The sequence below is a fragment of the Macaca mulatta genome, chromosome 4, assembly GCF_049350105.2.
Source record: "Macaca mulatta isolate MMU2019108-1 chromosome 4, T2T-MMU8v2.0, whole genome shotgun sequence".
NCBI lineage: Eukaryota > Metazoa > Chordata > Mammalia > Primates > Cercopithecidae > Macaca > Macaca mulatta.
Genome location: NC_133409.1, coordinates 44,240,555 through 44,312,642, shown reverse-complemented (window position 1 = coordinate 44,312,642; position 72,088 = coordinate 44,240,555). Strand labels below are relative to the sequence as shown.

Sequence of the window (72,088 nt, the reverse complement as noted above, 5' to 3'; positions counted from 1 at the left end):
CACTCCAGCCTGGGCAACAGGAGATGGAAAGCAAAACTCCATCTCAAAAAAAAAAAAACTGGAGATACAGTAGCTATGACTTCCTTTATTATTATAAAAATAGTATGATAAGGATTAACAACAATAGCAATAATCATTACTGCTACTACTATTTTCTTTCTTTCTTTTTTTCTTTTCTTTTTTTTTTTTTAAGACGGAGTCTTGCTCTGTTGCCTAGGCTGGAGTGCAGTGGCGCGATCTCAGCTCACTGCAAGCTCTGCCTCCCAGGTTCACGCCATTCTCCTGCCTCAGCCTCCTGAGTAGCTGTGACTACAGGCGCCCACCACCATGCCTGGCTAATTTTTTGTGTTTTTTAGTAGAGATGGGGTTTCACCGTGTTAGCTAGGGTGGTCTCGATCTCCTGACCTTGTGATCCACCCACCTCGGCCTCCCAAAGTGCTGGGATTATAGGTGTGAGCCACCGCCCAGCCTGCTACTACTATTTTCTAAACTCTCATGTTCCAAGCACTCTTAGTTGCTGGAAATTTTGTTTCAAATACGTTTTAATGTATCTCTAATCCATGGAAGACTTATTATATGGCTTAATTGGAGCATTTAAGATTACTGCAGCCTATATGGTAGATTCCTTTCCTTTTTTTCTTATCTCAGCCTTTCCTCCCCAAAGAAAATATTTGCTGCTGACAACTATTATGTCTTGCCTGAGCATTTTCAATGTTAGTTTTGAGGTCTGGTGTCATTCATAGTAGAGTGGTTAGGGACCATCAGCAATTTCCTAGAAGAGTATTCTTTCTGTTGGATTCTTTAGGAGGTCCCATCTGGTAGATTTTTAGAGAACATGATGGAAAAATGTCCTCTTTAGTTCATCTCAGCAGACATATTTGGGGAAAACAGGAAAACAAGCAGAAGAACAAAAGGAAAATTGACCAGTTCCTCAATATAACCATTATTGAAGGAAATAACTCGGGTTAGCATACAAAGTAATCATTGGGCTTTTAATATCCAATATTTTCTCAACCATGCAACTACAATTATGGCATCAGCTTGAAGTTTATCATTTATGATCACTTTGTTTACATTAGGTTGTCTTCAGTTTTGTGGTTTAACTTTTTAATGTGATAGAATTATTTTTCAATACAATTTTGTAAAGATGGACCTCATGTAAATCTGTCACGATTTTTCTGGTTCTTTTGAAATGTTTCACAATATTTGGATGAAGGTATCTCTTGAACTTTATTCAAATGTACTGCACATATTCTGGATAATTCCATGTTAGACACGCTAGCTGTGCACAGGCTTCTCAGACTTCACATCGATGTCACATATAGAAAATAAAAATATGTGGCACACTGGGGTAAATTTTGAGGAATTTTAGGGATATCTTACATGGGCCTAGGTGAAAATAATCATTGTGTTTTCTTTACATTATGTAACTATCATAAAACTACCAAGTGAAAGGAATGATAATAAATGTTGTTTCTATAAAACTTGCAAAATAAAATGTTTTAAATTTTTTACAAAGTAGACATGGGAGACAGAAAATGAGGTTAGAGTGATGCAATGTGAGAAGGACTCGATCCACCCTTGCTGGCACTCAAGATGGGGGAAGGGGCCATGAACCAAGAAACACAGATGACCTCCAGGCATTGGAAAGGGCAAGGAAACAAATTCTCCCTGAAGGCCCTTGAGAAAGGAATGAAGCCCAGCTAACACTGTGATTTTAGCACAGCAAGACCTGGCCTGTGTCAGCCTTCTGACTACAGAACTGTAAGATAATAAGTTTGTGTTGTTTTAAGCCACTGTGTTTGTGGTAATTTGTTACAGCAGTGAGAGAAAACAAATACAAGTGGCAACATGCCTGGTATGTTAGAAGAATAGCAGGGAGACCTCACTGAGACAGAGCAAGCAAGGGAAAGAGTAGTAACACTTCCCTAAGAGTTTACAGAAGTAATTGGGGGCTGGAACATGTAGATTCTTGTTGGCCATTTCAAGGATTTTGACTTTTACTCTGAAAGGAAAACATTATGCAGTTTTGCAGACAGGGCTGTTGTGATGGAAATACATTGAGAGGCCAAGGCAGAAGCAGTTGGATCAAATGAAAGTCTATTGCAATAAGATAAGCAAGGGACAATGACTCATATCAAGCAGTAGTGCTGAGTTGTGTGAGGTGGTTGAATTCTAAACATATTTTGGTGATTGAATTGTCAGGATTTTCTAAAAGTTTGGGTATGGAATACAAAAAAAGAAGAATTTAGGATGATTCCAAAAGTTCTGGTCTAAGCAATTGGAGTTGTCAGTAATTGAAATGGGGGAGAATGTAGAAGGAGCAAGTTTGGAGAGAAAGATCAAGAACTCAATGTTGGACATGCTAAGTCTGAAATGTCTAATAAATATTCTGTGAGACTGTATTGTTATTCAAAATCATTTACTCCCTTTCCAGTTGATGGAGTATACTCCTGTCTCATTGACTTTGGTCTTGGCCATGTGACATGCTTTGACCAATAGAATGTGAGAAGATGGGCTAGGCACAGTGGCTCACGCCTGTAATCCCAGCATTTTGGCAGGCTGAGGCGGGCGGGTGATGAGGACAAGAGATAAAGACCATCCTGGCCAACATGGTGAAACCCCGTCTCTACTAAAAATATAAAAATTAGCCGGGCGTGGTGGTGGGCACCTGTAATCCCAGCTACTCAGGAGGCTGAGGCAGGAGAATTGCTTGAACCCAGGAGGCGGAGGTTGCAGTGAGCCGAGATCACACCACTGTACTCCAGCCTGGTGACAGAGCAAAACTCCATCTTAAAAAAAAAAAAAAAAAAAGTGAGAAGGTGTGACATATGCCATGTTTAGAAGCATCAGAAACTTCCACCTGCCCTCTCGTTCCTGCTCTCTGGTGCAACAGAATAGCACAGACCAGATACAGATAGTGCCTTTGGCCTGGGGTCGCAGAATAAGAAGATCGGCAAAGAGATCCATTTATGAAACGGAGAACATGTAAACCCAATCCACAGCCTGGAGCTGAGACGCAGCTGAGCTGAAAACCCATGAGCAAGAAATAGATGTTTGTTTCAGCCACTGACATTTGGAGGTTGTTTTCAAACTAATAACAGTCTAGAGTTTAAAGGAGAACTCTAGGCTTAATATATCAATTTAGGAGTCTTCACTATACGGTTGTGATTTAAGCTGTGAGACAGACTGAGATCACCAAGACAATGACAAAAAAAAGGAGAGGGTCAAAGACCGAGCACTGGAGTATTCCATTGTTGAGACTGGGAGAGGAAGAAGGACCACTTAAGGAGGAATTGAGAAGGAGCTAGCCAGTAAGTTAGGAGGAGCAACACATGGAGTCCTAAAGGAGGAAGTTATTGTATTAAAAGCTTTTAAGAATTTAAGTATGATGAGGACTGAGAAATGACCACAGGTTTTAACACATGGAGGTCACCAGTCATCTTCACAGCAGGTTTTTGGTTTTGTTTTGTTTTGTTTTGTTTTTTTGACACGGAGTCTCTCTCTGTTGCCCAGGCTGGAGTGCAGTGGCACAATCTTGGCTCATTGCAACCTCCGCCTACCAGGTTCAAGTGATTCTCTTGCCTCAGCCTCCCAAGTAGCTGGGAATACTGACGCCCGCCACCACGCCCAGCTAATTTTTTGTATTTTTTTTCAGTAGAGATGGATTTTCACCGTGTTAGCCAGGATGGTCTTAATCTCCTGACCTCGTGATCCGCCTGCCTTGGCCTCCCAAAGTGCTGGGATTACAGGCGTGAGCCACTGTGCCCGACCCACAACAGTAGTTTTAATGGAGTGATCAAGTAAAAACAATCACTCTTTGTGATCATATTCACTCAATTCATGCATTCAATGACTATTTCTTGAGCATCTCCTATGTGACAAGCACTATTCTAGATACTTGGTATCTATCAGTGAAATAGACTCCCCCAAATCAAACAAATACTCATGTCCTTAACAGGCTTAGATTTCAGTGGGAAGAGACACACAATAAACAATAAGCATGCTAAATGTGACAGAAGGTTATACGTGTCATTGAAAAGGAGCCCAAAGGATTGCAATTTAAATAGTGTGGTCAGGGTAGGCTTCATAAGAAGGTGACATTTAATTAATAGCTTTAAAGAGCTGGCTTCTTGATCCAAGACTGTATTCAAGGATTTTATTTTCCTTGATGCGCTCAGTTTACAGTCTTCAGCTGGCATTAAGCCATCAAGTATGTCTGCAAGACTTGTGACTCCAGAGGGTTCCCAAATTGTTAACTTGTTGAATAAATAAATCAGAAGTAAAAAACCAAGATTCAGCCTCCACTTATTTCACTGTTATACTTAGAGTGATCCAATTAGTACTGTGATCTATGAGAACCACTCAACGAAGAAAAATCATCTTGGATTAAGTCCAATGAAGGTTCATAAGGGATTATCAACTCAAAAAAAAGCCATTAATATTAGGTTATTAAAAAATGAATTAACTGTATGCTTAACTGCTCACAGAAGAGGATAAATTGAGCAGGGATGTTAGGAACTCCAGCTTTGGGAAGTTACTTTCGCTTGACACAGACCTGAAATTAGCGTTGTGTTTCTTAGGAGGCCAGGTGCGCCCTTTTCCATTCTGTCTCGTGTCCCTGTGGTTGCTTATTTAAGGCCATTGATGTCTGAATGAACTCAACACAACTCCCGGAGTCTCCCAGGTACACCACCCCACACCCGGGGTAACCAAAAATGAATAAGTAACAGAAATATTCCATACATTGTTTCTAATTTTAATTCATTTATTGAAATCTGTGAAACAGTGTTAAGGGCTAATCGTTCGGATCCCACTCATTAAGGTTTTCACAGCAGAGAGGAAAGATTTTGGTGAAAAAAATCTAGCCCAGCACTGCCCAGTAGAACTTTCTCCAGTAATTGAAATGTTGTATAATGGCTGCTGTCCAATATGGTAGCCACTAGCCACATATGACTATGGAGAACTTGAAATATCATTAGTGCAATTGATAAACTGGATTTTTAATTTAAAAAAATTAAACTTCATTTGAATGGCAGTATGTGGCTAGGCGGCTGTACTGAATGACACAGCTCTAGAGGTCTTGATTCTAAGCAGTTCTTGTATCTGTCCCCCTTTCTATACAGTACAGGGATTGGGAAACAGGATTTTTAAGGTGCCTTCTTTTTCTGCCGTTTTCTAACTTTTTAATCTTAACTACTTAAATAATCCCACACAGGAGCACTGCTGTGGTCTGAATGTTTGTGCCTCCTCCTCCAAATTCATATGTTGAAACTCTAAGCCCCAAGGTGATGGCTTTAAGAGGTGGGACCTTCAACACCTGTGAAAAGAAGAGAAAAGCAAGCAAAAAACAACAGAAAGGGTGGGGCCTTTTGGGAGGCCATTAGATTATCGGGATTCTGATCTAATCAGAATGAGTTTGGTGCCCTTAGAAGTCCAAGTATGCTTTGTTCACACCTTTGCCATGTGAGGACACAGCTAGAAGACATCATCTATAAGAAACAGGCCCTTGGCCAGGTGTGGTGGCTCACTCCTGTAATCCCAGCACTTTGGGAGGGCAAGGTTAGCAGATCACAAGGTCAGGAGTTCCAGACCAGCCTAGCCAATATGGCAAAACCCCATCTCTACTAAAGATACCAAAAATTAGCCAGGTGTGGTGATAGGCACCTGTAATCCCAGCTACTTGGGAGGCTGAGGCAGGAGCATGGCTTGAACCCCGGGAGGCGGAGGTTGCAGTGAGCTGAGATTGCACCACTGCACTCCAGCCTGGGCAACAGAGCAAGATTCGTCTCAAAAAAAAAGAAAGAAAGAAAAAAGAAACAGGCCCTCACCAGATACGAAATCTGTTGGTACCTTGATCTTAGACTCCCCAACCTCTATAACTGTAAATAAAACATTTCTGTTGTTTATAAGTTACCCAGTCTAAGTTATTGTTATAGCAGCCTGAACAGACTAAGAATCACTTTTATTCTAAATGTGTAAGATATGAAGTCAGTTCTTATGATCCAGGTATTTTCTTTACTGTTAATATTTTGACATTTGGTTTTCTGAAAGGAATCCCCAGGGTAGTAGCCACCAAAAACACAAAACTAGGAAAGAAAAGTATCTGAATTCCCCACAGCTGCCAGCACATTTGTTTGACAGACAGCTAATGGGCACAGCCCTATAGTAGGCATTATGGATAGAAGTTGTCAAAGACATAGTCCCTGCCCTAGAGGAGAGCCTACTTGGAGTGATATTTACATGGAATCCCATCACGTGATTTCCACAGTACAACAGCTAGCAATATCTCTGTATGCCCCATCTGAGTGACTTCATGCTCGACAAGATCAACCTTGCTAAATGCTGACATAGATCCTATAAAACTCTGTTTTCATCTGGCTCTGACCTCTCTCTCCACAAACCCCCACAGCTGCAAAGACAATATTGTCTTTGAAGAGGTGAAAGCTTACTTCCTTGGCCCAAACTGGAAATCTGACCTGGAAGTTTGTATTTTCAAAAAGAGCACATCTCTACAAGTTGAGAACTCCATTTATTTCATACCTTTCTTATATCCTTTCTTTTGGGTTTAATAATAAATTCTGAAATCCTCAGACTCATAGGGTATCTTGTTAATTAAAATTATATGTAAACCAAGAAAACTAAGTGCCAAATTACTTGCTCTAACCTCAATATAGAGGCAGTTCTAATAATAAAAAACATCAATTTGACTATTTTAAATGTTCTTCTTAGATAAAATCATCACTTTTGAATTTTAATGCTTAGCAGTTTTGAATAAAGCTTTCTCATGTAGCTTAATTAGCTAGATGTTTTCTTAAAACTTTCAATTAATGCAAATTCAAACATGCAACATGAAAAACATAATCATAAACTTTCTGGCAACAGATTATGCCTGTCACCTCCTTTACAATGCTTTTACCCTAAAAGCTATAATAAAACATTAGTGCTTCTTACACTATACATCATATGATTGCTTACTGTTAAAACCCCAATTCTAAAGAACCACAGGTTATATCCCACCTACATAGAATACCAGGCTAAAGAAATCTGGACCGGGAGTGGTGACTCACGCCTGTAATCCCAGCACTTTGGGAGGCTGAGGTGGGTGGGTCACTTGAGGTCAGGAGTTCGAGGCCAGCCTGGTCAACATGGTGAAACCCTGTCGCTACTAAAAATACAAAAAATTAGCCAGGCATGGTGGCACACGCCTGTAATCCCAGCTACTCAGGAGGCCGAGACAGAAGAATCACTTGAACCCTAGAGGTGGAAGTTGCTGTGAGTCGAGATCGTGCCATTGCATTCTAGCCTGGCCAACAGAGCAAGACTTCGTCTCAAAAAAAAAAAAAAAAAAATGAAATCTGGAAAACAATTGAGATTCCAACACAATTTTTCAAAAAACTCTTGCTTCCCTGCATACATACAAAGTGCTACATATGCATTAATAAATCTAACAAAAATGTAAATAAGGGACGTTAGGAGTGAAATTTCTCTTTCAGAAATTTTTCAGTTTCAATAAAATTCTTAATATAAAAATGCAAACCTTATAAGTCAAATGCTTTGTCAGAATTTCAATTAGATTTTAAAAAAATAGTCTACATTTAAAATTTCATATTAGGGTAGATCACAGATGAATCTGCAATTCTCAGCAAGAACTATTTTAGGTGTCTATACCACCAGGAGTCTTGTCATCTCTCCTGGAACACCACCACCACTTCAAAATTAAAATTTGGGGCCCCGTGCGGTGGCTCACACCTGTAATCCCAGCACTTTGAGAAGCCAAGATGGGCAGATCACCTGAGGCCAGGAGTTAGAGACCAGCCTGGCCAACATGGTGAAACCTTTTCTCTACTAAAAATACAAAAACTAGCCGAGTGTGGTGGCACACACCTGTAATCCCAGCTACTCAGGAGCCTGAGGCAGGGAGAATTGCTTGAAACCAGGAGGCAGAGCTTGCAGTGAGCTGAGATTATGCCACTGCACTCTAGCCTGGGTGACAGAACTAGACTCCGTCTCAAAAAAAAAAAAAAAAAAAATTGGCTCACGTTTTTTAAAGAGGTTCATAGGTATCGAAAGTGATCAGATTTCTGAACAAATGATCATGGCACCTTTTAGCCTCTGGACATAACATGTGTTCATGTGCTCAATAAATGCTGAATTGAATAGCATTTAGCATGTCACATGAAAAGACTAAATTTGGTAGGACAGCTTTTTTTTTTGTTGTTGTTGTTGTTGAAATAGAGTCTTGCTCTGTTGCCCAGGCTGGAGTGCAGTGGCATGATCTTGGCTCACTGCAACCTCTACCTCCCAGGCTCAAGCGATTCTCCTACCTCAGCCTCCTGAGTAGCTGGGATTACAGGAGTGTGCCACCACGCCCAGCTAATTTTTGTATTTTTAGTAGAGACGGGATTTCGCCATGGTGGCCAGGCTGGTCTTGAACTCCTGACCTTAGGTGGTCCACCCACCTTGGCCTCCCAAAGTGCTGGGATTACAGGCGTGAGCCACCACACCCGGCCTGAGACAACTCTTTATCACCAAAGATCAAAGGTGTCTTAATCATTCCTCATGCCTATTTCTTAGTGAAAAGTTTATAAATTATTTTAGATGAATAATTCATTAGATTTCCCTATGAATATCAGAAATAAGGTATTTGCATTTTCATGCTGTAATAGAAAACATGATCCAAAGGCTAAGTGATTTGCTTGAGTGTGTGAATCACAATTCAAACCCAGACTTCCTGTCTGAGTCCAGCACTGTTGCCATGCATCGCACTGGCCCTGGTTGGCTGAATGAGTTCAGATGCCTGTCAGGGTTTAGCAACCCTGCAGCATTTCAGCAGGTGTGTCTTGCAACTGAGAGCCCTTGTCTCAGTCCATTCAGACTGCTACAATAGGATACTTTTGAATGGATAACTTAAACACAGTAGAAATTTGTTGATCACAGTTCTGGAACCTGGGAAGTCCACGCTCAAGGTGCTGGCAGATTCAAGGTCTGCTGAGGTGCATCTTCCTCATAGGTGCACCTTCTAACTGTGTCCTCACATGGTGGAAGGTGCAAACAAGCTCCTCTGGGTCTTTTTCAGAAGGGCATTAATTCCATTCATAAGGGTTTGGCCCTCATGATCTAATCACCTCCAAAAGGTCCCACCTCCTAACATGATCACCTTTTGGGTATTTCAACATAAGAATTTGGGGGAGACAGAAACATTGAGACTCTAACACTGCCCAAGACACATAAGACCAGGATAATGCTAGAAGGCATTGATAATGCTAGAAGGCATGATCCTGGCCAGCAGAGAATGACCATAATCTGCTTCCATCGCATTCCATGCATTATTGTTGGTGACATTCACTGCACTAACTCAGGAGTTTGGATGCCATAGTTTACAGGCATACTTCAGATGAAAAAAAAAAAAAACAAACCAGCATAACTGATGGGCAGCTTAAATGGATCATTTTTCCAACCAAAGAAGAAATAGGTTTTTGAGCACAGGTCTCAGTTTGAAGTTGACCCAAGTAGGGAAAAACAAATATGGCTTTCACAAAATTTCTATTCCTTATTAAGACAGATTTTATCTGCCTACCAGTTGCACAACCTTCTCAACCCTCTTCTCATCTCACTGCCTCACTGAGGCCTAGTTTTATCTCCCTTTTTGTCAACACACTTATCGATTTGAGAGACATAAAGCAAAGCAGCTCTCAGAACTGCTGTATCCATGACACAGGGTCTGCAATTCCTTCACTGCTATTGGAGAACTCTTCAGGAGCCTCTTAGTAAGAAGGCCCCTGGGAAGCTTTCTTAGGGGTTACCAACTGGTTGGTGATGGAAAAGGCCATCTAACATTGAGCCATTTTCCTCATCCGTAAAATAAAAGTGTTGAGTCAGACAATCTTGCCCTAACATAAGAATGCTTCCAGAAATAACATAAATGATCCTAATATAGAACATCTTTGGCACTTACTCCATGCCAGTGACTGCACTAAACACTTTATTTATATTATTTCATTTAACATCCCCAGGTAGGGACTCTCAATATTTACAGGTGAGGGAAGTAAGGATTTAAATGAGCTTGAGCAGTAGAATCTTCTCTCAATCAACCTTTCCTTAACCAATCCAGCAATTAACTGCCTCTAAATTGCTTTGTAAAGCCACATTGTGATGAATGACCTTGGCCAGACGAATGCTGGGAGCTGGGAGCCTCCTCGCTATCAGGCACCATCTCATATGGTTTCCCCTAGCAGAGTTGTGTACTTACCAAAAGTTACTCAGGTTTATTCCCAAACTTGCTTATGCCACAGTTATGTTTGCCATTGCAATGATGTAATTTAATAAAACAGTGCATAAACCAATGAAATATAATTATAAAAAGAAAATACTGTTTCAATAACTCAGTAGGATGCTTTGAGCAGATGAGGCAAATCATATACACAAAATACCGAATTAAACATGGGGAAATAAAACAGCAAAAGATTATAAAAATGGAAATCCTTCAAGTCTAGAGAGGTTCTACATTTATAGTATTTCTCATGTATCATTAAGTTCTACTTCCACTTTAAAGAACCAAATGGGAAGCATTCTTAGAGTGCATCATAAATGAAGGTTTTGCAGGAAAGTGTAGTCCTACAACTAGAGGGTCTAGTTAAAGAACCAAATCTGGCAAATGAAAGTGTATTACTGATTTACATATAAATAAAATGTTTATGATATACAAGTTATCCTGGGTAGGGAGGTGCAGGGGGGAGAAGAGGGTATTTTTTTCTAGCTGATGGAGGTATAATTGACAAAGAATAAACATATTTAAAATATACAATTTAATAAGTTTGACAGATGTCTACATCTGGGAAACCATCACTACAGTCAAGATAATGAAAACATCAGTCACCCCCAAATTCTCCCATGCCCTTTGCAATCGTTTTCTTTCCCTTCTCATTAATATTCCTCCACTCATCTCCAGGCAACCACCAATCTGTCACCAGATTCGTTTGCATTTGCTAGAGCTTTACATAAATGGAATCATATAGGGTGTAGTCTTTTTCTCTGGCTTCTTTCACTTCAATGTAATTATTTTGAGGTCCATCCATGGTGATGCATGTATGAAGAATCTGTTCCTTTTTATTGCTGGGTAGTACTCTACAATTGCATATTGTACTTTTGTTCATTCTTCTGTTGATGGCTATTTGGATTGTTTCTGTTTGGGGCTATTACGAATAAAGCTGCTATAAACATTCATGAATGATTCCTTGGGTAGACATATACTTTCATTTCTTGAATAAATGCACAGGAGTGGAATGGATGGAACATAGGATGGGCACATGTTTAACTTTTTAAGAAAACTGTGGAACTGTCCCACCAGCAGTGTAAGAGTCCCAGTTACTCATATCTTTGCCAGCACTTGATATTCTTTTTCGGTGATTAAAATGGGTGTGAAGTGGTACCTCATTGTGGTTTTAATTTGCATTTCCGTAATGACTAACAATATTGAGTACCTTATGTGTTCATCATTCCTTTTTCCGTTAACGTGTTTGTTCAAATGTTTTTGGGGGCAACTTTTTATGTATTCTGGATACAAGTCCTTTTCTTCCAGTCTGTGGCTTGTCTTTTTATTCTCCTAACAATATCTTTTGAGAAATTCTTAATTTTAATAACATCTAATCTACCCATTTTTGGATTTTACATTTATATCTGATCCATTTTGAGTTAGTTTTTAAAATATGGTGTAAATATGGATCCAGATTGTGTTATTTATATATCTTTGCATAAGCATATCAAATTGTTCCAACTCCATTTGTTACATTATCCTTTATTCAATTATCTTTGCACCTTTGCCGAAAATCAACTGACTATAGGGTCAACTTGTTGATCTTCTTGCTGATTGTAGGTAATTATTTTCTCAACTAACTTCTTTTTTGATTTGCTGACTAACAAATGTCTGGGTTTGTCAAGGAGCTTTTACTATATCCTAATGGTTAAGAAACTTGTTGCAACAGGAAGGACAAGAGAAAGGACAAAGCAGGAAACAGAGAGAGACAGGTAAGGATAAAATAAGATAGGCAAAACTATCACAACAGGTAGAAGAAAAAGGACTAGAAAAAAAGTGGAGGACATTTGTTTAAATGGCATTTTCCCATCACCAAAGACTACCCTTAACCCAATATGACTCTATCCTATGTTTTTGTGTGTCTTTTTGTTTGTTTGTTTCAGATGGAGTCTCGCTCTGTTGCCCAGGCTGGAGTACACTGGGGCGATCTCAGCTCACTGCAAGCTCCACCCCCCGGGTTCACGCCATTCTCCAGCCTCAGCCTCCCAAGTAGCTGGGGCTACAGGTGCCTGCCACCACGCCTGGCTAATTTTTCATATTTTTAGTAGAGACGGGGTTTCACCATGTTAGCCAGGATGGTCTCCATCTCCTGACCTCGTGATCCGCCCACCTCGGGCCTCCCAAAGTGCTGGGATTACAGGCTGAGTCACCATGCCTGGCTGCAACTCTATCCTATGTTTTGAAAACTTATGTCTTTAAAGTAAACTGCATTTATTAGGTAATTCATTTGCTTTCGTATATTATTCATCAAAGGCATATGCTACTGCCAGTGTTTCTGAGCAGCTTGATAAGCAAGATTGCTGTAACTCCTGCCAAAAGTAAACTGACCTTTTAGGTGTCCTGTGCAGCCTTGTGGTGGGTAACTTTGTGATCTCCATTAAGTTTTCTGAAATATTCACAGTAGCCCCAGGACTCCCACTATCCCACTCCCTTCCCAAATCATTCTCTTTTTAGAACCATGGGGTTCTGGAACCTCAGAGGAACACAAGCCTATATCCTTCACCCGGCTTTACTTCCCTCATCAATCACCTGCAGTGTCATCAGAGCTTCAGAAAAATATGCAGTTTGTTAATGTGATGAAAATAACAAAAAGACATAAAGCACTTATTCAACCAATGGTTTGGCAGTAACTCAGAATACTGCTAATTAGCAAGGGACAGCCCCTAAACCATAAAAAATTGTCATTCCTTAGGAGAAATATGTAACCAGCACTTTTTCCAAGACCTTATGGAATTGCAATAAACCCTAATCAAGTTAAGCAACCCTAAAAAGTCTGGGATACCAGAGTTTCTAACAAGATTGTGAGAAATTGAAAATTAAACACACCTAGAGGAACTGTTAGAAAAGTTAGTCAAAAAGGAAAAGCCTGCCCAAACTGGATAGATCAATGCTACCAAATCCGACAGCTTGACATGTTTGAATCCAAAAATAACTCAAAGCTAGATCCCCAAGTGAATAAAATGAATTCCTGGTGTAGACTGTGAAAACGTCACCTTAAGCAGTCATCTACCTTAACAAAAGAGAACAGATGTCAACAAATTAATGCATTAAAAGATGAGGTTAAAAGACACAACTATTGATTTCAAAATTTTTCCCTTTAGAAAGTACATCCCCCCTTTCTAAAACGGGATGCTTCCAATGTGCTCATCACCCCTATGCAGAGGGCCCAGCTAGGCCTCACAGAATTACTTCTATGTTGGCACCTGTGTTGCTGAAGCATGGGCTATAGCTTTTAAGTCTACTGCCTTGTCACAAGCCCAAATTATTTTTCAACTGAAAACAAGGTGCCCATCCAGATACATATATTGACTATATCTGTAACTTCCACACCCACAAGGCTCCTCTCACTTATTTCTGGGGACTCACTGCTCTGTACAATGTCCAGACACTTCTCCTTCCATGTTTGTGTATTACACCCAACCTCCTAAGAGACAAAAGTAGCAAACATAAGCAGCCATGTCTGCTCATTTCTGCTTGCTAACATAATTTCACAAAGCTGCTGACTCCACGACAATGTGCAGCTCTCCGAAAGGATACTTTGAGGACGATGCAGTTTAGCAGACGGTCCTCCATGTCTCTTGCCTGGTCACTATATTCTTCAAAAGATAAATGACCCTCGTCCTTGCCTTTTCTGACATACAATGTCTGACAGGCTTCGTGATTATACTTCTGTAATCTATAACCAGGTGTACTCTTACACCCAAACTTTGATGTGATTTTGCATGTACCGAACCTCCAGCATCTGTATATAAGCAGTGGGTTGAAGTACCTGTGCTGGAGCAGCCTGGCAGAACCTCTCTCAAAGGCTGCTCCTGGGCTACAGGCCTCAGCCTAGTCTTCAGTAAGACTTCTGAATAAAACTAACTTTAATTATTTAAAAGGTTGATATTTTTTCTTTAGTCAACATCAGGTTAGATAGATATCTTATTTACATATCTGGTAAAAGTGTACATGGCTGTAACTGACATTTTCTTTCCTTTATAGCAAGTCTAAGTGCCATTCATATAGGCCCCCCGATTTCTTACCCTTAGCATCAGAAAATGAAATCAGTAAACCCAAAATGAAAGCAACAACAAAAAAATTAACTTCAGGATCTAAAGTTCACATTTAAAACAGCTTCAAAAGTAACATGGACAACTGGCAACGATCTCTTCTGGCTACTAATGTCTAGATCTGACAATTAATATGCTAAAGGTGGCCAGTATGCAAATGGTAACAGAAAACAGAAGGGAAAACTGAAGCTCATGGATTCTCTACTTCTGAGCAAGAGTTAGCTACCTGAATATGTTACCGAATCTCACTTTGAGGACTAGGAGTGGGAATCCAGGTTGAATTCCTACTTAGTCATTAACTATGTGAACTTATTTAGATGTAACTTCTTTGGGCTTCAGTTCACCACTAAAATGAGTAAAATTGTCAATGAAATTTAACAAACATTTACCATGTGGGTAAAACAAAAAGCATAGCCCTTGCTCCAAATTCTGACACATCTAAATTCTATGACTGTTATGGCTATGACTTTCTCACTCTTAGAATAACTGGGTTTATTAGGAATTACAATTAGACAGTTCTATGCTTGATTTAGATATCTAAATTTTTAATCAAATGTAACAGAACCGCTTAAGATGGTGCTTATCACCAAGAAATGGTGCTATGGTAGCCAATTCCATTTGAACACTGATGAATGTAACCAGTGTTGTTTTACTGAACTTCATGAGACAAACTGCTTTATTTTTACTTTTGCTGTTTCTGAGGCTTAGCAATGCCAGGTAGAGCTAGTATAACTACCACAATGCTAAAAGTTTCCACTAAAGAAAAATATGCCTTAAAAATAATTACTATTTCAACTATTACATCTGTACAGCACTTTATTGTCCTCAAAGGTAGTTCACATTCAGCAGGTAAGGTTTACCTCACTGTAGACTTGAGAGAGCAGAAAAAAGAAGAAAAGCGCAACAATTTTTCCCCCTTTGAAAATTTAACCCTTTAACAGCCTACATAATTAGCAATCTAATTGCTGCTGGATTTGCCAAATTTAACTCAAAACAATATAAGCGAGATCTAAAGTAACAGAAACCACCAAGAAGAAATAAGAATTTTCTTCCATTAAACTTAATGCTTACCAACCACCATTTAACTTCATTTTTTTCTGCAACTATTTTCCTTCTGCAGTAAGAACTGTACTTTCCTTAAAATTTCAAAGGAATTTTGCTGACCATAAATTACATCAGTAGAAATCATATCCCAAGTCTTTTATAAGGCTTTGAATAAAATAAAATTTATGCCTCAGACATTTGCATTAGTAAGTAGCAACACAGGCTTTGAATCCACTGGCAGACTCAAGACTTTCTTAACCCAGTTTCCCCAACTTATCTTGTGTTCTAATGTTTGTGGATTTCAATCCGTTGGTCAAGAATGACATTTGAATTGAAGAGGACAAGGAGATTTAAGGATAAACTATTCTTGATCACAGTGTATGAAGTCAGCAAGACGTTCAATGACTGTTTTCTCTTTGCTTATAATGAAGAAGCATACGATCAAGTCTTTTCATTATGAAAATCGTTACAGGCCTAGGAAACAAAAACATCTGTAGAATAATCTATTGTCAAAAATAAAATCAGATCAAATTTTAAAATTGTATGTTTATTGTGCATACAAAAGAACAGTTGGCAAACTTGGAGACCTCAAACCAAAATGGTTAGAAGTCTGCACACAGCAGTTACAGCACCATTTATAAAACATAAGGGAGAAAGTATCTTCACCCTCTTTTATAACTGGCTATTACATGTTAATATTCTTTATAAGAAAAGCAGACCAGTGTCGATTTGTCTACACAGTAGGCACACCCTTATCCTTAGGGGATCCTTTCCAAGACCTTTCCTATACATTCATACCTATGATAAAGTTCATAAATTAAGCACAGTAAAAGATTAACAACAATGACCAGTAATAACACAGAATAAGTGTATGAGTACACCAGCATTACTCTTGCGCTTTGGGGTCATTTTTAGGTAAAATAAAGGTGACCTGAATACAAGCACTGCAATACCGGGACTCATCTAGCAGCCTCTGAAGTGACTAATAGGCATGGGACATCTACAGCATGGATCCACTGGACAAAGGGATGATTCGCCTGCTGGACAGGGTGGCACAGGACTTGAGATTTCATGATGCTACTCAGAATGGTGCACAATTTAAACCGTGTGAATTGTTTCTGGAATTTTCCATTTAGGTTGACCATGGGTTACTGAAACTGCAGAAAGAAAACGGCAGATAAGGGGGGACTCCTGTAGCTAGTAAGTTTGATTTCACCAAATCATGCCGACAAGGCCTTGCATTTTGTTTTGTTTGATTAGAACTAGCATTTCAGGGAAATCAGGATGACTTAAGTTTTGGTTATGTGGCTATGGGTGGTTGATCTTGGGGTATATCTAATCTTTAACACTATACCATCTATCCAATAGAATTCCCTAAAACCAGAACAACAATTTTGGACTATTCACATAGAATCAATTTTGTTATACAGAAAGCTTTTATTGCAAAGTGAGTTTACATGTGATACCTGACTTGTAAGCAACATAAAAAGTTGGTAGTTTTTATTAGCTGCAGGAGTGACTTTGAAATGGTTATCTGAATAGTGATCAAAACCTCAGAAAGCTTTCTCTTCATCTTATTCTGACCAGACAATCCCACTGCTCAAAAATCCCAATGAAAAATAAAGTGACAAACTAAAGACAGAGTACAATGTTAGTTTCTGGAATTTTATTATTTTTAATACATACATTTCACAAACAGAAACCCTCTAAAACCACACACAGTTCCACAACCAAATGTTTCAATTTTATCCACATTCTTTAACTATTTACACTGTCTTTCCTCAACAAAAGTGCAATCCAAGACATCTTGACAAGAAATCTTTACTGACAAGAATTTATTTTTGAGCTGGTTTTAACGGAGCCCATCCATTTTATTTTCTTTCAATTACCTGGAATATTTAGTGAACAGGACATAAAGATGAACTGGGTTAGGCAGCATCCTATTATAGGAAATAAAACACTAAACAAGAACACTTTCTCCTCACTTCCTTTCCAATCTCCAATGAAAGTCACTCAACAGCTGCTACCAGGATACAAAACAGAAAAGCAAACTGGAGTTCGTGACCTAGACACAGGAGAACAGACTGTGTATTAAGCATCAGTCTTGCAGGACTAAACAAAAGATTTTAGCAAATTAGTTTTGGTGCTCTAATAAGGTACATATAAGTCTTATCTGTTAGTTTCAGAGTTCAAATACCTAATAAGATTCTTTTTTGATGAGTTAATTTTCCCCCAACATATATGAAAATAACTTTTACTCAGAAAATGAACTTCTTGCACAAAACCTAGAAGTTAAAGGGCATTTGAGGAAAGCTCCTCTGTAACTAGAAGAGGAAAATTCACCCAACTCCCCAACTTCATGGCACCATATCTCTTTTAAAGTATAAACCCATTATATCAACTGCTTCAAATGTACCAAGAGAATGAAGAGGTGAGATGGCCTGAAGAGAAAACAATCAATCAGAAATTGTACTCTCACTAAACTAAAGCAGATCACTGTATTTGTTCAAGGTATAAAACCCTTAAAAATAAATAATTAAAAAATATTAAGAGTAGACGAAAAAACACTTTGAAATTATTAGTCACTCTTAAGACTGCTTCATTTTACTGAACACTATTCATCAGAAAAACAGAAATTGGATCTCTTGGGTAACTAATATTCTTTTAGTATCCTAACTACAACAAAAATAATAACCTTTTTTGATATATTCCAATTCCAATCAAAGTATTCAGGGCAAGCTTGGGGTATTACGGTCAGTAGATTTCCAAAATAAGATTTATCTTCATGGTGTTGAATACTCAATTATACTTTATTCCCAAATCAACCAAATTTTCCCTCTAGACAAGAATGAATCACCTTAAAGGCGAAAGATATTCTCAGATATGCTTCATGCTCTCATTATTTTCTCTTTAAGTAACTGAAGACATCCATAGAATCCTTAATTTAGCATTGAAATAATGTCCAAGAGTAAACTTTATCCAATTACAGTAAAACCTCATCCTATTTATTGTTCAGGGGGTAGAAAACCATCTAAAAAGGCAACATGGAACACAGCATACACTACACCGACAGTAGTTCTAAATTCAGGAGCTTGCTGAATGCAATGTATAGGTCAATTGTAAGCTTCAGAACAACAATATAAAGCAGGTTTCACTATAAAATTTTAGGTGGGTTAAAGATCAGCATCATCAATATTTTACTATTTAAATTCAGAAATAAAATCCAAATGGTATTACGAGGACAAGAGAAACTTAGCACTTTTTGCATCTGGGTACATGAGAGAATCAATAAGGAAATAGTTAATTCACCACTACAGCTTTGTGCATTAAAGACAAGTTTGCAGAAAGCTATGTCTTACAATCCTCCTCCTTTAGTTGCATCAAACACTGTCAGTTCAATGACTTTCTACTTCTTATAGGCATTTCATGCATTTCTTCCCACTGAAAAGTTTTTTCAGATGATCAAACACTAACCTAGATGCAGCAAACCAAATCATCCAAACTGAAAGATAAAAACTATTAGTCAATAACATTGGTTCTTTAATGCTGCATTGTTTCAAACGCAACATCAAATATTTCATATAGAACTGAAATTCGGCTGGGCACGGTGGCTCACACCTGTAATCCCAGCACTTTGGGAGGCCAAGGCAGGTGGACCACAAGGTCAGGAGATCTAGACCATCGTAGCTAACATGGTGAAACCCTGTCTCTACTAAAAATACAAAAAATTAGCCGAGGGTGGTGGCATGCGCCTGTAGTCCCAGCTACTTGGGAGGCTGAGGCAGGAGAACTGCTTGAACCCGGGAGGCAGAGGTTGCAGTGAGCCGAGATTGCACTACCACACTCCAGCCTGGGTGACAGACTGAGACTCCATCTCAAAAAAAGAAAAAAAGAACTGAAACTCACTTGCAGTATTGCCTAAATACTTCTGAAAAGAAAAAACACACAGGAAAAAAAAACAGGTATAAACCAAATGAATAATATAAAATGTCCACATCAACCCCAAATTTGGCTATTCATAAAATGATTTTCAGCATTTTTAGCATATATGCACATCATACATGAAATTATGAAATTAACTTTTGAGAAATCATATTCCAATTCTATAAGGGTATGGGATGTCAGTCTATTTAAAGCATTAAAATCTACTGAACCAAAGGCTGTATTTTGGAATGCCCAATGCTCTGACTAATCAAGTTCTATATATATGATCATCTTTTTTCATCAACAGTAAGGTATCATGGGCTTTTTAGAATGGTCTATTTTTCAAACGTACTGCTATGCATTACAATCATTGATTTTCCAAAACATACTTAAAAAAGAAATAGTAAAATTATTTTCTTCATCATCCTTTCATACTTTTTTTTCCCTTCCCTCTTAAGGTCAAATCTTCGATTTTGGAAACTCAGAATTAAATGGGTTAAACATGGCCATAAGTAATTTTGAGGACAATAAGTGTGGCAATTATTGGTTCTGAAGCTCACCAGTTAGATTCTGTGGCTGATTTACCTGTGAGAAGAATATGACACCAAATGACACTTCAACAGTGCAACCTGTAATAAATCATCACTGCCCAAATCATGTTATTCATGGGTTCTCCTTAAGAGCTATTTTACCAACTTCAAAGACACAATTCAAATGATTGAGTTCTGCCTTCTTGCATTATTTCCAAATTCATTTCACATATTCTGTTATAGGTCAGTTTACCTAAACATAATTTGCAACACTAGTATCTTTCATATGTCTTACAATTTGGATATTGTTTTCAGCATGAAAAATGAATTGGCAAATTACAATAGCGATAGAAACAGCACTTGTGCCACTTTCAGATCACCTGTCAGTGTGAGTAAACTGCCTGCCCACGTGTGCTGCAGAACACTAGGCTGAGATAGACTAATGCACTATTAGCTCTCCAGGCACAGACTTACATTCACTTGTCACATGTTTTTCCAAAGGCCCAAGGAAGATCTAAAGGAAGGTTTTTAGAAAGTTAACATTTTAGTAAGTGTTTCCTTCCAACTCCTATCAAGCTCTTAGTTTATAACCACAAATTCCTTTCCTAAATTCACCCCATCCTCCCCACCATCTTAAAGCTGCATCAAAGACTCTTGGTAAGAGTGAACCCCGACCCAAATGCACAGGATTACCCATCTGGGCTCTGGTCAAAACCACAGACTAACACTCGGGAATCAAGACAGGGCAAGGGCAGCCCCTATTTCAGTGGCACACATACAACAAAGTAACTCTCCTTTAAATTAGAAAAGAAATTAATGTCACAGAATGTTTCCCTATAAAAGATATGTAATAAAGTAATAATATCAATAAAATAGCTATTACTAAAGCAAAGCTTTCATCAATAAGCTTCAAGAACTTTGAAGGAGGAAAATGGCTTCACGAAGTGGTAGTCCAGGTTCCCACAGTGTGGACACTGCTGGACGTTGCTATATTCTGAGAAGTACTGCATTCCGATCCTCACGTCGATCACCGGCTTCCCACAGTGCTTACAGTTCAGGCGGGCCTGGGGGAAACAGACACCATCAGCCACAACACCCCTCCACTACCCAACACTTGTCAAAGCCACCCAAACCAAAATGCTGGGAAACTGATCAAGGGCTTCGTAAAGGATCCCCTTTATTACCAGAAACAGGGAAACAGGGTATGCCTGAAAGACTCCCAACTTCTCTCCTGATATGCAGCACTGCTAGTTGTTTCACCTACTTATGAGAAGAAAATTCTAAACTAGTACTGCCTAACTGAAGTTCCCTAACAATCAGAAACCCCTCCCCCTGGATTTTAAGACAGTGGCTGAAGCTGACTTCCCTCACCCAAACCTCCACGAAACTTCTTTAAAATTTCATTTTTCATTCTACTCTATATAAAACTTGCATTTTCTTTGATGTAAAAATAAAATTTCCCAAGATACTCAAGTAAAATTAGCAATCCAGGAAGTGTGGTGCTGGTCTGAGGCTTCTGGAGTTCCCAGCACCCTGCATCTTCACTCATGCCTAGCCTCTCCTTAACAGCACAGTCCTGGAACCTTTCAGCAATGGGTCCAGGACTTAAGTGAATAACCAGAAATTATAAATAAAACAGACTAAATTTAGACTCATTTAAAAAATGTACTTAAAAAGTATAATCTCAACTTGCTCTCAAAATACTCCTGGGAGGTAGGTAGTATTAGCTGACTTTTAGATAATGCAACTGAGGCACATGTGATAAAGCACCATGCCCAAGACCACGCTTAGAAAGCAGCAAGGCTGGAGTGAACCAAAGCAGCCTGCTGATCCCCAACCACTGCAGGAACTACTTTCCTGTAACCTGAGATAAACACTCTTTTAACTATGTAATCTCTCTGATTAAAAGTGTGATTCTGAGCAAACCTGTCTTCACCCTGTTATGCCTTTCTAAGAATCAATTATTGCTTATTTTTGGCTACATCTTATTGAAGACTTCTCTTGATTCATTAGTAGCGTCTAACACTTGTATCCTCACAGATTTTTTTTAAATTAATAGTAATCGAACATATTTTCCATTTCAGTAGGGTGCCAGAAAAGAAAGGTCTGGGCTTCAATTGTTTTAAGGAAGAAATACAGTGCATGATGAATACCAAGAGGCTGGGTGTGGCAGGATGCTGTTCTGTTTTTCTTCCTAAAGACATGGAAATAATCTCATTGCCTTTCAATGGTGCATCACAAAGACCACCAGAACAGGAGTCACACGGTGCGGTCATGGCTGTGACACAATGTATGTAGACCTGGGTAAAACATCCCAAGTTTGTAGGCCTCCATTGTATGAGGAAATAAGGAGGTTGGTCTAGATCCCAGGTCCTTTCCAGTGCTAGTCTTCTGAGTTAACAGGCTCAAACGTTCTTTCGCTTCCTTATTTCTTTAATTTAAAAGATAATCCTCCACGCTGTGTGTGCAGAGGGGAGCTACTTCCTCTGGTTTCCCTCATGAGCTGGCATTAAGGCATAATAACTATCGTAAAATGCTACAGTGAATAACTACTGATAACAGTAAAGATATTCTCTTTAGAAAAATCAAGCCATAATGCTAAAGACATAAAACTATACAGTAACTAATAAAGTATGTATCAGCTATTTGCACTACAAAACCAGGCTGGAACACTTTAGAGCAAAGAAAAATTTCTCTCCTGCCCATGACAGTATCAAGGAATTATGTAACAAGCTATTTTCTTTCCCAAGCACTTGGAAATAAAGCAAGATACTTCCAAGGATTTTGTCTCCTGTGATTCTATAAGGTTATTTGTGTTTTCATATGTGAATACCTCCCTCTTTTTCTGATGACAGCTAAATTTCAGATGTTCTCATAGCATGAGACAATGCCTCCTTTTAGGAGTGCTTTAAGGATTACAACCTCAAACACCTTACAAGACAGGCAATTCCTAGATAACTGTACTATCCCACAGAAAGAAAACAACAAGAAAATCCTATTTAAGAAAGTGACTTTCTTCCTTTTGAGTAACTTTTTTTCTATTATACATTTAGTATAAGCTAATCATACAGAATCTTAGAAAATATACTCAAGGAAAAAGAGAACTAAAGGCATCTTTCAGCCTCCCACCTCTGAGACCATCTGGTAACAGGTTAGCAATTCCCTTTTCATGCTCACTTACTTACAAATGCAAGCATATTATTATGCCATTTTATAACCCATTCTTTTGACCTAATATACTGGAAATGCTTCCCACATAATTATATGTTATACACTATCCCTTTTAATGACTGCACAGTATTCCACTAAATGACTACATTACAAGTAGTAACTCAGCCATCATTGCTAGACTGAATTTCTTCTTTATTGCCAGAAGCATCTTCCTTACATTCACTTGGGGACAGAAGCCTACTATCACCCACTGCTCCCTCAGTGTGTTCAATACCTACCTGACAACATGGAGAGGCAGCCAGAATGTCGTAGGTATACATAGTGCCCAGCTGGTGCCAGCTGCCATCCCACCGTGACTTACACTTGATGCAGATGATCTTGTGAACCCCTTCCAGGCAGTCCACGCACACCGCATACAGGTGCATGAGTCTCCCTGTGCACAGAAGACACAAGGCTCTGAGTGGCCATCATGGAAATCATGTTTCATCTCCAAGGGGATAAAAAATGTTTCATCTACCAATTATAAGCAAAGATTTTATCTTTTGGATACATATAAAAAGAAAAATCAATATTTAGTACACAAGCTGTCCTTTCAGGATAATGATGAACTACTAGTTATTGTCAATAAAACATGTATTTTAAGTTCAAGCGTATTAAAAACTTGGCTTCAATTTGCTTTTCCAAAAAGTGCTGCTGGACTTACATAATGGGTCCATCCAAATTCAAGAAACAAAAGCCACATATACTCAAAACCAGCCTGTACTGTATTTACGCAGGACTTCCTGCTCAAAACTTTATGTTTAGCATATAGACTTAACCAATAACATTGGTCTTGTCACAAGCTCTCACCCCCTGACAAGTCCATCATAAAAATCAAGTCTGTCTTGGGGACTGATAGCCCAAAATTACACCACAACCAAAATTACTATGTTAACTATCCTTGTTCTCAAAATGCTCAGCCATCACCACATCTAATTTAGGAACCAGAATTGTATCTTACTTGTAATTTTTTAAAAGAAGTTCAACATTTTATTCACTGAGCTCTTAAAAGTTACAACATGATCCCCCTCCATTAGTTGATAACATCTTAATGTTTATAAAGGAAAGATGTCATCCTAGTGTATATGGAAGCATCACAGTTTAAATAATTAGGGAAAAGTCAGAATGCCCAGAATCTGCCCAGGCAACATATAACAGCAACATTTCTGCTCTCTGTGTGGGACCCAGGGCGCTTCCCCATGTAAAAAACTACCATCAGGAGAACACATAATCCTAAGTGGCCTCATATTCAGAATGTGCTGCTCACTGCCATCAGTCAGACTGTGGGTCTTCAGCACTCAGTAGTAAGGACCAACCTGCTCCCTACCCGATGGAAAGGTATATATGTTCCATCTACAGTACTTAGGGGGAGCCCTTCGTTCGCATTTGCTTGCATGACCCCCTTCCTCCTTCAGTGCAAGAACCATGTCTTATTCATCCTTGTAGACTCAGTGACTATCACAATGTCTAGGATGTGGAAAGCACTTTGTAAGCGTATGTTGGGTAAATGGATGGGGCATGTTAACAGCCAAAGACAGCATAACCTTGGGGGCCTTTATGCCAAAAAGGGGAAGGATGACAAGAACTTCTTGAAATGCCGCCCACCTCTGCTCTATGGCATTGAAAATAAAAGGGTCTCACATGCCCCATCTACTCTAGCCTTGGGGCATGTTAGGAAGTCCATTCAAGGATCCAGGAGCCACTGGAAACAACTTCATTTGCACTCTTCATCCTGCTTACTCAGTGCAATTCCCAAACATTCACAGGTACAGAGGTCACAGCTAAGAAGGGTAAGGGCAGCCTTAGACACAGAAGTCAGGTGTTGCTAACAATGACCATAATGATGAAGACAGAGTAACTTTTACTAAGAGTTAACCGAGGGTATGGCACTATGCTACCAGCTCCATGTGAATCATTTCATTTAACCCTAACAGCACCATTACAAAATAGGCATTACTGTTGCTCCCACTTCTGAGAGTAGGAAGTGAGGCTTAGAAGCTGAGCAGCTTGCCCAAGTTCATGAGATAATTAAGTAGCAAGTCCAGACTGATTCATGTCTCTTGGATCCATAACCTACAGGTAAACTCACAGGAACACTTGGTCTGGACTCAGTCTAGATTTGTTTCAGTTCTACTAAACATTGTCCTGACCACAGAGAATTTTGAATTTCTAAACCCTTTGTGAATTTAAACCAAAAGCCGATTCTCTGGAGAACAATCACATGTGGTTCAAAGTGGTAAAGAAGCCCAATAAGAACTTCTTAATTAGATCAATCTTAATAAATTATTAAAGCTAAACAAAACCTATTTTCAGAGGAAAAGAGAGCAAACAAAGTCCAGAGACAGAGTCCAGGGAGGGCAGTGAGGGGTAAAGGGCAGGGCGAGGAAGTAGTAATCCAGAGAGGGCCACTGGACACAGCAAGTACTGCAGCATTGTGTCAGCCCTGCACGCTATGCAATCCTGTGGCCTGCAGTGTAGTGTGGCCCTTCTATTGGAGTTGAAAATGCTTTTTAAAACACGTGGTCGGGCTAGGCACAGTGGCTCATGCCTGTAATCCCAGCACTTTGGGAGGCTGAAATGGGATGATCATTTGAGGCCAGGAGTTCAAGACCAGCCTGGGCAATAATACAGTGAGACCCCATCTCTTAAAAAAGTTTAAGGCTGGGCACAGTGGCTCATGCCTGTAATCCCAGCTCTTTGGGAGGCCAAGGCGGGTGGGTCACCAGAGGTCAGGAGTTTAGATCAGCCTGGCCAACATGATGAAACCCTGTCTCTACTAAAAATACAAAAAAATTAGCTGGGCGTGGTGGCAGGCACCTGTAGTCTCAGCTACTCATGAGGCTGAGGCAGGAGAATCACTTGAACCCAGAGGCAGAGGTTGCAGTGAGCCGAGATCGCAGGATTGCACTCCAGCCTGGGCAACACAAGCGAAACTCCGTCACAAAACAAAACAACAACAACAACAACAACAAAGTTTAAAAAAATTAAATAAGCCAAGTGTGGTAGCTTGAGCCTGTAGTCCTAGCTACTGGAGAAGCTGGGCAGGAGCACTGCTTGAGCTGAGCAGTCCAAGGCTGCAGCAGCTATGATCACTCTGTTGCTTTCCAGCCAGGGTGACAGAGTGAGATAGAAAAGAAAAAAAAGAAAAGAAAAAAGAAAAGAAAAAGAGAGGAGGGCAGGGGAGGGGAGGGGAGGGGAGGGGAGGGCAGGGGAGGGGAGGGGAGGGCAGGGGAGGGGAGGGGAGGAGAGGAAAGGAAAGGAAAATGGAAGAATGCATGGTCAGTAATTGGTGATTAAAGACATGATTTACATTTTCTTACTACAAATAAGATGGCATGGATTTCTCAAAGATGTGGCAATAAAAATGACGACATGTGGTCAAGGACTCACTTGTGGCAATGATGACTTCTCTGGTAATAATTAAATACCCTGATCTTCAGGTTTTATATCAAACGTTCAACTTCTCAGTATCTTTGTGATGCACATCTAATGTGCGCATTATCTATTTATGTATGTCTATGTTTTGATGTGTATATACACACACACAAGTACTTCGGCCTAATTTTTACCTCTTTCTTCATCTGCTCCTTGCAAAGTACCCTCAAGATTTGGTCATGGATTTATCACATCCTCCTTCCTTTTCTTTCTCTTTTCTTCCTATCCAAGAGCTCTTCCACCCTTAGGATTTTAACCACCACTGTTACAAACTCCCCAGTGTTCAACTCAAATGCTTATTTTTAACTGTGTCTGCTAGACATCTCCACACAAAAGTCCTAACATCCCTTCAAACCCAAGACTCACGAACCTCATCTTCTGCCCCCAAAACCAGGCCCTTTCTCCACCTTTACCTACCCATCTCCTTTCTCTACTCTTCCACCATTTATCTGGTCTAGAAACAAAGTGAATTTTGTTTCTGAATTTACAAGCTATAATTTTTCTTTAAAATAACCTCTTGACAATATCCCCTCCCTTCCATTCTGTCCACACCTTAGCATTCTTTTATATCCTTGCATCTAGACTACAAAGTCTCAACTCTGTCTGTAGATCCCACCCCTTTCAAACCCCTTTCCTGTCCCTTTCCTCCACGTGACTGCCTGCTTTAAAAAAACGTTGAAAATCTGTCCATTCACATTCATAAAGAACATATAGCAAAGCTCTTTATTATGGCTTGAAAGTACTTCTGCAATCTATTCTCTCCCTATCTTACTCCTTTCCCGCTCTAGAACACCCTTGGCTCCAACCAGTTCTCTCCCTATCTCCTGATCACAACCTGCCCCTCTTCTTTTTAACCACCCTTCCTTTGCTTGCAGGCACTCCCTCCTCATCAACAAACACCTGACCTGGGTAGACCCTCTGCTTACCAAGATCCAGCCCACCTTTTGACATCAGCATTCATGCTGCCTCTTTTTATGAACCCAGCCAAAGTGGTCCCTTCCTCTGGAAATTAAAGGATACTTAATGTACATCATATCCAGGTGTGATACTAGAACTTGAAGCCTGGTAAGTTACATTTTATAAAAGCATCTTATCCTAAGATTATAAATTGATGACAAGCAAGAACTGATAGTACCCAGAATGTGTGAAATCCGTAAGTTTGATCAACAGATGAATGGATTACATGAAAATAATTTGTCCATTACAGATAGAAAAAGAACACTACTATTCTCATATATGCTGTACCCATATTCATCTTCATAAAAAATATTTCAAGTTTTATGATGGAGAAATAAAGGTGTTTCCATCCACTTCCCTCTAAAATTACCCCTAAACAGGATAAAAAAACAAAAACACAAACTCCATCATGAAACAATGAAGTTATTTCAACCCTGAATCAAACTATATGAAGTCAGAAAGTGCAGTGAGGGATAGTAAATGGTTAAGCTCTGAAACTGGACAAGCACTGGGGAGTTTGTAGGGAGATCGTAGGGGGCAATAAATTACAAACAACCATAAATTCTATGCAGCACTTTCCATCAAAAAACACAGTATTTCAGCATCATCTGAACCTGGGCTAGACTTAGGACTTATGCTGATGAACAAAATGTGACAGGAGTGATGTTACTCAGTTCCAAGCTTAAGCCTCTAGAGACAGACTCTGCAGCTTCCACTCATATCTCTTGAATGCTATCCTGAGAGCACCATGTGAAAAAGTCCAAGCTAGCCTATTGGAAGATGAAACTACATGGAACATAAAACAAGTCATTCTGGCTGAGACCCCCTAAGCCAACCTAACTGTCCTAATCAATCCACCCACAGAATTGTGAGAAGTCATTAAATTATCCTTTTAAACCACTAAGTTTTGGAATGTTCTGCTTTATAACAAATGCTAAAAGATATAAGGTAAAGTTAGTTACAATTCTCAAAATGAACGAGACTACTCTCTCTGCAATTTCAGCTCCCTTTCCTTGCTCAGAAAGGTAGCACAGGAAATTACATACATGAAACAAGAAGAGCATGCTATTAAAAGGAGCTCTTGGAAATCAAAAATGTAAGAACAGAAAATTTTAAACTCCGTAAAAACACCAGAATAAAAAGTCAAGGAAATTTTCCATAAAGCAGAAAAAAGAGATGAACAGGGCCATGTATATATTATATATCCTTTATTATATATAAAATAAAGGAGTTCTCCACTCCAACAAAAGATAATCTAAGGGGTCTAATGTCTGATTAATACAGAGTTTCACAGAATTTTTTAAAAGTGAAAATAGGGTAGAGGAAATTATCAAAGAAATAATACAACAACAAATTTCTCCAAATGGAAGATGGTAACTTTATAGAGCCAAAGGGCCAAGAGAGTGCAGAAAGCACAACAAACAGAGAAAACTGTGTAAAAGACCAGCATATGGTGAAATTAGGGATATATGAAGAAAATCTTAAAACCTTCACGGAGGGGTGGAGATGGAGGCAAAGACAGGAATAAGAGTAACATCAGACCTCTCAAAATAGCGACATTGTAAGATGGGAGACAGTAAAGAAATGTCTTCAAAATTCCGAGGGCAAAATATGTATAACTTAGAAGACTACACCCAGCTAAATAGCAATGAAGAGTGAAGATAAAATCAAGATACTCTCAAGATGTTCAAAGTCTCAAATCATCTATTCCCTTTCTCAAAAAGCTCCTGGGGGATGTTTCCTAAAAGCTGAGAGAACAAACCGAGAAAAAATAAAATACTGAGATCCAGGAAACAAGATTTTAAAAAATAGGACAGAAATGAAGGCATTCCTAGAAGGACAGCAATGTGGTACACCAGGTCCTGAGTGCACCAGGACAGGTAGAAGCAGGAGGGTAAGAGTCTCCATGAGGGGCATTTTCAGGGGCAAAATTTTTTTTTTCCAAAAAAATCTGACAGGTATGTGGAAATGTTTCTGAAAGATGGTTTGTAAAGCTGCTGGAGAGTGAGAACTAGCCAAGGTTATTAAAAAAAAAAACCTATGCAAATGAAAATAATCAATTAATCCTAATAAAAACAAAAGGAGTCCTAGAATATACGGTACTATATTATAAGAAAAAACCCCATACTTCTTGGCTCAATATTAAATATATATTCACGTTAGTAAACATTAAGGATTTAACCAAGAATTGTGGTATCTCATCCTGAGAGGGAGGAGGAGGGGGATGCATAGTCATCCACCTTCAAAGCCAGTCAATAAACAGATAATATGTAAAACTGGAGAATGAAGACAGCAGTATTTACAATCATGATGTTAAAAACTTGAAGCATAAGCTAAGATTTGAAAATGTTTGTCTGGGTACTGACACAGCAGGGTTGGCGGGAAGGAGACATGTAGGGATATATCATTTTTACAACAAGCTTTTTAGCACACATTTAAAGTATAAACATGTTATATGTGATGTGTCTCACCTTTATGGAAGTTCAGTAGTTGTATATGAACTGACAGATTTCTTATACTAACCAACCTCATCTTATTCAATTTATGGCTGAAACATACTAAGTCCTTACATGTCATCCATAGGAATAATAAGCTTCCCCATCGCCCCTCCCTCCATCCACCACCACCACCAGGCTAATGCCTGAGCTTTCAATAATCCTGTTTACCTTTTGCTGCTATCAAGACAGTCTCATCTTTCATAACTTCAAAATTAATTCAACTAATCTAAAAACACCTTGGCCCTTTTCTGACCACTGCTTTTCCTCGCTGTTATAAGGATCAAAGAGGATGCACGGCTAGTTGGACCCATTAAACAGGTTTACAGTAAGTGACAAATATGCAAAAACTCCACTAACTTCCTTCCCCATTATGCAAAACCACACGCCAGCAATCCTCTCTTCAAATTACAGAACACACACACAAAATTATCCACTAGGACAACTGTACTTGGTACTGCCACATCAGAGTAAAAAATCACCACGTCACTGGGCGAAGCTGAAATATTCAAATGTTACCTAGCACCTGACTAGAACAAAGAAACAACATTGGTGAAAACTAAGCCAAAATAGAGCAATCCGTCTTGTTTGCTGTTTGGTTTTTAACAAACAGAAAGCAGGCAAGGTGAATTAACACCTATACCTTGAAGGTGACAAGGAACATCATATTCGATCTCATCATGTCTGGACGGGCTTAGGAACAGAGTTCCATCCACCAGTGGGAATTGTTCGAACACCGGGAGTGCCCGGTGGCACAGGGCACAGTTTACTACGTTTCTGTGGCTGGCACTGAGCGCGGCCAGAATGAACTTCCGCAAGTCCTCCCCCTGGCCCACTTGGGCATCGTCTTCCATGCGCACGTGGAAAGTGTTCAGCTTATGCCTGGGGATGTGAGTGAGGAGCTCGGAGAGGTCCAGCCGCCGAAGGAACTGCACGGGGGTGTCGAAGTGTCCCCCCCTGTGAACTGACAACCCCGCAGGGCTGTAATCAAAGTGGGCATTTCTGAACACATGGCTCCCGGTCATGGCCTTCTTGTGAGGCTCCAGATGGATGGCGTTCTTTAAGAACTCCCCGAGGTATCTGGAGGAGCGGGGGCCGCTGAAGTGGGCGGGAGAGAGGATGGAGTAGCCCGTGGGTGGGGACTGGCCCGGGGAGCCGCCGGGGGAGCGGGCACCGTAAGCCGTGGCACCCACTGCCTTCTCCTGGGAGTTCTGCCGGTCCATGGAATGCCGGCGGGGGAGGTCGTGGCTCGGGCCTTTCTGGGGCTTATTTGGCGGCCTGCACTTTTTTGCCTCCTCCGCCGCCTCACCAGGGGGCCTCCCTGTGTTCTTCTCGGAGCCAGACTTCTTCTTTTTCTCGTCCTGCATCCGCTTCACCTGGTACCAGTCTGTGTCCTTCTTCAAGTGGCCCTGGCCACAGCGGCAGGAGCAGAAGCGGAAGGCCAGGTCGTAGCCCTTCTTTGTCCACATGTTCTGGCGGCACTGCTTCTCATTCCAGCTGCGCGCACGGCCGATGCAGTTGAACTGGACGAGGATGCTGCTCTCCCACTCGTAGAAGCACTGCAGGTGCATCCAGGTGCTGCAGGGGCAGTGCTCGTTGTTGCACACCACCTTCTGGTAGTCGTCCTTCTCCAGGTCCACTGGCCTCCCGAAGCTGCAGATCAAGGGAGTGGCACATGGGGCTTCTGGGGGAGGAATAGAGAGAGAACAGATTTCAGGTTTTTGGATTAGGGATACTCAACCTGTACTTGCAACAGTATGGTGTAAGGTTTTTCTAATACATGAATATAATGAAAGGCAGTTCCAGGGTTCCTTTAAAGATGAATCACTCCAGTGAACCAGGGAATAATATAAGTAGCTTCATCACTACTTAACCAACCAGTCCGGTGGAATCTCTAAAAAGGGCCTTCAAAGCCCTTCATCCCGACCTTTAGGCTGTCCTGAATACCAGAAAGATGCTGAAACATAGACGAACTCATGCCCATTTCTCATCTAAGGTGGTTTGACACCTAATGTCAGGGATAATGCATCAAACTAATTTGTTGGTCTAAACAAAATTACAAAGACGGGCTGTGAAGGGAAAAACCAGAATTCTTCCAAAGCTATCAGGACAGGAAGTGGGAATAACATAGTTATACTCTTTCTTAAGTACATGTCCCACACATGGTGCAAATAGCCAAGCCGGTTCCCAGAAAGGACAGAAAACATGGTGACAGAAAGTAGAATCCACTAACCCAATTCTTAAGAAATAAACATGATTCATGGATATGGGAACTCCACTGATTCCTTATAGATATTCAATGATAACTGAACATCTGAACTTAGAATTTATTTCTAAAATGTCAAAAAGACATGATAGAGTCGTGAAAAAAAAAAAAAAAACAAGTGGTTGCCACGGGGGGTGGGGGATGAGCAAGTGAAACAGAGGATTTTTAGGGCAGTGAATCTATTCCTATGATACTATAATGGCAGATACATGTCATTATACATTTGTCAAAATCCATAGGATGTACACCACCAAAAGGGAACCCTAATGTCAATTATGAAATTAAGTGACAAAGATGTGTCAATGTAGGTTCATCGATTCTAACACATGGGCTATTCTGTGTTCATAGTGGGGGAGGCTGGAGGAGGGCAGGACGTATATGGCAACACTCTATACTTCCAGTTTTTCTGTGAACTTAAATCTGCTCTAAAAAATAAAATCTGTTTTTTAAAATGACAAATAAAAGGACATGCATGTGTAAGTCCCAGTTCCATGGGATACTAGCTGTGTAAAAGTGAACTGGTTATTTCATCTGTTTAATCTTCAATTTCCTCAACCCTAAATGGGCATAATTATAGTAGCTACCTTATAGAGATTTTCTGAAGATTAAATAAGAAATGCTTATAGAGTTTAGCACAGTACCTGGCACATAAAGGATTACTAATGTAGTTGCTGCTGTTCTTGTCGTTAACTGACTGTGACACAGCTTGCGATATTTTTATTTATAAAAGAAGCTGTGTAATGGGTGGCCAGAGGTGGAAAGGGGCTAAGGCAGAGATGGCAAAACTGACCAAATGTGGGGCCAAACAGGGAGACTGAGAGTCTCATAGTGCAGGACCAAGGAAGCATACCTGTTGCCACAGGCCCAAAAGAGTGGCTGCCGGTTGTATGAGCGGGGGCTGGTGCGGCTTACAGGCCGGGATGAGAAGGGTGCTTCAGGGAGTCACACAACTAACAGACTTCCCCACTTGTGTCTTGGCATTTCTACAATTTTCAATACAATTCATCACTCCCTTACACTCTTGCTTGCATTTCCGTAGTGTTTTATACCATGCAGTTCTTTTGCCTCCTGATCCCCAAAGTAAGTACTCTCCAGGACCAGTGCTCAGCATTTCTCTCCTAATCCTCTAGGCAGAAGCTAAAAACTACATCACCACTTCTTAATGAGGGCACTATTATTAAGTGCCCTCTTCCTGTAATCTGGACAATTCTCTTCCTGTAATGCGCTGCAAGAAGCATCTGCAAGAAGCATCTGCACAGCACACTGCAAGAAGCATCACTGGGCCTGAGCACTCAGTATCTGTAGCCCACCTACCCCACCTTCCCCATCATGATACCCCCAACGTTCGTAACACTTTCGAAGGGCCCCTTTGGGGGGCAATACTACTCTCCCAATTGGGAACCACTGGGCTTGGTCATGAAGCAGTTTAGATTATGTGTATAGATGACAGAAGCTAAAGTCAGACTCCCAGCCTCAGAGTTCTGCTGTAGAAAGCTTCCCCGGTGGCAGAGTGGGGTACAGGACTGGAAGTAGGGAGGCCAGAGGGAGGGTGCTGCAGGTTGAGAAATGATGAGTGCCTGTGCTTCAGGAGCAGCATGAGAAGACACAGAGAGAGAGAGAGAATGCTGATGGACAGCAATGTGGGAGCGGGGCAGGGAGGATGAAGAAGTCTTAGGGCTGCCCTACTTAAGACCCACCGACTTGGAAGTGCCTGTGCACCACGGAGGTGAAGAAGACATGAATTTGACTGGAGTTCAAGACATCTAGAGCTGTGAATACAGATGTGGAGTCACTCAGCCACAGATGAAGGTCAAATCCCTAGGACTAATGAGATGCCCAAGAAAAATGTGAGGAGTGGGCAGAGACCAGAGGCCGGGAAAAGAATCCTGGGATGCAAGGACTGGAACCAAGGCTGGAGGAGAAGATTCCCCTGCAGAGATTGGTAAGAAATGAACTAAGAATTTACTGAAAAACAAGTCAGGAGAGAATTACGTCCAGGCAGTTAGGGGACAGCGCAGTGGCTTACACCTGTAATCCCAGCACTTTGGGAAGCCGAGGCGGGTGGATCACCTGAGGTCAGAAGCTCGATACCAGCCTGGCCAACATGGTGAAACCCCATCTCTACTAAAAATACAAAAATTAGCTGGGTGTAGTGGCGCACACCTGTAATCCCAGCTACTCAGGAGGCTGCGGTGGGAGAATCGCTTGAATCGGGAGACGAAGGTTGTAGTGAGTAGAGACTGCGCTACTGCACTCCAGCCTGAGTGGCACAGTGAGACTCCCTTTCAAAAAAATAAAGAATGAAGAACTGCAAAATGTCCCAGAGCACCAAGTAACATCAGTGCTTCTCCACCTCTGCACTACAGACATTTGGGCTGGATCATTCTCTGTTGTGGGAGCCATCCTGTAAGATGCCTAGCAGCAAACTCACGGTCCATCTCACAAAAGCCAGCCCCACTTAGTGTCTCCAGGCACTGCCAGGTATCCCCTAGGGGGCAAAATCACCCCTGGTTGAGAACTCACAGGATGCAATAAGCCTGAAAAGTCCCAACCAAAATGAGCAGTGAGCCAGGGCACTGTCTCCTCAGGGATGATAGAGGGCAGGCAGAGGTGGACAGTGAGGTGAAAAGGCAGAAACAGGGAGACTCCAGGAAACTCTTTCCACATGGTAACTGTAGGGCAGGGAAAGAGCATGGGCAGGGACAGAAGACAGCAGAGGCTGAGCCTTAACCATGTTCATGAGCTCAGGGAATGCAGGCCAAAACCTCAGGACAGCTTAAAGACATACGAGAGGGAACAAACCATGTGACTCCTCTACTCAACAACCTTCCCAACCTTATCCCTGCACACTGAAACACAGACACAACATTCCACCAAATCAATCAGCAGAGGGTGGTGGCAATGTGGACCCATAAAGCCTGTACAAATATTAGTTCTGTCATATGTTACAATTATCCCCTTCAGGTGTGGGATTCCAGGGCCTTGGCAAAATGGCCCTAAACCAATTTGTCTACCTCTATGTATTAATATTTGATCACCGTGGCTTCCCCTTAATCTTCATTTGTCCAAATCCCATTCAGCCACTGACAGCAATTCACAGTTCAGACTCCGCAACCAGACTGCCTGAGTTGGAATCCAGGCAGGACCATTTATGAGCTGCATGCTCTTGGACAAGTTACTTCTCTTTGTGTCAGTTTCCTCTGTATAAAATATAGAAAACAACAGAATGTACCTTTAATGGTTCAGAAGAATGAAATGAAAAAAACTATACACATGAAGTACTGAGAAAGCACCTGGCATCTAGTAAACTTCCTCTCCACTCCTACTGCTTCAAGACCCACCTCTCTACACACCAATTTTACCAGGATTGCCCCCTATCCTGAGTCCAACCCTTCCCCTCCCCTCCCCGATGGTCTGGCCCCAATCTTACTTGAGTCCCTCATCATGGGGACTCTCTTCATAATCCTCACCAGCTGATGACTCAGGAAAGGAAGCCTTTTACTCATCTTAGTGTTCCTGGCACCACTGGGCCCAGGCTTTGTACAACTCCAGTGTTGAATGAAGTCGCATTAAAGACACTGGCTCACCAAACCCGCACATGACAAGAGGAGCAGAAGGGAAAAAGAGAGCTGTAATCCTAGACAGACAGACCTGGATGTACTCAAGCACACCAAAAAGAAGTAGAAGAGTGGTTGAAACTGAGTAAATTTACCAGTCACCTGGGCTGTGACTTTTACAGGCCTTTAAAATGTTAATTGGTCAATTATTAAGTGTAGTTTTTTTAATCTTGATCCTTCAAATGAAGAGCCTTGAAGTGAATGTCACTGAAATGTAACCACAATAACCAAATATTACTAACCCAAGACCAATAAAATCAAATTAGGTCAAAGGAAGATCTAACTAACATTTGCATTCACAATATTCCAAATGTAAATGCTGAGACTGACTTGATATTTCTTTGAAAAGTATTTTCACATTAAAGAAAGGTGTATTAAGAGAGGAAAAATTCTGTATCTTTTCAAAAAGCAGCAAATATATCATTTAACCAATACTGAGCACTTCCTACATGCCAGGTCTTGAGCTAAGAGCCCTAATAGTCTAACAGAAGTGCACACATGGAACACAGATGAGGTACCACAGCTGTGCCCGTCCCTGTCCCTTTAACAGTATTTGTCATGTTCACAGCCATGCTCCACTATTTCCTAACCAGCAAGCCTCTTCCTTGTATAAAGAGCCCCCACTCCAACTTGCCAGCCCTGCTTGTTTACAGTCAGCCACTTTGATGTGGCCTTGCGGGTAGGCTTCAAAAACAAATACAAGGCCAAGAGCATGTTAAATATGCCCAGTAATATGCACAACAGACACCTCACCCTATTACACACCAGCAGGGTGAGGCTCCCGGGGAGACAGGCAAAATGGCGTAACAGGGTGGGCCCTCGGGAATAGTCAGAGGACATCTGACAATGCTTTTGCCGAGGTGTGTTGGCCTCTAAACTCGGACAGTATTTCCTTCAAGGCTCGGTTCAAACACACTTTCCTCCCTCATTAGCACCGCCCCCCCCAACACACACAACACACAAAACACACACACACACACACACACACACACACACACACACACACTGTCCAAACTGGAAAAGCAGCAGGAAATAATAGAAGAGAGGTGTTTGGTGCCAGGTCTGCTCCTGATTAGTTGTTTGACATTGAGCAGTTTTGTTTCCTCATCTGTAAAGTGGGGATAAAATGCTTGCCCTATTCAGTTCATGTACATGGAAACACTATAAAGTTCCATAACAATGTTTACTTATATGCTACTTCTACCATAATTTTACACTGGTGTATTTCACTCCCCAGATAAATGCAAACTGCTCCAATGTTTTCTACTTTTTCTAATGTTTTAAACATGCCATACAGTAGGTATTTAGAAAATAAGTAAGTATGGCCAGGCACAGTGGCTCATGCCTATAATTCCAGCACTTGGGAGGCTGAGGCCAGAGAATCTCTTGAGGCCAGGAGTTACAGAACAGCCTGGACAACATAGTGAGACCCCATTTCCACAAAAATTTTTAAAAATTAGTTGGGCTCAGTGGCATGTGCCTATAGTCCCAGCTACTCAGGAGGCTGAGGCAGAAGGATCAAGCGAGTCCAGGAAATTGAGGCTGCAGTGAGCCTGGGCAAGAGCGTGAAACCTTGTCTCCAAAGAAACAAAGAGAATAGCAGTCCCACAAAGGCATAAATGGAATATAGATTGATCTGATACAACTAAATCTTCAACAGGAGAGATGGGAGAAGGGTATCATACACTCGTGCTACCAACTTCCCTTGGGGCATTAACCTAAACTGTGATAACCTAACAAGCAAAACAGAAAAATGCTCCTTTACACGGAGCTGGCATTGTTTTTAAAAAGTATATGAACCTTCTAAGGCCTGTATTTTAGGTTCATCATCAAGTGTTCAGTACCCAGCTTCTGTTTCTCCTGCTCAAGTTAAAATCAACAGGGTTCATGTGATTCTGGGCAAAAATCTCAAGAGTTCAAGTCTGGACAACAGAGTAGCTAGGCTGAAGTCACCTGGGCCAAGCCAATCTTGTCTCTCCAGCTTTCTTACCCGGCATCCTGCCCTCAGCACTTCAGAACTCTGTGCTCCCCACCTATTGAAAGAGGAGGATCACACTGATTGCCCAATGAGCCCAAATCCCCTGACAACCTCATTCACTGAGGAGCCCCATAAACAGGACATTGCTATTTTCAGCTTTTTAACTGTGAGTTAAATATTTGTATCCTCCTTAAAATAGTTGCCTCATAAGCAGGTGGGGAGTTGGGTGGAACGAAGGTAAGGAGGGTCTTCTTAAGTCACACGAGGCTTTCCAGGCAAAATCTAAAGTAGGGACGACTTAGTCAAATTCATCCATGTAAACCCACTACTGTGTAAATAGGTGTTTAATAAATCTTCTGACGAAGGAAAGAATGACCCAACCAGACTCAGTCCTCTGGTTGTGACCATAGTGCTAGAGAGAGGGTGAACCCATGGGGAGAACCAACCCAGCTGCTGGGGAGGCAGCTACAGAGCTCCAGCCAGGTCTCCCAGACTCAGTCCAGGCCTTCTCTGTCAGGACAGAGCTTGGCCCTCACCCTCACTTCCTCAAACTAACATCACCCAGGTACTTTTTTAAAAAAAAAAAAAAAACGAGAAAAAAAAGGACATGTATGTGTAAGTCCCGGTTCCTTGGGATACTAGCTGTGTAAAAGTGAACTGGTTATTACAAATGTAAGGTTTCAAAACTGTTTTATTAGATCGCTGATTATTCCTCTTATGTGGGAACAAATCCCCTTGTTTGCAGAGAGCATGGTCCTCTTAGGGTATGAATTTCTGACCAGTGTCCTCCATCTCCAGCTTCCACGACTCCCGACTATGCGACATGACACAGAGCCAGCCTGCCTGGATGTGACTCAGCTCTGCAACTTATTAAAGACCTTTGGCAAATCACCGAACTTCCCTGTGCCTCTGTTTCCTCACCTGTAAAATCCTGTAAAATGGCAGAAATAATTTTTTTTTTTCAATTTTTTTTTCTGAGATGGATTTTCGCTCTTGTTGCCCAGGCTGGAGTGCAATGGTGCTATCTCGGCTCACCGTAACCTCCGCCTCCCAGGTTCAAGCAATTCTCCTGCCTCAGCCTCCTAAGTAGCTGGGATTACAGGTATGTGCCACCATGCCTGGCTAATTTTCTATGTTTAGTAGAGACAGGGCTTCTCCATGTTGGTCAGGTTGGTCTTGAACTCCCGACCTGCCCACCTTGGCCTCCCAAAGTGCTGGGATTATAGTAGGCGTGGGCCACCATGCCTGGTCCAGAAATAATAATATTAATACCCTAATAACTAACCCTAAAGGGTTGCCATGAGGAATAAAAAAGTTATTAAAGTAGTTAGAACAGTGCTTGGCACGTACGCACAATTTTTTTTTTTTTTTTTTTTTTTGAGACAGGGTCTTGCTCTGTTGCTCACACTGAGTGCAGTGGCATGGTCATGGCTTACTGCAGCTTCAACCTGCCAGGCTTAAGCCATCCTCCCACCTCAGCATGGGACTACAGGTGCTGGGACTACAGATGCACACCACCACTCCCAGCTGATTTTTTTTTTTTTTTTTTTTTGAGATGGAGTCTCGCTCTGTCGCCCAGGCTGCAGTGCAATGACGTGATCTCCGCTCACTGCAAGCTCCACCTCCCGAGTTCACACCATTCTCTTGCCTCAGCCTCCCAAGTAGCTGGGACTACAGGCACCCGCCACCATGCCCAGCTAATTCTTTGTATTTTTTAGTATAGACGGGATTTCACTGTGTTTGCCAAGATGGTCTCGATCTCCTGACCTCGTGATCCGCCTGCCTCAGCCTCCCAAAATGCTGGGATTACAGGCGTGAGCCACCGTGCCCAGCCCCAGCCGAGTTTTTATAAAAAAAATTTTGTAGAGATGGGGGTCTCACTCTGTTACCCAGGCTGGTCTTGAACTCCTGGGCTTAAGTGATCTTCCTGCCTTAGCCTCCCAAAGTGCTGGGATCACAGGTGTGAGCCACTGCACCTGGCCAAGCACTGTTTAACTATAAGCAATTGTTAATAAACACCATATCACTTTATATTACTTGTCATAAAAATCAAGGGATTTTGAACAAGTTCAGAGCAAAGTCACAACCAGGAAGTGGCCATCCATCCTCCTTTCTCCACGTTAAGTGCAAGGCTGGCTAAGTCCACCAGGAGTTGAGCACTTCAGTATATTCACCCCTTCTCATTTGCCCCCTTTTGCTACATGCAGGCACACACCTTCCTCCACCTGTGCCTCGCCTCAATCCTGTCCCAATCCCAAATCCCTTCCACATCTTCCCAAGCCCAGGGAGGTGCCAGCCTCTCTTAGCTGGGAAAGTACCATCCCGCTCTCTGCAGCCCTCTATATTACTCTTGGGCCAAATGTTGCCACTTGCATGCTCTCCCAACTTACACTTTTGTCGATCATGACTTTCTATGTGTGCTTTAGGCTTATGAGGGGCAAGAAGTAGAGTGCTTCTTCACAACAAAGCAGTACAGCATGCATAAAGTAATTCACTCAATATTTACTAACTAGTTTCAAAGAAATAGAAGGAAAAGGAGACCTTCAAAATTATCTTCTTCTAACCCCGTGAAGATGTTCTTCCCAGTGTCAGACAAATAAGTACTCTGTTATATTGTCAAGAGGCGTGTGAACCAGAGCAACTCTACCTTAAAAACGAGCTGGGTAAAATGAGGCTGAAACCTACTGGGCTGCATTCCCAGATGGTTAAGGCATTCTAAATCACATGATAAGACAGGAGGTCGGCACAAAATACATATCATAAAGACCTTGCTGACAGAAACAGATTGCAGTAAAGGAGCCGGTCAAAACCCACCAAACCCAAAATGGCGACGAGAGTGACCTCTGGTCATTCTCATTGCTATACTCTCACTAGCACCATGACAGTTTACAAATGCCATGACAACACAAGGAAGTTACCCTATATGGTCTAAAAAGGGGAGGCATGAATAATCCACTGCTTGTTCAGTATATCATCAAGAAATAACCATAAAGTGGGCAACCAGCAGCCCTTGGGACTGCTCTGTCTATGGAGTAGCTATTCTTTTATTCCTTTACTTTCTTAACAAACTTGCTTTCACTTTGCACTGCGGACTCACCCTGAATTCTTTCTTGTGTGAGATCCAAGAACCCTATCTTGGGGTCTGGATCAGGACCCCTGTCCTGTAACAATATGTTAAACCTAAGCCATCTTTCCTTAGCATGGGTAACAGCGATTTCATGAAGCATGACTGCATTTTATTCATGGGACATGGTTCTGAAGAACTTACATAATTCAGAACAGATTATTCCATAGTCTAGAGTATGGGGAACGCACACTCAGAACACAGACACGTGCAGTTATTGTGCTGTATTTCTGCTTTACTCATACTTTTTAATTCTATCAGCATTGACTCTCATACTTCTGAGTTTATTTCATAAATTAACAGCGTGTCATGTCCTGGTATCTTTTATCACATCTAATTTCTGTTCCAAAGTTACTGATTTCCAGGATGTTTTTCAGCACTAGTATTAGCACACTTAGGTGATATTTTGAAAGCTACAGGCTGGATGCAATGGCTCACGCCTATAATTCCAACATTTTAAGAGGCCAAGGCAGGAAGGTCACTTCAGCCCAGGAGTTCAAAACCAGCCTGGGCAACATGGTGGGATCTCATTTCTATCAAAAAAAGAAAATACAAAAATTAGCCTGGTGTGGTGGCGCATGCCTGTAGTCCCAGCTACTCAGGAGGCTGAGGTGGAAGCACTGCTTGAGCCTGGGAGGCAGAAGGTGCAGTGAGCCAAGATCATGCTACTACACACCAGCCTGTACGACAGAGCCAGACCCTGTCAAAGAAAAAAAAGAAAAAGCTATAATAAAGATTATAAATTATAATGGTGAATGTAAAAAGTAATAATAATAATAATACAAATGTCACCAAAATCCTTACAGAAGTTCTAGCAATGAGAAGAGTTCACATAATACTGCTACAAGTTACTATTTCTGTTTATAAGAAAATAAAAACATATAAACTATAAACATTTATAAAATATAAACATATAAAATATAAAAAATATAAATGATGCCACTGTGTAAGAAAGCATTTTTATAATTCAGTTGACCTGACAGCTTTCAAAATATGAAATGGCTTCACACATAATTTGGGAAAACATGCTTACTGAAATTTTGCACACAATGTGAAGCTTTTATTAATATTATTTGTATGTGATTAGTTGAAATTTGCATAATTCAATTTGTATATAATGGGATCACACTGTACTGGAAAACAAATTAGCAGGCTGCCTTTTCTCTTGTTTGGAGATTTAGATCTTGAGGGTACTAAATCATTGAAAACTACGCAGCATCCTAGCACGAACGTGCACTGCATAATGTGCTCTGAAGGAAATGTAGATTCAGGAGCTCTTGGAACCAAATCACACTATCATAAAATGGGAAGAAGACTCCAGACTAAGCATATGTGTTAAATGTATGTATGTATATGTACATGTGCATATACAGTCATGTGCCATATAATGACGTTTGATTCAACAATGAACTCCATACACAACAGTGGTCACATAACAGCGTAACTAAACTGACAAATTCCTATTGCCTAGTGACGTCCTAGTATACCTATCTCATTTTTCCCTACATTTAGGGTAGCCTAAGTGTACAGTGTTTATCAAAGTCTACAGTAATGTAATGTCCTAGGCCTTCAGATTCACTTACTGACTCACCCAGAGTAACTTCCAGTCCTGCAAGCTCCTTTCATGTGTAAGTGCCCTACATGTGTGTACCACTGTTTATCTTTTGTACTGTATTTTACTGGGCATTTTCTATGTTTCTGTATGTTTAGATGCATAAATACCATTGTGTTCCAACTGTCTACAGTATTCAACAAACCTGATGTACAGGTTTGTAGCATAGGAGCAACAGGGTATACCATCTGGCCTAGGTATGTAGTAGGCTATACTTTGTACAAGTACACTCTACGATGTATGCCTTTGGATGAAATCACCAAATGACACACTTCTTAGAATGTATCCCTGTCATTAAGCAATGCATGACTGTGTATGTACAACTGTGGAGAAACTGTCCAACCAGTTGTTAAACAATCCTTTTTTTAAAGACTTCTTGTCAGTCTTTAGTGCCGTATTCCAATATTATCCTTGCTTAGGAAAATAATCTTGATTTTTTTATTATCCATATTAATGTCCTCCTTTGTCAGCACAAATATTCAAAATGTGGCAATACTCAATAATCTTGATTTTGATTATCCATATTAATGTCCTCCTTTGTCAGCACAAATATTCAAAATGTGGCAATACTCAAACCTCTTTATTCATAGTTTATCTATGTGATTTTCATTTACTACGTAAATTACAACGTAGTGTCCCAAATGTTGGACCTGCTTCTTCTCCCTTGATGAGCTCCAAAATGGTGCTTGGAGGCCAAAGGCCATGGCTGATTTGGCCCCTTCCCCTTACCTCTGAAATCCCAATGACTTCTGCTGAAAAGACTAATGACTTTATCCCTTCCCTAGTCTGCCCAACAGGTAAAGCATATGACTGCATGATTAAATGGCAACATGGGTCATCTGTAGACCAGTTACTGGTTAGAAAATACAACTCACAACTCCCTGCTGTTCAAAATCTTCTAAAAGCTCAACTGATAATAGGTGATATGATGTCTACATATCCCCTAGATCAGAGTTCCAATGGGTCAGTTTGGCCTGCATTGTGTCTTATTAAACCAGTCCAGAGTTTTTGTTATGGAATGTGAATCAGAATGCTGTTTTGGTACAGCACACATTCTCCAGGTAGCTAGGACTCCCTCTCTACCCTATTCAGATGCAGTCTGTCCTCCATATCTGTGGGTTCCACATCCATGGATCTGACCAACTGTCAATGGAAAAAAAAAAAACGGATGGTTGTGTCTGTACTGAATATACACAGGTTTATTTTTCTTGTCATTATTCCCTAAATTTACAGTATAACAACTATTTACATAGCATTTACATTGCTTTGATACCACAGAGCTAGGGAAAGCGGGTGGGACTAACACAAGTTAAAACGCCACAGCTTACTGTTTTTATTATGATTCAGTCCTTTCTCTTGAAAGAACGCTCTTAGAATTACTGTAAGCCTTTGGTTAATTTCCAGAGTTCTGAAAAAGTTAATTTTGGTAATTCTTGCCAGTGTTCTTATTGCTCTCATGGAGAAGCAAATTTCTGGAGGCCCTTACTCTGCCATCTCAGAAGTCCATCTTAATAAAAATTTAAGTTTATATATATATATATTTTGTTATAGGAAAATATGATAGGATGATCAACAAAATGCTTTTAAGCAGGACAACACCCTGTCTTAGGATCAAATTCTGAGTACAAACTGAATGGAAATAAAGAAAAGAATGTAAAATTTCTATTATGTTTTTAGGCCGGGCACAGTGGCTCATGCCTGTAATCCCAGCACTTTGGGAGGCTGAGGCAGGAGGATCCACCTGAGGTCAGGAATGTCCAGCCTGACCAACATGGCGAAACCCCGTCTCTACTAAAATTACAAAAATTAGCTGGGCATGGTGGTACATGCCTGTAATCCCAGCTACTCGTGAGGCTGAGGCAGAAGAATCACTTGAACCTGGGAGGCGGAGACTGCAGTGAGCCAAGATCGTGCCACTGCACTCCAACCTGGGCAACAACAGAGCAAAACTCCATCTCAAAAAAAAAAAAAAAAAAATATATATATATATACACCCATATATATATATATAATTTTTTAAATGGATGATAATGGTTACCAAGTTACTATGATAATTAGGATTCTGTTTGCATAAAAGTAAATGACAATGTTTACAATGAACTGGAAACTTTTCATTGATCCTCAGCATCTATTTAAGCCTTTAAAAAACTGGGTGTGACAACTTAAAAATGTACAAGAACCCTGGTTTTTTTCTAATTCTCTTAGGAGATACACAGCAAAAAAAAAGTTTGATTGATTAATACCTTCAGATCGGCATTCTGAAACCTTGACTATGATCATGTCATACACACATTCAGAAACCTCAGAAACTCGGACTAATGCTCCAAGTGCTTGGGTCATGTTCAAGGAGCTCCTGTAATTAGGCCCCAGCCTTGCTTTTCCATGTGATCACCAGCTATGGTAAAGTCTCTGCTTCAGCCTTGGCCCATCCCTGTGGCTGTAACATGGAAATTAGATGAGAAGAGATGGGAGTGCACAAAAAAGTTAACTGCAGCCCACTGATGCTCCACACTGTACCTCAAATTCACAGGGTGTTTAAGAATCATTTCCTATATACTACTAGGTACTCACAAAAATTAAAAATAAAAAAATTTTTAAAGAATCATTTCCTGATTAACTGGCAAGTATTATTTAAATGAAAACTCAAAAGGTTTTAATATAAATTTCCTCAAATATTTTTAAGATCTTTTTTTCTACTAAAAATAAAGACACTAAGCACTGCACATAAAGGAAGGCTAGTACTTACAAAAATATTTTGTCAACTTGTTTTAATTAGTATAGGAGCTACAATGAAATCACTTAAGCTTATCTGTCTTAACCTTTGATGTAATTTAACTTCCCCTTATGTTATTTCAGTGTGTGAACCTGCTCCAAAGTGGGTAGCAAATTGAACACAAGGCAATTACATTCAGTTAAACATGTTTTTCTTTGCTTAGAGTAGGATTTAAACACAAAGCTTTTACTCAGGCAAACCACTCTGTCAAAATAAACATGGAAGCTACACATACACACACATACACACACATAAAACCAACTCTTCAATACAGTTAACAACTTGGGTTTTTAACATTCTCTTAATATATTTAGTCCGTTCTCCTAGACCCACCATTTTCTTACTTTGAAATTAAAACCCACAAGTCTACCCAGCCTCAAATTCAAACTAAATTAAAAACTACAGGCTTCTATTTTACCTGTTATTTCCATTCTGGCTCTGACACTCTGATCTCAGTAAGAAATCACATCAATAATGATTATAAAGTAGAAGATTCATATTTTCCTTTCTAATAGAAGCCACGTCTAGACCCAAAAGAATATGGACCCAGAATATGCCTGGTTTAGGCTGAACATTAGGATGAAGATAATAGTATCATAGTTTATCCTAAACGTTTCTTAAAAGTATCAAAGTTTCACAGAATAGATATAGGACAATCGCTTTGGTCCAGATTCCACAAACTTTTTCTGAGCACAGGAAGGCTCACTTTCGGTGATGTGCCCAAGGCCATTCCGCTAGTAAGTGGCCGTCTCTCTTGTATTTCCACCCATACTGCACACAGGACAATCGAGAGCACAGAGCCAGCTTATATGGAGAGGCAGTGACCCCCCAGCTTTGTGTAACCAGATAGTAGTATGTAGTTCTACAATTAAGAATAGGATCTTATTCAAAATGTTCAATCCTCATATTAATCCTTAGAGTACTTAAAAAGTAGGTAAAAATAGTAATGGCAAAAATCACAAATTACTTTTGCACCAACCTAAGTAGGCCACGTTAAAAAAGTACTTAAACTCAATTACAGTATAAAGATTTCCTGACCCCAATCTTTGCACTCCTTAAAAATAACGACAGGCCGGGCGCGGTGGCCCACGCCTGTAATCCCAGCACTTTGGGAGGCCGAGATGGGCGGATCACGAGGTCGAGGTCAGGAGATCGAGACCATCCTGGCTAATACGGTGAAACCCCGTCTCTACTAAAAAAAATACAAAAAACTAGCTGGGCGAGGTGGCGGGCGCCTGTATTCCCAGCTACTCGGGAGGCTGAGGCAGGAGAATGGCATGAACCCGGGAGGTGGAGCTTGCAGTGAGCTGAGATCCAGCCACTGCACTCCAGCCTAGGCGACAGAGCGAGACTCCGTCTCAAAAAAATAAAAAATAAAAAATAAAAAATAAAATAACGACAATCTGCTCTAGTTAATAGAATTGCTAAACTCAAAAGAGGAGGATTTTCCTTCGAAAGAATGTAAAAAAACATCATTCTCTCAGTATGGAGAATATCAAATTAAGTAGCAGAAAAAGCACTGCCGGGAGAAACAGAAGTTCAGCCTGCCTTGCCTGCATTCTGTTTGGATCAATGGATTGAGTTAACACACCAACTCCCAAGATGATTTTAAGACTACTGTATTTAAATCAATAAAATCTCAGCACAATGTAGCTAAATTCATTTCCTTACCCTACGCATACACTAAAATAAAAGAAATCCTTACACTTCTTTGTTTTCCACAGGCCTTTCTGCCCTGCTGAACTTCCTGAAATACACTCCTTCTGCTCCCTGCATCCCTTCAAAATAACCTGGTAAAATGCTTTATAGTGATCACTCTGGCAGTCATTTTGCTAGGTTCTGGGGAGAAAAGACAAAGCTTTTGCCTGGGGCCACACTGCACAGCCTATTTCTGAAAAGCTGCATCAGCAACCAACAGGCAAGTTATAGAATCTGTTGCAACAAGGAAAAACTTGTCAAAGAAGAGGGCATGTCTAAGTCTTATCCATACCTCAGTAAAAATGAAAACTAGACTCAACAATCAGTCATGACTATGTCTTAGCCTAGCAGTTCACATATACTAACTTGAAGCAACTTGCTATAATATGATTTGATTTCAAGGGAGTATTTCATAAAATTTTCTAAGGAAAACTAAGTAAACTTAGAGTTACAGACTCCCATTGATAGTTTAAGCTAGTGATATTTTAACTAAATGTTCATTCCTTTTCCAATTACTAACTTTTGTGGAACACAGATACAATTTTATGGTATGACCATTCTCAAAGACCCAAAACTACTCATTTCAAAACCAGAGGGGAAAAATAATATAACATTTGTGAAAAGAGTTACCAAAAAAAAATCTAAAACTTACTTTCCACCATTAGAGAATTTGTTATATAACTATGATTATATTCAATATGTATTCCAAATGAATTCTAATTCATATGTCCAAAATTAATCAAGAAAAAAATATTTAAAATTATTTAAAATTATTCAAAGTCATATTTTTTATCATCTATTTCTTTTTTTCTTAGCCCCACTCCTACCCCCAAAGTCATCTTTAGATCACATATATCACAGAACATTAAAATATAAGTTGAGGAAAACTGATTAATTCCAAAGTCAAAAATTTCAAATCTGAATACCTCTCATGAATGAAGCTAACAAATTGTTTTTTGTCAGCCTAACCCCAAGAAGTATAATGATTCCATATAAAATATTGATACATACACATGACCAGTATTTCATACCCACAGAAACTGGATAAAATCCACAATATAGTTTGGTAAATTCACAATTCTATAACCTAATTTAAAATGCAAAACCTAAAAGGGAAGTAAGGAAACCACGAAAGTCTGGTGAACATTTCAAAATGCTTTTACAACAACATGCAAACTTCCACTCCATATGGTCCTAGAGGCAAGTAAAGAGGAGAAAGCGGAAAAGCGAATCAAAATATAAACTATGTGAGGCATAATTACAAATCCAGATGCACACTGTAAATCATGCAGCACAACAGGCCAAAAACAAGGCTCTGCTGATCAAATGGTTAAAATCTAAGTGGACTCTGCTGTTATAACAAAATCCAGGAGAGCTCGGGAACAGAATTGATCCACAGATCACAACAAAAGAATTCCAAAGTCAGCTATGCTCACACTAGTGAAAGAACCCTCCTCAAAACTTCAGTTACCTCAGTTTCTCCCCACTGTGGGATCAGAAAGGCCATTTGCAGTAGCTCCAGAAGGTCTCGTTCAAAAAACTGGACTTGCCCTGAGACCAGCAGGAGAATGAATACTACAGATTCTCTGGGCAAAATTTGCACAGCAAGAGCTCCCAGATCCAAACTTGCAGAGAAACGAAAGGCTCCCCCAGGCAGCAGAATACAGATTTGGAAGACCAGCATTCACTGCAAACTCCCTGGGGGAAAGCCAAGGTCAGCACTGGTTCTTCCAACAAATCAGTGTGTGCATTCATCTCTGGTTGGGAAGCAGCCACCCAACACCACATTACAAACAGAGAACCAAAAACTCACCTAGAAAAAACTAAAATCCCCAAATCATGGCACAATTTGCTTTTCCAAAAAGCTCTATGGTTTGAAAAATAAGCTCATCACAAACAGTATCATGTTATGCTCACTTTTGCAGATAAAACTTGGACTTGGCAAGGTTCAGCAGTCTTGCAAAATGGCAGAGCCAGATCTTCACCTATAACCTGTGTCTCCCAAATCTCACACTCTTTAGAACAGGAATGAGTTTGGAAACCTCTTCCAAATCACAGACATCTGAGAAGGCACAAAGGCTGCCTGCATCAGCATGATGCATGGTGTGTGAATAAACTCTTGGTTCAGTTGAGTGCTATGTTCTCATTTTATTAATATACACATGTAATTTCAGTTCAAGTGCCAGAAGGAGAAAAACAAGAACTTTCTTATGATTCAGCATTTAAGTCTGTTATTATGAGCAACTTATGGGCAATTTAGCCTTAAGAGGCCTCAGTTTGCAGCCTGGTTCTTGAGAAGAGGCAATTACAAGTAAATAATGAGTCTTTATCTACAAGTGTCAAAGTCCTACATAGCTGGAAAAAAACTACAAGGGATTTTAGAAATGTGCAAGAAGAGACGGGTATTGAGCACTGGAGCTCACCTGTTGACATGACAGCAGTGAGTGGCCAGAGACTCGGACAGGAGGTAAGGGAGGGCAGCAGAAGTTGCAACCAATTTTTTTTTTTTTTTTTTTTTTTGAGACAGAGTCTCGCTCTAATGCCCAAGCTGGAGTTCAGAGGCATGATCTCAGCTCACTGCAACCTCCACCTCCTGGGTTCAAGCGATTCTCCTGTCTCAGCCTCATGAGTAGCTGGGGATTACAGGCATGCACCACCATGCCCAGCTAATTTTTGCATTTTTAGTAGAGACATGGGGTTTCCCCATGTTGGCCAAGTTGGTCTCGAACTCTTGACCTCAAGCGATCTGCCTGCCTCAGCCTCCCAAAGTGCTGAGATTACAGGCGTGAGCCACCACACCTGGCGGGTTGCAACCAATTCTGAGAAACAGAGCCTTCCAAATTAAAAAGTAAACACAATCTCATAAATGTAATAGCATTACTGTGCACTGGTATACAAATGAACTCAAAGTTGCTAACTTTATGCCATGCCCAAACTGCTTTGCCTACAAGTAATTTCACAACTTTCCTCACGCTCCCTTACCTTTACCTTTATTTCTATATGGATGTTAACATAATCATACAAAACTGTAAAATTTCTAACCAGCAAAGACAACCATAAACAAGTCTGAAAAACAAACAATAAACTAGGGAAAGCTATGTCAAAAAGTACCCTGAATATACAAACACTTTGTGAAAATCAGTAAGAACACAAATACCCTATTAGTAAAATGGACAAAAATCACAAGCAAGAAAAAAAATACAAATGATCAATATAAATATAAAAAGATATTCACTGACAATCCAACAAATGCAAATATTAACACAATGAGATGTGATTTTTCATCCATCTGATTGGCAAAGATGAAAATGATTATCGAAATTTACATTACAGAGTGTGAAGAAACTATCGCCACTGATGGTGTAAACTGGCAAACCTCGTCTGTAGGAGCAGTTTGGCAATATGTATCAAACCAGTGATCCTACTGCTAGGACTTTACCCTAAAGATAATCACATGCTAGTTATGAACTCTGGTCCATTAAGTACAGGAAGTGCCAGTTCAAATGTTCACAATCTCCCGAGCCAAGACCAGGAAGTCCTTCTGTGATGGAAGGATCAGATCAACATACGTGTACAATGTGTGAATAAAGTGCTCCCTTGGTCAAGTATTTTGTTTTACAAATGTAATTTCAGTTCAAGTACCAGAATGACAAGCATAAGGCTTTTTTCTTTTTTGAGACAGTATCTCGCTCTATCACCCAGGCCAGACACAGCTCACTGCAACCCCTTCCTCCTAGGCTCAAGCAATCTTCCCACCTCAGCCTCCCGAGTAGCTGGGACTACAGGCACGCACCACCACATCTGGCTAATTTTTGTATTTTTGCAGAGGCGGGGTTTTGTCATGTTGCCCAAGCTGGTTTCAAACTCCTGGACTCAAGTGTTTCGCCCACCTCAGCCTCCTAAAGTGCTGGGATTATAGGCATGAGCCACTATGCCCAACCCACAAGACCTTTTAAAAGTAATGTAAATGTCCCTATTCAGTATAAAAACCATACTGGTGTTTTCATACTGAATTTCAGTCCTGTCCTCTAAAAACCTGCATATAGTTTTTCATTATTTCTGTACATATGTGTGTGAGTCAAGACGGACCCAACATCAAGATTCCAACTATACAGCATGGGGGTCAGGCACACTTCCCTACAGCCAAGCCTATTCTCAGAGCAAGAAGGGAAGGCCATCTCAGAAGCTTACTGTCCTCATACTCAAATGTAGACTGCGGACTACAGGGATCACACCTAACTCCTATTAAACACTAAAAAAGGGGAGCTGTGGCATCTTCACTGTTCCTGTCACTAGGAATGGCTGCTTCTCCTTTCTGTGAGTTCTACAGCCCCAACACACCAATCACCCAGGAATCTTCTCTAATTTGCTTCTGCACTACAGCATATCACCTTCACTACTAAAACTATATGTCTAACATAGTGGAACTGTATCATTACTGAGGTAAAGAAAGTCACTGACACATAGGCACTGCCCAGTAAGAACGGATCCAAGGAGCTGGAAACCATTTAGAAGAATTCTTTGAGCTTCCCTGTGTTTTTAGGTATGTACAATTCTGCCTCCACCGCTGCAGGCACTTCTTATTTTTAATGCCAGGCCCTCTTCATGGCTTCTGGCAGCACTGTTCTGGGCTCTCCGTGTCTGTTCATTGACACCTATCACCAGCCATCTCGGGCTCCCGCTCTCAGATTACAGACTGTACCTGCTGCCAATCAAAAATAGTCAGAACTTGATTCTGTACATTTCTGTTTTGACTTCTGCCCACTGAGCTGTGTTAAGCATAACAACTAGTGTGTTACCTTAGTAAGTTGTGTTATACTAAATATTATACTGAAATAAGCATCACAATCAGGAGTGCTCATTTATAAAATGAAAACAAAACTTGTGATTCAGTTTCAACATTAGTGTCAAAAGACTCTCCTGAGATGACTTTATAACTTGAAGGAATATGATCTAAAGTATAATCAAACCTATGCTCACCCCTAGGGAAAAACATACATTTTCAATGTGGCAAGTAGCTGCTTAACTTACCTGAGCAATTTGATACCTTACTAACTTTTGTCTGAATTCATCCTCTTGATCAGCGTTAGGAAGGAACAGACCTTAAGGCATTCTATTTTTAATGAATTTCCAATAAAATGAAATAAAGAGAAATGTGAATTATGACACCTGGACCATCTTTTCCTATCTGACTATCTGTAATTGTTCTTGGTGGGAAGGGGGGTAATATGATTTGAGTGGCAATATATTTTGAAGCGGTCCAGAATATGCCACTGTGGCATAAAAATTAAAGAGCTGAAAGTGATTAAGCTCCTGAAATCTCTTACTGGCCTAAAAGCAGAGGCTCTCAAAAGAATTCGATTAACATAAATCCCCTCCCCAGGAGCAACCAAGGAAGAGTGACTCATCACCAGAGATGAGAAGTCTTCACCCCACACCAAGTTGATATTACCACAAAACGATCGTATCTTCCATGTATTCTCCAAAAGGCCCACTTATCTTTCCAAAAAGTCCTCTGTTTTCCCATAAGTTCTCTTTTCTCCCCTCCCCCTTCCCCTATTAAAATAACATACAAGCCCCTGCTTCTAACCGCTCCTTTGAGTCACATTTTTCTATGATTAAATGTCTTTTATCTTGCAATCTGTCTCTTGCCAGTTTAACTTGCAGACCCTCAATCACTAAGCCTAAGAGAGTAGAGAAAGTTTCTTCTCCTTGACAATTTAAATCTATGGAATACACTATGAGTATATATGAGAACAATGCTAACTTTCTCATTAAATGCCATCTAAGCAATTATGTGACTACATTCAACACTTGGTCTTCCTCTTTCCTCACTTTTTTTTAAGCTTCCTCTTAATATCTTTCTTGTTTCTCACTCTTAGACTTTTCAAGTATTACCCTTATCTGTATAATTTAGCCAAAATAATTTGTCTGAAAAATCGTAACGTTTTAAAGTATTACAAATGCTACTGACTTTTTGCTAGTTTATAAAAAGCTCTCAAGTACAATTAAGCTAAAACATCCTGTTGATTAAATAAAGCAAGTTGCTATTTCACTAACCACTGAAAACTGGAAGCTTTCTGAAATATACAAAATTAAAACACACACAGTCACACTGTACAAAATAGCATCTCCCCTCACTAGAGTTTATTGTTTTAAAAACTGGTAAGATGTTGACAAAAATAAAATGACAAACCAAGATAATTAGTACAACTTGGCACAGAGATATACACTTTCTACCTAGGTATGAAAAATAAGCCATAGAGACAAGCCCCTGCTTCTAGAGAAAATCTTATCTGCTCAGATGGTCCCAATCCCTCCCCCTGGCATCTAGTTCTCTGATGTTAACCTCAATTAGTAACCTCACATGGCTCAGAAAGCATGGGGCTGCTGCTGCCCACAATTAAGACAGGCTTTCCATACAGGAGTCTTGGATCCTGCAACACTGTCATCCTGATGGGCAGAAAAGCAGCAAGGGCCATGTGCAATCTGCTTCATTGATCAGCAGACCCACAATTGAGGGTCCATGGCAGGCACCACCTCCAATCCTTTATTAGCTGTATTAAAAGATACTCATTCTGTTAAAATATATAATTTTACAAACTTGTCAACAACCTATGATTACCCCCTTTTCAAATTCAGCTGACCATGTCCTTGCTTATAAACCTAGGGGGGCGGTTCTCCACTGGCTACAAAACATCCAGATTTGACTGTCTGACCCAGCCCCCTTTCCAGCCTCCAGTCCTACCACAGTGCCTGACACGAGCCACATCAAACTCTTGGAGCAACCAGAACTCAAGGCCCTTTCTCACCTCCCTCTGTTTGGAACATCCTCTCTCTATCTTTAGAATTCACTGTCTCTCTTCCTGTAAGACTCAGCTCAAATGTCCCCTCCTCCAGGAAACATCATTTTCCCCACTGGGTACCCACAGTACCTTATCATGGCTCTTGTTTCCATGTCTCTCTGCCAGCTTCACAGTGAGCCCTTGAGGGTGTGGATTCTGATGCCCCCAAGTATAATTTAACATTGTACTTCTCAGTCATAGGAGACAGTAGGTGCATAATAAATATGTAGTAAATGGATGAGCGCATAAACAATGAATGAGGACCTAATGAATCCAGTAGTTGCCTAGAGAGAGGGAAGGGTCTTGTGTTTAATTCTCAGTAACACTAAGCCCTGGCTGATCCCCCAAAGTACAACCTGTGCTCCTCACCTCCTTCAGCTACACAACTCCACATACTCACGTGACTTCTCCATCTTCAAATCCAGTACTTAGATTTAACCCAATATTCTGCCATTCATATGTTCCTGCTCTTTCACAGTTGCCCCTGTTTAATACATATAATAACTTACTTGCATTTCTTTCTTTTTTTTTTTTTTTTTTTTTTTTGAGACGGAGTCTCGCTCTGTCGCCAGACTAGAGTGCAGTGGCGCAATCTCGGCTCACTGCAATCTCCACCTCCCGGGTTCAAGCGATTCTCCTGCCTCAGCCTCCTGAGTAGCTGGGATTACAGGCACGTGCCACCACATCTAGCTAATTTTTGTATTTTTAGTAGAGATGGGGTTTCACCATGTTGGCCAAGATGGTCTCCATCTCCTGACCTCGTGATCTGCCTGCCTCAGCCTCCTGAAGTGCTGGGATTACAGGCGTGAGCCACCATGCCCGGCAGCATTTATTTCTAGATAAGGAAGATGTACCCATTTTTACATGTTGCTTTTTGCTTGCTTATTTTTAGCTAAATTATCTGATTTTTTTCCCAGTAAACTATAAGGAAGAGAAGATGGAGGAAGAGTAGATAATCATTTTGAATCAAAGCAGTGCTTGAATAAAAACGTGCATGGTACTATAGTCTTTTTCCACATTAATGTCTTAGTGTCTGTTCTTAACAGCACAATGGCTTAACAAGTTTTTTAGTTGGATAAGGTTGAACAAACCACAAAATTTATAAAGTTGTTGTTGACAAGGCTCATATCTGCCAGGCCCTGTGCCAAAGTCTTTCACATATATTGTTTTCCTTCAAAAAAAACACCCCAAAGGATTGCATTTAGAAAACAGAGGCTGAGAAAAGTTAGATAGCTTGCCCCAAAGCCATTGTGCTAGTAAGTTATGGCACCTAGCTTTACATCCAGGCCTGAAGTACCCAGTCTTTTTTCACTAAAACTTTAAAAACTCCAGACCTTACTTTATAAGATTAGAATCATGATGCAGACAGAATTTCAAAGGTCTATGCTTTCATCTTCACTAACTCTATCATCAGTTACTAAAATATCATCTACACATTATTACTATTTTTTTGAGACGAAGTCTCACTGTCGCCAGGCTGGAGTGCAATGGCTCGGTATCGGCTCACTGCAACCTCCACCTCATGGGTTCAAGCAATTCTCCTGCCTCAGCCTCCCGAGTAGCTGAGATTGCAGGAGCCCGCAACCATGCCCGGCTAATTTTTGTATTTTTAGTAGAGAGACAGAGTTTCACCATGTTGGTCAGACTGGTCTCGAACTCCTGACCTTGTGATCCGCCCGCCTCGGCCTCCAAAAGTGCTGGGATTACAGTCGTGAGCCACCATTGCCCAGCCACCATTAATACTTTTTAAAATCTCTGTATGCTACCAAATCACTAAAGACTACAGAAGTCTCCAACAGAAATACATTCAGCCTTGGAAAGTCCCCCTATGTATGATAGCATCTGCTCCAAATTCCGGATGCAAATGCGGCCCTCCAGTTGCTAAGACATTTTGGAGAATTTGCTGAGCAATTCTCCAGCATCCCTTTAAAACAACCACGGAATGATGAGACCATGGGAAAAGTACCCTGATCACAGCAATGTCGAACTGGTACAACCTTTCAACAGGGCAATGTGTCAGCATGTATTAAAAGTCATGAAAATATGCATATCCTTTGACATAGCAAGTCCATAGGAAGAATTTTTCCTCAGTACATGCTATGGTTTGAATGTTTGTGTCCCTCCAAGATTCATGCTGAAACTTAATCCCCAGTGCAACAGTATTATGAGGTGGAGCCTTTAGAAGGTGTTTAGGCCACGGCCGGGCGTGGCGGCTCATGCCTGTAATCTCAGCACTTCAGGAGGCCAAGGCAAGCGGATCATGAGGTCAAGACATCGAGACCATCCTGACCAACATGGTGAAACCCTGTCTCTACTAAAAATACTAAAATTAGCTAGGCATGGTGGCACATGCCTGTAGTCCCGGCTACTAGGGAGGCTGAGGCAGAAGAATCGCTTGAACCTGGGAGGTGGAGGGTGCAGTGAGTGGAGATCACGCCACTGCACTCCAGCCTGGCGACATAGGGAGGCTTCGTCTCAAAAAAAAAAAAAAAAAAAAAAAGAAGGTGTTTAGGCCATGAGGGCTCTCATAAATGGGATTAGAACCCTCATAAGAGTGCTTGAAGGAACAAGTTCATCCCTTTCACCTTTTCTGCCATGTAAGGATGCTGTGATTCTCACCAGCTACAGAATCTGCTGGCTGTGACCTTGGAATTCCCAGCTTCTAGAACTGTGAGAAATAAAATTCTATTGTTATAAATTATCCAGACTGAGGTATTTTGTTGTGGCAGCAGAAACAAACTAAAACATGAAGTAATTAAGTGGACAAATGCCCAGAAATATATGAATAAGAACCTAAAGGTAAACAATAGTGGAATGATCAAATTTCCAAGGTGCAGACATATGACGATGCACCGGTATATTTACTGCTCTGCTAAAATGTCCACAAACGATTCTATGTGTAAAAATCAGATTATAATATATATGACTTTCTTTTTACAGAAACTGTATACGTACTTTTAAAAGTTTTGTGAGAAAAAAAAATTTAAGGCTGCAAGAACATATATCAAAATACTAATAATGTTGATCTCTTAAGTGGTGGAATTATGTGTTTAACCAGAAAGGCAAGGAAAGCTTTTTTCTACAATGCTTATTTTATTACTGGTAAAATAATAAAATTACACAATATTTTCAAATAAATAAAGCCCTTAAAAATGCCAAAGAGTTGGTGATCAAAATGAGTCAGGACAGATTTTTTTTTTTTTTCCCTGTAAAGAATCTCTTCTGATACCTTCAAGTTCTTTAAATTATTCATAGCTAAAAGCCTGAAGTAAACTCATAGGAGGATTAAGCTGCAAGAGATTTTCCCATTTTATCTCCTGTTTTCAATTCTCCATAGAATGAAATTTTTGGACTTACAGGAAAATTGACATTGAAGGTTTAGTTTCTAGAACTTAAGGACAGATCACAGGTCCTGTAACAAGTAAAGAATGAGAGAAAGACGAGACTGTGCATAGAGTGCCATGAACGGCGCACAGAAGAGCTCTTCACTTTAATACACAAAGTGTACAGGAAGAATCTTTGATGCATGAGGCAATATTTTCTGCCAATCTCCATTATAAAGGTGAATTTCAAAAGACAACATCCAAAGGCAAATACTTCTGAAGACCCAAAAAACTGACTTCTAGATAAGGCAAGAAAATGTTTTCTAAGATTATAATGGTAGTCTATATACCTTAAATCCTCAACAGATACTCCTTGATTTGAAAACAAACAGCAAGCAAACATTTTTCATTTTCCTTCTGATGGATATAGGTAATTTAAATGTAGTAGGAATTAAAGTAAACATCTAAAAAGAAACTACTTAAAATATACTACAAACCTGGGTTATAAAAAGTGTCTTTAGTGACCTAAATATGCAGCAAAATACAAATCCTGTGCATAGTGAGCAGGTGGTACTCCAAAAAAATCTACTTGTAAACAGATATATGGAATTCAGAACGCATTTTCCCATGGAAACATTGTTATAAAGGTGGTTAATTCCCAGTCTCCTCCACAAAGTCTATTTAGTTGTTAGTGAGAAATATTTATCCCACACCTGTATTATGTGAATGGTACTGGTGGTCTAAATGAAGACATCCATAATGCTAGGGGAATAAGAATGGCTCTCCTTTCACTCAGAGCTGAAGCTTCTCAGTTGAGTCCTTCTCCACAAAGGGTTTCCAGGTAAAGAGATGCCACCCTCAAGGTCATACTCTCTTCCTGTAGGGAGCCCAAGTTGAAATGATCAGTCAACTGGGAGTCAGGGGAGTGTGTGCAAGAAGGCCCTGCCCCTATTATTTAAGGTGAGATAATTCTGAAAGGCCATCCCACCTCCAGAGCTCCCCAAGAGAGGGTCAACTGGGGTCTCTGTTACAGATGCAACACAGTTCAACTCCTGCTTCTGCCCAATTCTGCTTCCTTCCCTCCTCCACTAGGAACGATGCCAAGAGCACTCCCAGTAAACCTCCAGCACGTGTATCTCTGCTCAGACTATTTCCAGGATCTAAGATAAACAGCTAACACTTCATAAGCTGGTACTGTAAGTCAGACATTGTTCTAATCTATCTAGTGTATGTAATCTATTTATTTTAAATATATTATATAGATATTTTACTACATCTGTATGGGTAGGTACTACAATCCCATTTTACAAAGCAGAAACCAAGGCTCAGAGAAGTTAAATGACTTGCCCAAGGTCATTTGACAGCCAATTTGAAGAGCCAGAATTTGAATTTAGGTCCACCAAATGGAAAGCCAATCTCTATGCAAACGAACTCCATCTGCTAGAAACAGTTCCATGAATTAAGGCAGACTCTGCTGCCCACGGGTTCTGGTGTCAGTCAGGAATAAGTGGAGTGATGGACCATGGTCATCCAGTAACAGGAATTTATAAAAGTACTTAAGAGCCAGGCCCATTGAAAACTAGATATACCATGATCAAGGTTTCAAATACTTTTAGTCCTGAAGCAAAATTGCAGAGGCCTAATGGAACCAGAATGAAACTACATATCTACCTTTTGATAACTAGATTCTAAATATAACCATTGGTAATCTTGTGTACCTACAATGAAAATGCAAACAGTATGTGTGCAGACAGATTACTACGTAGGAAGAGGATGGGGTGGTCTTTTACTCCAATCCCTGAAAAATAGACCTCATAAACTAGTATCTTAAAATTAGTATCCAATAAATTTATTATTAGAGGTATGATATCCTAAGAATATTAAACTTACTCAAGATGCACAACTGCAGCCAGTTCAACTTCTCCAACCACAACTATACCACAGCTTCCCCAAGCTCTCCCTAGCTAGTAATCTTCCTTTATAGAATAAGTATTTATGCCCACTTGACAAACTGAACAAAATAAAAGCTAATATTGCCCTGCCCTGGCGGCCACACTGCCCAAGAGCTACAAGACACAAAACCACTCTATAAACTCCAAACAACTACAAATAAACACTATTAATTTTAAGTGAAGTCATTAAGTTTGCATGTTTGTAGATGCAGATAGCTGACTTGAACAGTGAAAACAAACTATTTACAATTTTCAGCAAATATCAAGTACCTCCTTTCTTGTAATAATTACTTGATTTGTAATATTCGTAATTACAAAACCTAATGTCACGGTTAAGTAAAAAATTGAAATACACTTAAAACTAGTACCAATAACAATTTTAACATTAAAAATCCAAATATTGGTCCTTAGTTGATTTTAAGAATTGACACATCTCTTGCCCCTTCGTTTAAAAATTCACCAATAACACCTCTCCCAAACCTAAAGTATAGCTGTAAATAGCAAAGAAAAAAAGAAAGAAAGAAAGCAAAGCAAAAAAAAAAAAAAAGGCATTTGTAATTTCCGTATTCATTGATTTTGCACACAGGAGTCCTCAGCATACAAGTTCAGTTATCATCAACTGCAGAATTGAGGGGGGGTTCTTCAAATTAAGGTGAATCATTCACGTAGACTTCACACCAAGTCAGAACCAAGAACTGGGCATCATAAAATCTGGTTCACTCCTCTAATACAAGTTACATTCTCTGCCCCTGACTATGGGAATGTTGGCCCATTCCTTTTTCTCTCTGACTTTCACTTAAGCTCCTAATCAGAAACACAGCTCTTCACATACACTGTGCTGCTAAATATACTTGAGTTTGCCACTTCAGAGAATAATAGGGGCCCCTTAACCAGTTTGATATGTACAAACTAGGAGGTACAAGTAGCCTAAGAAAAAAATTTCCTCTCACCACCTTAAAGTGGACTAATCTTTTGGAGTAAGAAAAATAAAAGGAAACTGAGAACTTGAGGCTTCCACATAGGGCAAAAAAAAAAGGAGGCGGTGGGGGAGGGGGTGGCAGAGCAAACCAAAACCACCAGCAGAACAGGAATGCAAGCTCCCTGAGGACCAGGATGTCTCCTCTTAATTACCGCTGGATCCCTTAGTATTGAACACGGTACTTGGAACACTGCAGGTAGTTAATCCTTTTTGAATGAATAAACGAAAGCTGTCATCATTGTTCATGCACTCTTTGTGAGAAACCTTAAGCTCATTATATATGTAACCTTTAAAATAACAAGAACTGGGAGCATAATAGGGAAGGGACACTCCGAGCCTCTCAATAACGCTAGGAGGGAGCCAGGGTAATTTTTTTTTTCAAGTTTACACATGAGGAAATTGAGGCTCAGGAAGACTGACCTTTCCAAGATGACGAAGCTCTAAATGGCTGAGCTAGGAGTCTGTCCTACCCAGAGTCTGAGCACCTTTCTCTCTGCCACATCAATACCAAAATGAAGGTTAAAGCCAGGAGAAAAACGAAAGAACATGAAGAACACAGGCTACCCAAAACTAGTATTGAGACATTCACAAACGGGGTAAGTTTGTTTCTGAAAATAAATAAATAAATCTTCCTATTTCAATATTGCAGAGACACAGCCAACGGGGCCTACAGTTCTGTTTCTAACAGGCGACATTCAGCCGCCTATGTTCAGAGCGCTATAGGTTGCTTGTAAATGTAGGTGCCCTGTTTAAAAAGTTCCTGATCTGGCCGGGCGTGGCGACTCACGCCTGTAATCCCAGCACTTTGGGAGGCCGAGATGGGCGGATCACGAGGTCAGGAATTCGAGACCAGCCTGGCCAACATGGTGAAACCCTGTCTCTACTAAAAATAACACAAATTAGCCCGGCGTGGTGGTGGGGGCCTGTAATCCCAGCTACTCGGGAGGCTGAAGCAGGAGAATCGCTTCAAACCGGAAGGCGGAGGTTGCAGTGAGCCGAGATCGCGCCACTACACTCCAGCCTGGGCGAAATTGCTAAACTCCGTCTAAAAAAAAAAAAAAGTGCCTGATCTACATAAAGAATGGTTTAAAAACCTGAAAACCTGAAGCTGTAAATTAAAAGCCAGATATAACAATTCAAGTCTCCCTTCATTAAAATACCTAGGTTGTCTTCCTGGAAAAAGTGCCTGACTAGAGGAATTCAAAGAACTGTCCAAATGAGTAAAAGTGTTTGCCCAGCACCTTCTAACGAAAACCACGGCTCTGTAATGAGAACAGAAATCCTGTCACATCTTGGCCAGTTCCTAAGTGTCCCCTCAAAAAGAGCATTCAGGCGCTACCTAAGATTATAAAGCTTCCTTCTGACAATGTTAAGCAGAATGACATAGAGAATGATTTTTTTTTTTTAACTACGGGCTGAGAACGGAAGTCAAGTTCAGATTCTCTTCCTTCCTCAAGCAAGCCAAAAAATTAAGAGCAAACACAGAGGCCCTAAATGTCTCGAGGCCTCTTCACCTGTGGCGATCGACGCAGCAAGCCTGGGTGTGCTGAGAATTGAGGCTCTCCCTTACTCCGGGGGTTATGGGTGGCCTGGGAGCACCGAGAAGAATGAACCGGTGCCTAAGTTTTCAGTCGGATCATTCTTCTCAACTTGGGCGGCTCTTTCCTCCCTTCCTTCCTCCCTGCGGCCCGGCACACACGGCGGGGCAGTGCCAGCGCGGGCAGCAGGCTGGGCCCGAGGGCAGCGCTGCCGCAGCCTGGAGTCCCTCAGAGTGTGGGGCGCGGGCTGCCCCCCGCGCGGACACCCGGCACGGGCCGCAGATCCGTCCCCGCCGCCAGGCGTGGGGACCGCGAAGGGGCAGCCGCGGCGGGGCGGAGGGGCGGGGTGAGCACTTCCTGACTCTCGCATTGTCCACGCACCGCCCGCGCCACCCAGGGCCCCGCCACCGCGCCGTCCCCGTCGGGGAGGAAGTTGGCGCTCTCCCCGCCAGCCCCGTCTTACCGTTTTTGGCATCGCCCGCGGCTGCAGCCCCCGCGGCGGCCGCGGCGTTCGCGGCGCCAGTCCCCGCGCCTCCTGCGCCCGCCGCGCCTCCGGTGCCCGGCGCACCCGCCGCCGCCGCCCCGCAGCCGGCAGCCGCCGCCAGGGCCCCCCCGGCCGCCGCTCCTGCCGCGCCCGCCGCTGCCAGGGCCCCGGCTCCATTTTCCTGCTCGTCGCCGCTGCTGTTGGCGCGCTTGTTTTTGCGGCCGCCTTTGCTGTTTTTGGGGTTGGGCATCTCGCTCGCGAGCGTCCAGGTAGGTGCCCGGCGTCAGCGAAGGCGGATCCCAGCTGCACGGCCGCTCCCGGCCCTGCGCGAAGCCGGCTCCGGGAAAGAACGGAGGGCGCGAGCCGGCGATTCCCTCGGCACCCGTCTAGCCGCACGGCCCGTGCCGCGCCATCCCGGCCGCCGCGCCCTCTCCGGCTTCCTGGAGCCGGCACGCGGCTACCCGAGGCTCGCAGCCGCGCGGGCGCCGCGGGCCCGGGGCGCGAGCGAGACTCTCCCGAGCCGGAGGGAAAAGGCGGGTCTCCGGCTTGTTTTGATTCGGCTGCGCTGACACGCTCTGGGCCCGCCCCCTCCCGTGACGACACTGGGGATTCGGCCTGGCCGCGCCCACCAGGTGACCTCACGGCTGACGGGACCGCCCGCGTGACGTCACGCCGCGCGCGGGGCCGGGCCACCTCCAGTGACGTCATCCAGGCCTCCCCACCCCGGCCTCCTGGACTCCTGGGTGTTCGTGAGCCGCCCTGTTTGACTTGCTCCACCCGCCAGCGCGGTGGCATGTGGAGTTCTTTGGTGGCCTCCTGACTTTAATGTAATTGAGGCTTAGAACAATATGGTCTGGAAAAATAAGCTGTGACTAGAGCAAGAATGGAAAACAAAGGATTTTGGATTAATAACTCATTCAAAGGCTATGCCCGTCAGTAACAGTAATGAAAGAAATAGGGGACCGGGCGCGGTGACTCATGCCTGTAATCCCAGCACTTTGGAAGGCCGAGGCGGATGGATCACGAGTTCAAGAGATCGAGACCATCCTGGTCAACATGGTGAAACCCCGTCTCTACTAAAAATACAAAAAAAATTAGCTGGGCGTGGTGGCGTGCGCCTGTAGTCCCAGCTACTCGGGAGGCTGAAGCAGGAGAATCACTTGAACCTGGAAGCCAAGATCGCGCCACTGCACTCCAGCTTGGGCAACACAGCAAGACTCTGTCTCAAAAAAAGAAAAGAAAAAAAGAAACAGGGTAGGGTTCCCAGACAATGGGGATGAACACCAGGGTCTTGAATGGGAGCCTTCACAGTCTGGTGGTGAAAACAATTCATTGAAACAAGACCCATCATCCAGGGATGTAACTAGATGTTGCCTGGACTTTGAAGCAGTCCCTGCTTGGGGGGAACCCATCCCTATGCGTAGGGCTCAGTTGTCCTGAAAGATGGGTAGCCAGGTTATGAGCAGTAGGAGATTAGGTGATACCTGTGAAGACAGGCAACATGAGGGCAGGGGACCCCTGGGAAGAGCTCCCCTTGATCTCTTTCTGCAATTCTGTTCTGCCTTTTCAGCCAACTCCTTCCCTTCCTTCAGGTCTCAGCTCAAATACATCACTTCCACAGAGACCTTCCCAGGAGAGCTGTCAGAAGTTCCACCCTGTTATTTTCCTCCTCCATCTCTAATTATGTTGGCAATGTACGTGTTTACTTATTTCTTGCATATCTCCCTCTCACTCAAATGAAACCTCCATGGATAGATTTTATCTGCCTTGGGCACATCAGAGAACAGCTAGCATACATTTCTTGAATGTATAAATTAGGTTCTTTCCTCACGAACTGTGGAGGAAAGACTAGTTTAGCTGACAGCTTTACAGTGTTCCCCTTTTATAGTGTAATTTTTAATTTAGCTCTTCGGTAAAAGCTCTGTCACGGTGTTGTTGTTACCATTAGAGGGTCCTGACTGCAAGTGGTCCAGGTTCTTGGCATTTTGAACAAACAATTGGACCAAACGCCCAGCAAAGCAAGGAAAGAAGGAAGCAAGGAAAGAAGAAAGCAGGGATTTATTGAGAGTGAAAGTACACTCCACAGTGTGGAAGCGGCCCCAGTAGTGGCTCAAGGTTCCGGATACAGAATCTTCTCAGGTCCAAATACCCCCTGGAGATTTCCTACTGGCCACTTCATCCTCACACCATGTAAATGAAGTGGTGGCCCACAATTGGTCTGGTTGCTTGCGGCAACCAATCAGAGGCTGAAGTGGAGTTATAAAGGTCACACTTCTGTGCAAACACACTTTTTGCACACTTCTGTTCAAAAAGCAACCAGAGGCTAAGGTGAAGTTACAAAGTTGCACTTCTATGCAAACAAAGACTCCACCCGCAATCAGTCTGATGGGTTGCCGACAGCCAAGTTCCCATCTGCCACGCAGAAAAGCTGAGGGTTTGCAAAGAGAGCAGCTTCTGGTTCTTTTGTTACTTAGGTGTGGAAAGTTAGGGTTTTCCTTTCAATTTAGTTTAGGAAGTCGGGGTGAAACGCCCTTAGGTTCCCTGCCTCCAGACTCTATTCTCTGCCTCATTGTGAACTATAGAGATACAGACAGGAAAGTACAGGAAACAATACCCTCCCCCACATTCAGGTAATGGAGAGAGGATTCTGATTGGGAGCTCTAGGCAACCACAGCAGAGTGCATAACAGAGCCTGGAGCAGCAAGGAGGAGCAAGCACTGGATACTCAGGGGAAATTGCTGGTTGGACTGTTTAGCAGAAAAAAGAAGATGAAACTTTTAATTCCCTAATGTGTATTAGAGGATAGTGACCCGTTAGATATTTTGTGCTTATATTTTCATGTCTATTTCTCCCCTACCTTGAAATCCCCTAAGTGCTAAGAGAGCAGGGATTGTGCCTAGCTTTCTAACTCTACAGAGTCTAGCATAAACCTTGACACACAGTAAGTATTCAATAAAAATTTGCTGCATGGAAGATACCTAAAGCACTCTTCTTCTGGCTATATTTTTCCAAACCTTAAAATCTCAGGTAAATCATCAATTCTCTAGGAAATCTCTGACAACCCAAAACTAGACTTGTCCCCATATACTCCCTGCACATCCCTCACCACAGCAGCTTACACACTGGGATGTTGCTTTGGTGGCCACCTGGACACCAAAAATGAGAGATGAAGGAGCAACTGAAGTCAAGAAATTCTGAAAATCAGAGGAAATGATGATGGTGGTTAAAGGGAGACTTCCGGGGGAAGACAATGGAGCTGTGGAGGAAGATAGTGAATTAGTGTTGCCCATTCAGACTTAGCTTAGTATCATTATTGATACCACTAGAGGTCTCAAAATATGTTGGTGATGTTAGCTTTGGCGTTTCTTTTTTTCTGTTTTTTTGTTTTGTTTTTTTAAGTCATGAAGGTGAAGACATTTTAGGTTAGAGTACAAGAAAATTGAGATAATTATTTTCTTGAATAAGCACATTGCTGTCATGCCATATTGGATCAGAGTTAGTATGCATGTACCCTGCAGACAGACATTCACACCAGCTGCCTCCCACCTCTACATAACTGAGAATTAAGAATTGGAAACTTTCCACAAAAATATCCTAATTGGCTCAAAGCACCCAGACATGCAGCCAGTTGCTGTTCTAGTTAATTGTGTAAGCTACCTCCTTCTATTCAAACTGAAACAAAATGAAAAGGAGGAAGGAGAAGCTTGCCACTTCTTCCATGCTCAACCTTGCTAATCTGTTTTTAGCCTTAGTCAAATTTGATGCAGAGGCAATAGTTATGATTTTATTGCTACAAAGACAATATACTAAAATCAAGATGTTAGGAACAAAATTTAGGTGAAGTTAAAGGACTCCATTTCCTATGTTCTATGCTGCTGTCCTAGCCCTTTTCCCACCATTTCTCAAGGTGAGAGAGAGAGAGGCAGCGTACCAAAAGACAAAAGGTGGCAGATGGTACAATGGAACATTCCCCTTAGAAACTTCCAGAAGTATAAAGAACTCCAAGGAACTGAGGAAGCCACTCTGTTCTGTACATCTACACTTGCCTTCTCATTCTTCAATTTCCCTGATCAACTCATGCTCTGAAATAAACTTAAAAAAAAATTATACCTCTATCCCAGGTTTCCTTCCCCGAAACCTCACCCACCCTATCGCTCACTTCACTGCAAAAACAAAATAAAGCACAGCAACAAATCAAGGGCATCAAAAGCAAACAATTTACACCCTTGAGAAAGGGGTGGGCTAATTTTCAGGCTGAACTGGAATAAGCAGTCATTGTTTCAGTGCCCTAGTTTTGTTCATTTGACATTTTGTGCCTGTCTTCTGAGCTCTTGGGGTCAGCTAAGTTTGGATTAGGTTTAAAGTACAAAATATATGTGTTAAGGATAATTGAAGACATAGAATATGGGTAAGAAGCCAAATATCCAAATATACCTTGATCCAAAAGATCATATAGGAGCTCAGAAGGAATTCTGCAGATAACACAGTAATGCACACAAGAATATGTCCACAATGGAAACATAAGTTAAAAGGTACTAAAGCCTGATCTGCTAAAAAGGTCACTTCAAATAAATATACCTGGAGCAATATATTGTCTTTATGCATCAGTTTTTTCTTCTGGAAATAGCCTCTCCTATGGCCACAGGTTTTCTTTGAGGAATAATGACAACTGTGATTATAAAAACTTTGAAAAAATGGAATATTAAAGCAAATAAGAATATTGATTAATAAATTCCATAGATCTACTGTCCCTTTAGGCTGTTCCCGATTACCAATATTAATATTTTTCTCAAATATTTGCCCTTAAAATCCCTTTTCCATCCTTTAGTTGTGACTTTTAGATCATTTTCATAATCTATAAAAGCAGTCATAAAAAACGGTCGGAATTTTGTTGAATGATCCCTGAACTTGCTGCTTACTCCAACCTCTGTGCCTTCCTTGCTCATACTATAGTCCCAGTTCAACATCAATACTATCTTAGGCCCCAGTAATCCCAAAAGGACATTTCCTTCAAGAGATTTATTTATTTATTTACTTTTTTTTTTTTTTTTTTTGAGATGGAGTCTCGCTCTATTGCTGAGGCTGAAGTGCAGTGGTGTGATCTCTGCTCTCTGCAAACTCCGCCTCCCAGGTTCAAGTGATTCTCCTGCCACAGCCTGCTGAATAGCTGGGATTACAGGTGCGACACCACGCCCAGCTAATTTTTGTATTTTTAGTAGAGACGGGGTTTCACCATATTGGCCAGGCTGGTCTTGAACTCCTGACCTCACGATCTGCCCGCCTCAGCCTTCCAAAGTGCTGAGATTACAGGCGTGAGCCACCTAAGAGGCCGCGCCTGGCCTAAGAGATTTATTTTTGTGTTTATTAATTTTGTTTACTGTCTGTCCTTCCACACTAGAACGTAAGTTTCAAGAGGGTGAGGATTTCTCTGTTAATCTCCTATACATAAAACAGGGCCTGGCAAATAGTAAGTGTTTAATACATATTCATTCAATAAAAGAGAATGGAGAGGAGCACCTGAAAGAATAATTTGAGCCAGACCTAATGAAGAAAAAAAAGAATTCTTCTAAAACCACATTTTTATGTTCAGCTAGCATAATATTTAAACCAAAAAGGAATGGCTCAGTTTGGTCTCGATTTGTATAACAAGAACCCATATAATAGCAATACCTTCATCAGCAATTGCAGTGGCCAAGGAATTATCCATTTCTACACTTTGTATTTCTGATATCTCCTCTGGAGTGTCACTGAAATCTCAAAGATTTTTGTCACCTAGTTTTTATCAACATCCCCTATGTTTCTTCCCAATTAAAATCAGCACTTTTCTATTCTGCCATTCTAAAGCTTGACTTAACCACAGTGCTTCTGTAGGCTGTCTGCAAGATTTGACTTAGATAATACAACACTGGCCCTCTCTAAATGCCTCTTTTAATACGGTGCTAGTTATCTATTGCTGCCTAAGAAATGACCCCACAATTTAACAGCTTAAAACAACAAACATTTATTATCTCACAGTTTCTGTGAATCAGTAATCTAGGGATGGCTTAGCTGAGTCCTCACAAGGCTATAGTCAGCCAACTGGGGAAGGATCCATTTCCGAACTCACTCTTAGGGTTGTCAGCAGGATTCGGTATTCCTCGTGGGTTGCTGGCCCCAGACCTCCCCTCAGTTCTTTACCACAGGAGCCTCAGCCTGGGGCAGCTCACAACAGGGCAGCTGGCTTCATCCAAGGGAGCAAGACAGGGAGCATGAGAGAGTAAATAAGACAGATGCCAATCTTTTTTGTAATCTAATCTCAGAAGTAACATCCATCATTTTGCTGTACTCTGTTTCTTGGAAGCAAGTCACCAGATTTAGCCCAAGCTTGGGTGGAGGAGATTACACAAGGGCATGAACACGAAGGGATGGGGATCATTAAAATCCACCTTAGGGCCAGGTGCAGTAGCTCACGCCTGTAATCCCAGCACTTTGGGAAGCTGAGGCGGGTGGATCATGAGGTCAGGAGTTTGAGACCAGCCTGGCCAAGATGGTGAAACCCTATCTCTACTAAAAATACAAAAATTAGCTGGGTGTGGTGGCACGCACCTGTAATCCCAGCTAATTGGGAGGCCAAGGCAGGAGAATCTCTTGAACCTGGGAGGCAGAGGTTGCAGTGAGCCAAGACTGCACCACTGAGCTCCAGCCTGGGCGACAGAGCAAGACTCTGTTTCAACAACAACAACAACAACAACAACAAAACCATCTTAGAAGCTACTTACCACAAATATATTAATATACTGCTTGCACTCTTAAGTTCTCATTTTCAAGGACTTCAAGTGTAGTTTATGAGATAAAAAGCATGGAAAAAGGTAAGACCTTATTCCAGTTCTTCCTTTCCACACTGCTGTTTCAACTAATGAATCTTTGATGATCTTGGATGATAAAATTTCATTAATTTACAATAACTTTTGCAAAAGATCTTTGGCTTAAGTGTTTCAGGCCCCTGCAGTTAAAGAACTGTTGACTTTTAGAACAAACACAATCAGTGTAGTTAGTTCATTGTTGGATCTGAGGATCTACTTCAAGAACACCTATTTTTTTCTAAGTCCTAAGGCTACTGCTCTGCTTGTTTCTGGAGTTTATTTTGATTGATCTTGGCTAGAATTTTCTCTCAAGATTCTGCTTCCTCCTTTATTTCTACTTGGAATGATTTCTACCAAGAATATTCTAAGGAACACTAGTTATATAAGATGTGCCTCTATTTCTGTGGTAAAATAAGTCTAGGAAACACTGTATATTGTATGAGTCACAATATATATTAGCATAGTAAAGATCCTAAAAGTCCAGCAGTAAAGAAACCTGTTTACTCTCAACTTAGAATTTCCCAAATGTATATAACCTATAAATCTTTTTACATGTAATGCCCATTAACATTCTGTGGAAGTAGAGTCCTGCTGTATATTTTTACGGGAAATAATGCCTTGGAACAACAACAACAAAAATCTACTTCTAACTGGGCACAGTGGCTCACACCTGTAATCTCAGCACTTTGGGAGGCTGAGACAGGCGGATCACTTAAGGTCAGGAGTTTGAGACCAGCCTGGCCAACATGGTGAAACCCCCACCCATCTCTACCAAAAATATAACAATCAACTGGGTGTGGTGGTGCATGCCTGTAATCCCAGCTACTCGGGAGACTGAGGCAAGAGAATTGCTTGAACCTGAGAGGCAGAGGTTGTGGTGAGCCCAGATGGTGCCACTGCACGCCAGCCTGGGCAACAGAGTGAGACTCCATCTCAAAAAGAAAAAAGAAAGAAAAGAAAAGAAAAAGAAAAGAAAATCTACTTCTGGCACTAGCCATCAGGTGAGTATTGATACAATGGTGAAAAGACAGATATTGGATCCCTCTTGTAAACAACCAGTTCTTTAGAAGACTTCTTGGGAAATATCTTCAAAACTATAAAACTGAAACTGTCAGAAGATATAATACATTAACTACTAATTCTAAATTACGTAAGCAGTTGAATATTCATGGTATTGCTTCCATTTTAAGAAATTTCAAATATGCTATAATTGTTACATGGAACAAAAATTTACCATCATATGAACAATCAGTTTCACTGTTAGTCCAGTAATAAGGACTGCTATGTATGGTTCTGGAGTTAATTTCAGTCAATCTTGAAGAGAATTATGTCTTAAGATTTCCTTTCCTCCTGCAGAATATTTGCTCTAAGTCCTTAAATGCAAACATGGTACTGCATGGATTAAAGATGAACACAAATGTGCTACTCTTGTCTTCAAAAGGTGGAGTCTATTTGCCTTCTACTTAAATCTAACCTGGCCTTGTGACTTGCTTTGACCGATTAGAAATGCATCAAAAGTGCAATTGCTCTAGTCTGGACCCTAAATTTGCTTTTGCTCTCCCAAAAGCCAGCCACCATGCTGCAAAGAAACTTGAGACAGACTATGGAATGATGAGAGGCCACATGGAGAAGGTGACAAAGACTTTGTCCTTGACCAAACTTGAGTCAGGTCCCTCTGATTCGTCTTTTTGACGAGGCCCCAACCTTGCCTTGTCCTTAGCCTGCTTAGTTCTCTTTTAGCAAGAATCTTGCTGGGTCAATTTCATAAAAATCCCCAACTTTCCATATGAAATCAGCCTGGACTGCCTTCGGCAAGAATCCTCTCAAGTCAGTTTGGCCACAATCCCCCTAACCTTGATGTTTCGTCTTAGTAATTGTCCATCCACTGACTCCCATGCCTGCTTCTTGGCTACAAATCCCTGCTTTTTCTTGTTGTATTTGGAGTTTAGTCCAATCTCTCTCTCTTAATACAAAACTCCACGGTAGTAGTCCCCTTGAAAAGTTTGCCTTACCATCTCTAACAAATGTCATGAATAACATTTTTCTTTAATAAAAGATCATGGACATGTGGAAGATGAGAAGGGATATTCTTGTTCCAGCCCCAGCCAAGGTCTTAGCTCTGTGCTTCTCAACCCCTGGCAATTTTGCCTTTAGGGACATTTAGCAGTGTCCAGGGATATTTTTGGTTGTCGCTTCTAGCATCCAGTAGGTTGAGGCCAGAGATGCTGCTAAACAGCCTACAATGCACAGGACACAACAACAAACAATCATCCAGCCCCAAACCTAGTGCCAAGCTTGAGAAATCCTATCTTAGCTGAATATAGCCGTATGAGTCACCACAGCTTTACCACATGGAACAGATTGCCCGGATGAGCCTAGTCAACCCACAGAATTGTGAGAAATAATAAATAGTTGCTGTTTTAAGCAACTCTTGGGGTAGTTTTAGTGCTGTGCTGTTGCTAAACTGGCTGGGAAGGGAGGTGGGAGGGAACCCTGATTTGTAGCATTTCTAGTTGCCCATGGTATAAATACTCCTACTGTGGCCAATTTTAGGTTATCAGCACAAGCCACTGAACTCAAGGTTGGGAAGAGACGTGCACAACCAGCTCTTATGAGCCAATGGGAAATGATTAAATTGTGATATTGTAGTAGGCAATGGAGGCAACATCCCATGTACAAGATCTTCTTATGCCTGAAATTCTAGGTATGGCCACTTCCTATATGCTGTTGATCACCTAGTCATAGTTCTCTACTTGTATATTGTGTTAACATTTTTATTAGAAAATTCTGTTTGAAATGCTGAGACACTGATTCTGCAGCCTTCCTGGCTTGGGCCATTTTTTTGCACCATTAAATTTGCCAAGTTGGGTTTACTCAAGAGTCTCCCACAGAGGATCACAGCATGGACTCTACTCTGAACCAATCCTACCACACTCTCCAGTTTGTCATACTGTGGCCCATGGTCTGGTTTGGGTTAAAACATTGTCCTCGGTAATCTGTGGGGTTTCTTTGTAAAATGAAACACCTGATCAATACCTAAAGGAGCTGCTCGAAAGTGGAAGCAAGGGTGATAAGAGTACCACTGTGCCTTGTTT

At 41.2% G+C, this 72,088-nt stretch overlaps 1 protein-coding gene across 1 annotated transcript; it reads right to left on the bottom strand.

The window, feature by feature from the left end:
• Positions 1-17,057: 17,057 nt before the first annotated feature.
• On the bottom strand, positions 17,058-62,728 carry HECA (hdc homolog, cell cycle regulator). The gene is made up of 4 exons (XM_002808398.4): positions 62,131-62,728; positions 30,606-31,646; positions 23,315-23,469; positions 17,058-20,929 (listed from the first exon to the last, which is right to left on the bottom strand). The coding sequence occupies exons 1-4, from the start codon at positions 62,399-62,401 to the stop codon at positions 20,765-20,767; spliced, it is 1,632 nt and encodes a 543-aa protein (XP_002808444.2). The 5' UTR covers positions 62,402-62,728; the 3' UTR covers positions 17,058-20,764.
• Between the last annotated feature and the right edge of the window lie 9,360 nt (positions 62,729-72,088).

Excerpts from the sequence above, each read along its gene's own strand:
- HECA (XM_002808398.4), bottom strand. The coding sequence starts at position 62,401 with ATGCCCAACCCCAAAAACAGCAAAGGCGGCCGCAAAAACAAGCGCGCC. Across the intron at positions 31,647-62,130 it reads CGCGGGCGATGCCAAAAACG|AAGCCCCATGTGCCACTCCC; the intron begins GTAAGACGGGGC and ends TTCCTCCCCCAG. Across the intron at positions 23,470-30,605 it reads TGTTCCTTGTCACCTTCAAG|GGAGACTCATGCACCTGTAT; the intron begins GTATAGGTGTTA and ends TTCTGTGCACAG.